The sequence below is a fragment of the Drosophila sulfurigaster genome, chromosome 2R (assembly GCF_023558435.1).
Source record: "Drosophila sulfurigaster albostrigata strain 15112-1811.04 chromosome 2R, ASM2355843v2, whole genome shotgun sequence".
NCBI classification, from domain to species: domain Eukaryota; kingdom Metazoa; phylum Arthropoda; class Insecta; order Diptera; family Drosophilidae; genus Drosophila; species Drosophila sulfurigaster.
This window is the reverse complement of record NC_084882.1, coordinates 703,907-775,995: the sequence shown is the minus strand read 5'-3', so window position 1 is coordinate 775,995 and position 72,089 is coordinate 703,907. Positions and strand designations below refer to the sequence as shown.

The 72,089-nt window shown below is 39.2% G+C and overlaps 2 protein-coding genes and 3 long non-coding RNA genes across 6 annotated transcripts in view; 2 read left to right on the top strand and 3 right to left on the bottom strand.

Annotated features, from left to right (window-relative positions):
• LOC133837417 (uncharacterized) overlaps positions 1-484 on the bottom strand; it is a 1,405-nt gene extending 921 nt beyond the window's left edge. The window contains exon 1 of the mRNA XM_062268167.1: positions 1-484. This exon is cut by the window's left edge and continues 548 nt beyond it. Coding sequence (XP_062124151.1) covers positions 1-467 — 467 coding nt within the window. The 5' untranslated portion in view covers positions 468-484.
• Positions 485-16,550: 16,066 nt separating this feature from the next.
• Positions 16,551-17,799, top strand: LOC133838830 (uncharacterized). Its single transcript, XR_009894005.1, has 3 exons — positions 16,551-16,870; positions 17,067-17,556; positions 17,657-17,799. It is a non-coding gene; the product is annotated as an uncharacterized LOC133838830 (long non-coding RNA).
• Positions 17,800-39,895: 22,096 nt separating this feature from the next.
• LOC133835716 (uncharacterized) lies at positions 39,896-40,586 on the bottom strand. The gene is made up of 3 exons (XR_009893637.1): positions 40,555-40,586; positions 40,400-40,502; positions 39,896-40,332 (listed from the first exon to the last, which is right to left on the bottom strand). It is a non-coding gene; the product is annotated as an uncharacterized LOC133835716 (long non-coding RNA).
• Positions 40,587-48,909: 8,323 nt separating this feature from the next.
• LOC133839281 (putative nuclease HARBI1) lies at positions 48,910-49,806 on the bottom strand. Of its 2 annotated transcripts, XR_009894088.1 has the most exons (3): positions 49,718-49,806; positions 49,563-49,665; positions 48,916-49,495 (listed from the first exon to the last, which is right to left on the bottom strand). XR_009894088.1 is itself a non-coding variant. In XM_062270707.1 (2 exons), the coding sequence occupies exons 1-2, from the start codon at positions 49,574-49,576 to the stop codon at positions 48,943-48,945; spliced, it is 567 nt and encodes a 188-aa protein (XP_062126691.1). In that variant the 5' UTR covers positions 49,577-49,721; the 3' UTR covers positions 48,910-48,942. The 2 variants fall into 2 exon arrangements, 1 of the variants encoding a protein (XP_062126691.1); XM_062270707.1 differs by having other exon boundaries at positions 48,910-49,495; positions 49,563-49,721.
• A 12,425-nt stretch (positions 49,807-62,231) lies between these two features.
• Positions 62,232-62,644, top strand: LOC133839086 (uncharacterized). Its single transcript, XR_009894049.1, has 2 exons — positions 62,232-62,364; positions 62,427-62,644. It is a non-coding gene; the product is annotated as an uncharacterized LOC133839086 (long non-coding RNA).
• The last annotated feature ends 9,445 nt before the right edge of the window (positions 62,645-72,089 follow it).

Below are 72,089 nucleotides of genomic sequence, written 5' to 3'. Positions count from 1 at the left end.
TCGCCCTGAACAACTATTGGGAAAAGGACTTTCGCCTTCGGCATGGACGGAATATTATTCCTGTCCACCACGTCCAGCTTGGCCCCCTCCCACAGTCCGTCCAGTTTGGGTACGGTCGCTTGCAGCCACTGCAATGTTGGGTCGTCCTTGCATGTCAGGATCTTGACACCATTCATCCAGCCAGTGCCTTCGAATGTAGGCATTGGACTGTCTGGGACATTCTCCATCCTGACAAACAGTGCGTCGACCAGCTTACTATGGGTCAACCGCCACCGCTCTGCAGACATTTTACCGTTAGGGTCCCCTCTGTCGATGAGAGCAACGGCGAGATGCCGCCTGGCAGTTTCAGCAACCGTTGCTCTCTGTCTCGTCTTGTTCGTGTTGGTGGAGCCAGGTGCTCGCAGCCTCTTGCTCACTGGGGCCCCTTGCTTGGGACTCTCAGCGGACCGTTGGCGCTTGCTTGCCATGGACTCCACCTTGTTGTTGGCAGAACCGGTAGAACCGGTCTGCACTTTAGTGTCTTTTGGAAGGGGCTAAGTTGGTTTTCCCGCATCCATGTGTTGGCCCAGGCAAGCCTCTCCTGGTCCTTGACGGACAGGTTTGCCACGCCACTAAGCCTTGCGTGAATACGGGTCGCCGCCTTATTTTTGGCCTTCTCCTTCAGCCCCCCGTGCCCCGCTGCGCAACCTTGGAGGTGCTGACGATAGGCAGGGGTGACTGAAGAGGAAGACGTTCCCCCTCCACTGTAGAAATTGGCGCAGCGCTCTTTTGGTCCGTGTCGGTTAAGACCACAGCACCCGCGCGCACCAACCTCGAATTTTTGGTGGCAGTGTTGTTACAACTGATTCGGCCTGCTCCCGCCGCATCAGAGGTGTGACCGCTGGCGACACGCAGAGAGGATCTCTTCCCCCCGTGCCCGCCGGTGGTAGCAGTCACGCCTTCCACCGACGTTTGGGCTGACATCCCAGCCCGGGTTGAATGTTTAAATGAGTCCATTCTGAGACCATTTTGGCTAATTTTATTCTTGGGAGCCCCCCATAGCGTTTTCAGTCTGACCGCCAGACACCTCGTACCATGGATTCTGCTACTTATCTCCAGACACAAGCCCGAAAGATAAGGAACAGAGTCCTCAGCTAGGATCTGCAGTACCTGAAATATCGACGTATAGTAGAGATCTGCTACCCGTTGACAATAAGGTAATACAGATCCTACCCAGCCAGCACCCTCGGGGAGGGTTCAGCAGAGGATTTTTGCCGGCCAATCATCGGATCCATAGCTTAAGGTTAAATTTGCCATCAAAAATTAAACACCTTGGTCCTGCATTATAGTTAAAATCACTTCGTTTTGCAAAGATACAATTCGGCTTGCGGTATGGCAAAGGAGACTTTGAAGCGGAACTTTTGCTTGTCTCTGAAACTGGAATGCTATCGGATCGACTATACTTCTTCTCTTCCACAATTTTATTATATGCAGGAAAAATATCGCAATGGTTTCTTTTCGTCAGGTCCCTTATAGCGCAGTACTGTTCTTTACAGAGATTTTCGTTCCGAAGAAAAGCTCACGCTTCGTTGGGGGAATCAGTTTGTGAGGGTGCAATTTAAATTTTAAATTTGCATTTGCAAATTCTGGCCATTTCACGATATGTAAACATATTCAGCTGACTAATATCGATTAATCGCATATTACATGTCACTTAGTCGAGTTAGCAGCCCTTGACAGTAATTTGACATTCACACAAATAAATTACAGAGATTGATCGAATAGTTGAGATCAACTCTGTGTAAGCTCAATATGCGAATATCAAAGAGACATTGGAAGAAGAAGAAATTTTCATTTTCCGTTTCCCATACCAAGGCGCGTGGAAAGTTTTGCAAATTTATTTATGCAAATTTATGTATGTATAAAATTCAGCAATCCAGCGCTGAATTTTATCGAAGGAAAATTTTTTCTCCATCTGCGTGGACATAGCCACCAGAGTATTGTTTGGATAATAATAAGGTACGTAGGTTACATAGGCACATACATATTTCTAATAAGAAATATTTTTAGGCATTTGAAAGTTAGCACGGCGCAGGTCTATAAACGTTTAGAAAGCGTTTAAACAGTTTGGCCACCGCCACATAGTATTTTCACATGCGTATTATTGGCGCGCAAAGCTGCTGCTGGAGTTACAGTGGGCATCAGACATCGTCACGGGTGGCAAATTTCGACACTCGACTCACACCCGTACTTTTAAGAGTGCGAGTGCTACTCGTGCACTCGCAAAACGAGTGAGAGATACACACTTATTCAAAATCATGCGAGTGCTGCGAGTATGAGTCATTGTCATACTCGAGCCTTTCTTGCACTCGGCTCGTACACACTCGTGTCTCGCGGGTGGTTGTTCTTCGTGCAACCGATCATTTTAAACACTCTTGACGAAATGCTCTGACACTCGCGAGTGTTTTGCTCAGACACTCGCGAGTGTTTGATCAGACACTCGCGAGTGTCTGAGCAAATACTCGGGTGTTTTTCCCCCACCCCTATTGATGCTTGTGTGTCGCGGCTCGCGGGTAGATTTTATGACTTTTGACTTCTTTGAATGTTTTTGGGTGTTTTTACTTTGACAAATGGTCAAATAAAATATCAGGTGGTTTTTCCTGAAATTTATGGAAATTGCACAAATTTGCAAAATACCCTTTTGTAATTATATAGGCATTTACAATAGTGTTATAAACAGGTAATAACATTTCTGATTTTCCGGTTATTGATGAATGTAAAAAACCCAAAAACTCATAAAACAGGTAAAATTTAAATATAACTGATTAGTTGTATTTTTACTTGTTTTGTTCCCTATCAATATATAAAAATTCTTTAAAATTAAAATTTAATTTTTATTTATTATATAAGACATCAAATAAATACACTACACAAAGCCAAAAATAGTTTTCGAATTTAAATTTTCAAGAAATAAAATGAGTGCAAGAACAGCGCACCAGCAATAACAAGAACAATACAAAAAGCCGACGGCATTTCTTGCATCTCAATATATGTACATACACACAAACGTACATATGTATGTACATACATACAATCGTGCCGGTCCACTCATAATTTTTTACCCATAACCACCGGCACCGGCTTTACCCGAGTGCATAGAATCACGGATCGCAAATTGCCGAGTATGCCTCGGCACTCGCACTTTCGAGTGTAAGGCTCGCGAGTGGCGAGTATGCCTCGGCACTCGCACTCGCGAGTGTAAGGCTCGCGATACACTTATTGCTCATGAGTATAAGGCTCGCGAGTGTGTGTATTTTTGGCCACTCGCACTCGCGAGTGTAAGGCTACCGAAAAGGCACATGAGTAACGGGTGCACCCGTTGAGTGTGTATACCCGTGCCGTTCTCTGGTGGGCATATAATAAGTATCGATATTTGCAAGAATGTTAACTTAAAATGAATGAATTAACGTAGCTTTCTTATTCTTGTAATATACATAATTTTATAAGTACATGGTATGGTATGTAGTCGATATTCAATACTGTTAACATTATTCTAATTCTCTTTTTGGAAGTTCACACAGCAAACATACATCATCTCATCAACAACATAAAACACACACACACATCATTCATCATCAGGCCTGATCATCAGTGAATTGTGTACATCTATACAAAAGTAAAAGTATGTAAGTACGGCTTGGCCGATAATTGAAGTATAATAATGTCAACAGTATAGGGTTTAACACATGCCATATTTACCATTATAGTATTATATATATAGATTTGTATTACCGTAAACATTAAGAAGAATTGCAGGGTATTGACCGCCCTTGAAAATGAGTCCAATTATACAGTCTTAACGTTATGAAGTTATTGAAAATGAATTAAAGTAAGCCCTTCGGGTCCCTGAGTATAGTTGTGTGTGTCATAAATTAAATAATAAAAAGGGTAAAGACCATAATGGGCTTTACAGGACGGGAGGGTATAGAAGAGGATCCACAACATCTGTGATCTTCGACTTTTAGGCTTGCTCGTATGCCAATTCGGATTTTTGCCGTTTAAGATATCGATAAACTCTGCTTACCTCTTTTAATAATGTAACCTCAGCTCCTATAGATAACAAAAACCCACCCCATTTGCCCTGAGCAACAGTCGGCCCCCGTAAGCAGAGTACGCTGTGTATAATCGGTTTGTTACATAATTAAATGGCGCCCGAACGTGAGGCCAAGCAAGCTCGACATGCTAGATATGAAAATAAAATAAAGTACAAGGATTTCCATCCGAGGCATGTTAGCAGTTTGATCTGCACTGCAATAGTACCCTAAAACTTTAACGTTCAATTGTTTGATTGCCTGGAATATGCAGGAGTGCTGAATATTGGATCCTGACCACAATCAATCATGCGAATTAGACCCTGAAGTAATTAAGATGTAAGTTCACCTCGGATTGATAGTCTGACTAATTAGCGGAACTATACCAGGGAACTATTATCTGATTACAACAGTATTGTTTCACTTAAGATCGAGATTGTTCTGAATGGAGTGTTTCGTCAGTTCCTCTCTTAAGAAAACATCGAATCCTGGCAGTTTTCCCAAAAAGGAAAAACTAAATTGATATCTTTTATTGGCGGAATACGACATCCTATTTATAAGTTGACACACCAATTGTACAAAGGATAAGACCCAAAATTTTATGATTTATATTGATTACCGAGTTTATCGTATTGAGTATCGTATCGTATTATCTTTCTTTTGGTTTATTTTTCCCGAAATTACCGGTTGGTAATAATTATTTTTGTATTCCGCGAATCTGCGTTTGCATCGGTTCGATTTTTCTTTTTCCTTTTGAGTTTTTTTTAGGTTATTTTAGCTATTAAGTAGCTTGAACATTTTGCAGACTCAACTCTGTTGTTTAGTTAAGTTAATTTCTTTTGGAGTGAAGTTTTGTTGCGTCAAATATGGCAGTTCGACGTAGTCTCGATAACTTGATGGGAAATCCACCACGCGATCCGCAGTCGAGCTGTAGTATTTGTAATGACACTAGTAGTCTAACTGAATTTGCTGAAACCTTATGTAAGCACAAATTTCATCGACAATGTTTGACAACATGGCTGAGGGAAAATGAAACATGTCCAGTCTGTCGACGTGCATGCTCGCGCAGTCAGTTAGATCATATAGCAAGTGTTCCAATAGAACCAAATGAGCCATCCTCCAGAAATGCTAGAACTAACAATCCAAGTATCAACACGGGTGCAGTGCCCAGAAATCGGCCAAATACAAGGTCAAACCCAAGAATAAATACTGGAGTGAATCAAAGAGCGAACACATCAGCAGCGGCTCGAGTAGATCCAGCTATACCAGTTCCGGCCGAATCAAACGGCATATCGGAAGAACGTGTTCAACAATTAATATCTAGTTCATTAAAGACATATCGAGCTAACATGGCAACAGTTTTAACGGACGAGATCCGTGCAGCCATACGAAACTTAACCATTTCCGGAGTTCAACAAGAACGTCCGGAAGAACCTCAGCTAGAGTGGGACGTACCAATGCCTCCCATATTCTCTGGCAGCAATAGAAGAAATCGACAATTTACAATCCGAAATGATAACTCACCAATTCGTCGTAATTCTACTGACGAACGCTCAGATAAAACTTCGAATGTGATATCCAACTGGCATATCAAGTTCAGCGGCTCTGGCACAGACATTTCTATTGAAGCTTTCATTTATAGAGTAAGTTGCTTAACCGAGCAGTGCTTGAATGGTGATTTTGATCTTCTCTATAAATACGGTCATATTTTGTTCACGGGGACAGCCTTAAACTTCTTTTGGCGTTGTCACCGAATGGAACACGAGATGAACTGGTTCATTTTGTGTACTCGTCTACGAGAGAGATATCGAGATCAACGCACCGATCGAGATATCAAAGATGCGATGCGTAGGCGTAAACAAGGCCGTAATGAATGCTTTGATGATTTCCTCGATGCGATGGTATCCATCGCAGATGGTTTACGTAATCCTTTATCGGATGAGGATATAGTGGCAGAAGTGAGAAACAATTTAAAGCCTGAGCTGTATCACGAGCTGTTGCACGTTGACACAGCTACATTGGCAAGTTTGCGCCGAGAATGTCATAAGCGTGAAAACTTTTTTACTAGTAACCGGCTTGATAATATTATTAAACTGGCTAATTGGAAATTGTGATCAGTTGAAGATTAAATGGACCTTGAGAACGCAATTCGAATTAAATAATTTTAGTGGGGGTCTATGTTAAAATTATTAAGGATGTAAGTAGTTAATTTTATTTGAACATTTTCAAAAGCGAAAAGAAACTTCAAGCTCAGTAACTGGGCCAATAATTTCAACGCCAAATTGGCTCTCGTAGGAATAAAGGTTAGAATCTAAAGTAAGATCGGCAACTCATTGTATCTTCTTGAAGATTTGGATGGGAAGGAGTTAGGCACTTTTCACGCAAAAGATATTTGGTAAACATCACCCTTTTTCAGCTTTGAGCGACAGTTTGCCACTGCCTTCAAACCTGTGGTGTGAGGGTGCAATTTAAATTTTAAATTTGCATTTGCAAATTCTGGCCATTTCACGATATGTAAACAGCTGACTAATATCGATTAATCGCATATTACATGTCACTTAGTCGAGTTAGCAGCCCTTGACAGTAATTTGACATTCACACAAATAAATTACAGAGATTGATCGAATAGTTGAGATCATCTCTGTGTAAGCTCAATATGCGAATATCAAAGAGACATTGGAAGAAGAAGAAATTTTCATTTTCCGTTTCCCATACCAAGGCGCGTGGAAAGTTTTGCAAATTTATTTATGCAAATTTATGTATGTATAAAATTCAGCAATCCAGCGCTGAATTTTATCGAAGGAAAATTTTTTCTCCATCTGCGTGGACATAGCCACCAGAGTATTGTTTGGATAATAATAAGGTACGTAGGTTACATAGGCACATACATATTTCTAATAAGAAATATTTTTAGGCATTTGAAAGTTAGCACGGCGCAGGTCTATAAACGTTTAGAAAGCGTTTAAACAGTTTGGCCACCGCCACATAGTATTTTCACCTGCGCATTATTGGCGCGCAAAGCTGCTGCTGGAGTTACAGTGGGCATATACATAAGCTGAAAAGCAAAGAGAATTGCCACTGTTCATACCGGTGCTGCCCCATTGGGCCGCACTAAAATTGTTAGCATCGGCTAACTGGAATACAACTCAGCAAGCGAATTAGTGTCATAGCAGAGGATCGCCTCGATTCCTACCGGTGCTGTCCCATTGGGCCGCACTAAAATTGTTAGCACCGGTTAACTTGGACTAGTTGGAAAGGCAAAAGCAGTCGAGCAGAGGATCGACGCGTCTCCTACCGGTGCTGCCCCATAGGGCCGCGCCAAAATTGTTAGCATCGGCTAACAGAGACCCCATGTGCTGTTCAGAGGGGGATAGAGCATAGTTGCTTCTATGTTCTAAACAGTGATGCCCCCATAGGAGCATCCCAAGTATTGTCGCCGTCCATGATGACCTTCCGCGGCTAATAGCCATAACCTGTTTGCCGCTGATTAGTTTGTACAATTTAAAAGTATCGATCAGGCCTGATCATCAGTGAATTGTGTACATCTATACAAAAGTAAAAGTATGTAAGTACGGCTTGGCCGATAATTGAAGTATAATAATGTCAACAGTATAGGGTTTAACACATGCCATATTTACCATTATAGTATTATATATAGATTTGTATTACCGTAAACATTAAGAAGAATTGCAGGGTAATGACCGCCCTTGAAAATGAGTCAATTATACAGTCTTAACGTTATGAAGTTATTGAAAATGAATTAAAGTAAGCCTTTCGGGCCCCTGAGTATAGTTGTGTGTGTCATAAATTAAATAATAAAAAGGGTAAAGACCATAATGGGCTTTACAGGACGGGAGGGTATAGAAGAGGATCCACAACATCTGTGATCTTCGACTTTTAGGCTTGCTCGTATGCCAATTCGGATTTTTGCCGTTTAAGATATCGATAAACTCTGCTTACCTCTTTTAATAATGTAACCTCAGCTCCTATAGATAACAAAAACCCACCCCATTTGCCCTGAGCAACAGTCGGCCCCCGTAAGCAGAGTACGTTATCATAGGCTGTGTATAATCGGTTTGTTACAAGTTTTGGCTTTATGATGGGATCTTTAACGCTCTTGCGAATTTGTTTTGCCTTATCTGGACAGAGGGATAATTATTTTAAAACAGCTGCAAGATCATGCAGGCCTTGTTTTCGAGGGGCCATACTGGCAGCTTGAATTAATAAATTTGTATTCCCTCCTTCGGAAACTACCAGATCTGCAACATACTGTCTTCGAGTGTTATTTTTGCTCTGGGAGTATGCAAGTGTTGGTCGTCCTGCTGAAGTTCTTCCTTTTCCAATTGGAATTATTGTTTTCTCTGTCAGCCAACTCGCATATCTTTGTTTAAACAAGTCTTTATTGCTTTTACATGATCTCAATTTTGCCGCAAAACGATAGTCAATTCTCTTACTATAAACTTTAAAAGCTTCAGTAATAGTATCCGAAATATCGCCAGTTATTGCCTGAACAACCTTGAACCCAACTTCGAAAGTCTATAAAAATGAGATTTATTTACAAATTGGCCCATGTTGGACGACACACTTTGACATAAAATTTTCGAAGACATTACAACTGTTTTATACGCCGCACATAACAAAACACGTAGAACAAACCACACTCTTTATAATTCATCTCAAAAATTTCAACAAATTATCGTTTTATTTAGATTTATACAAAATTTTAAATTGCACTAAATTCTGCACTTTTCTACAACACATCTGTTTACATCAGATCATCTGTGTTTACAAGCTGATTACGCGAAAGTGGCGCCCTCTATTAAAATTGTTGGTACGCAACTTTAATGGTCATTCTTTTTCTGATGCAACGCCGTCAAAATCGCGGACTTCCGTTAACTTTCAAAAATTGGTTTTCCATCAAGAAAAGTGGTCGGCTGGACCATAGTGCGCTCCTTCCGATTGCACTGGAACTCGTTAAAACAAGTCGCAACATTAAAAAAAAAAATAACAACAAGTGAGTTTGAGCTGTGTCCAAGCCTTGCTTACTTACGGACGGCCGGGCACCTGCTACTGGACGTTGAAGGGAGCCGCGTTACCAAGAGGCGCATTGGCAGTGTTGACGGCTGCGAGGGAAATTGTTGTGGCGGATTTATTATAATAAACCGCAACAAGTGCAAAGCAAAACGCAAGTGCACGTCCACGACCAGCTGACGACGAGGGCTGCACTCATATCAGCTGCTCTGCCAGATTGGGTGCTCTGGCGTTGCCAGACGGGCGACCCCGGGCACCGTGCAGAAGTTATTTGCATACTCTTTTAGGAGGGTCAGTAGCTCGACGTGGACGCTGCTGAGTGATTTGCAGTTGCATACTTACTTACACTCTCACTCGGCCAGTTAGGCCGAAGTTCCCGTGTGGCAGCGTAGAACTAGCATGCCATAACCAAACGGGCGACAGTAGCGAGTCAGCGAACTCGGTTGCTGTGCCTGATCCTGATATGGTCACACGCACCGTGCCTGTTGCTGGCCCAACCAGCGAGAAGAGGTCAGTTAAAGACCTGCTTGAGCGTATGGGCGCCGAGCTGGATGGTCTCTCAGAGCAGTTTGCCTCTCAGAGGCACATTAACGAAAAGATGAGAAGCAAACTTATGAGACTGATGAAGCTGCAACGAGAGGCAGTTGAGCAGTTGTGTGATGAGACAGAGACAGCTGGAAAAAAAGGCAGGATGCTCGCACTGTAACTGGATATTTCAGTTATGTATTTCGCAAAGCCTTGTGTTAATAATGTTATTGCTAGGTGTTTTAGTATTTGGCCGAATTTAGCGGCAGTTTGATATTTTGTATTAGGTAAAGAAAGTATTTATATAGTATAATATAATAAATAGTTGTATAGCTAGTGTCAAGGTTATTGTGTCATTGGAGTGTAGTTTGTGATTAGGATATTGGTTTCGGTATGAATTTGAGAGCTTTGTATTATATGTACAAGTTCAGTTGTATTTAAGAGGTTGAAGGAGCTTATTTAGCGCTCAACAGTTTGGAGTTTGTTTTTAAGGTTTCTGATGTCCCTTGTAAGAAAAGTTATGCTGGCTGCACTCATAGGGAATTTAAGTGTAAAGGTGCGCTCAGTGGTTTCTACCTCAAAAGGCAGTCTAGATTGGAGGTTAGCTATTTTTTCAGTAAGTTCTCCTTTTTTGGCAAGGAGGGTACTAATGATGTTATTGCGGGTTTCTTAGTTAAGGCTTGGTGGCTGCGGAGGAGCAACTTGGTTTCGGCGAGGTCTAATATGTTTGTTGATTTGGGAAACATATCTTTGTCGACTGTTAGCCAGTCTTATGGGAATGTATGGGGAGAAGATAATTCTTCTGGCTTCGGAATCGTAGTGGTTGGTGAGTCTTTCAGCATATTTGTCTGAATATTTATTATATACTTGGTCTATTGTTTCAATTTTAAGGGTTTTGTGGATTTCACTTGGGCGATTTCTCTGAGGGTAGTGTTTTGGAATACTATTATTTTTTGGACTTGGGTTTGACTGGCAAGTGAATCCCAGATAGGAATGGCATATTGCCATATGGGAGAGATTAGTTGTTTATAGAGGAGTGTTTTGGATTCAGTTGGGAGTTTGCTATCTTTGCTAATGAGCCAGATTAATTAGGATTTACGGGTTTTAAGTTTAGTGACAAGAGATGCCATGTGTTTACAAAAGGTAAGTTTTTGGTCAAGTTGGACTCCTAGGTAAGGATGGGAGGTTTTTGTTTCAATAGGTTGTCTCATTAGTTTGGGACTGATTCTTTGTGCAGTAAATTCAAAGTCATTTCTCAGAGTGAAGAGGACATGTGCAGTTTTGTTTGTATTTATTATAATGCATCATTTAGTTGAAAATTCATTTTATAGTGCTTCTACTTGTTGCTTGAGAGCGTGACCGACGGTTGCTGGGCTGAAGTCGTCAAACTACGATCTGTACGTCCCGACATTGGTAAGTAGATCGAGAACTGCCATCCTTTAAATAAAGGGGCTAAGAGCTTATCTACTACCTAATTACAGCAATGACAATCTTACCGTGGTGGTGCTGGAGAGCCGTGATGGATGTTTGCTGCTGGCATCCTGCTACATGGCCCACGACATGCCGGCTCCACCTGACGAGCTGCGGAGGCTGGTGGACATGGTCTGGCCCTCCAAAAAACATCGGAACGGACGCCAACGCCCACCATAACGTCTGGGGAAGTCCCGACATTAACGACAGGGGTGAGTCAGTTCTTGATTTTATCCTTAACTATAAGCTTAGACTAGCCAACAGAGGTGAGGTATCTACCTATGTAGGTCCCACCTCTTGTAATGTGCTGGACTTAACGATTGCGACTGAGTGTACCAATGTAGAAGAGTGGAGGGTCCTGGGTAGACCCTCCTTCTCGGATCATAAGTACATTCAATTTCCCATTCCTTTTAACAGGGTACCTGCGGCTCAGCCGTTCAGAAATCCCCGCAATACTAACTGGGCGAAATTCTCTAGCCTTGTTTCCAAGTCTCTTGGTCCGCCGGGTAACATCAACTCGGTACAGGACCTAGAAACAAATGTCAATGTCCTCTCAGCCGGACTACTTTCCGCGTTTCGCCAATCCTGTAGGCTCTCAAGACCGACGAGAAGATCGAAACCACCCTGGTGGTGGTTCTTCATGGAGAACCTTTTGCTCAGACCTGGACAACATCAAAGACACCTCCAGACTGAGGAAGCTGCTGTCCAAGCAGGCTTCCAGTCCTAGTCTGCTCAAGTCGGGCGATGGAGTGTGGACGGAGAGTAGTGCTGAAACTCTTGAAGCACTTCTCTCAACCAATTTCCAGGGATGTATTGGAATTGAGAACAGTGACTGGCAGCTCCTTCCTAGTCTCCCAGTTATGAGACCCCCTGCCGGTCTAATTACAGTTAATAAAATAATTTGGGCTATCGACTCCTTTGCGAAGGTCAGGTCGCCCGGTCTCGATGGACTTTCGCCAGCAATGCTGTAAGCCAGCAAGCTCACGATTGTTCCGTGGCTATCGGGTATCTATTCGGCGTGCCTCGCATGGCGGGTAAATGCAGTTATGTGGTTCCAAATGACTTCCGGCCTATTAGCCTAACCTCTTTCCTGCTAAAAACATTGGAAAAGCTACTTGATTTGCACATCAGAAGCAACTCAATGCATCTGTTGTCCCCAAATCAGCATGCTTATACAAAGGGCAAGTCCATTGAGACAGCTCTCCATGCTCTAGTAGCATCCATCGAAAAAGCAGACCATTATAAAGAATATGCCTTGGGTGCATGTCTTGACATTTCAGGCGCCTTCAATAACGTCACTACTGACGCTATTATGAAGGGCCTTACCTCAGTTAACACAGCACCAGCGATCCACAGGTGGGTCAACTGCCTTCTTTGTGACAGGCGGGTGGTGGCTACGTGGGGCGATGCGGCCATTACAAAGGTAGTGCGAGGTGGCACTCCCCAGGGTGGGGTTCTCTCGCCTCTCCTTTGGAATTTGGTCGTAAATAGCCTACTTCAAAAATTCACTAGACGGGCCCCCAAGTTAATTGCCTATGCCGACGACATAATCATTTTGATAACTGGGGAATGCCCAACCACCCTTAGTTTCGTAATGGACCTTACTTTACGGGAAGTTAAAGCATGGGCCGAATCAGCCGGGCTCAGCATTAACGCGGACAAAACTGACCTTATCCTCTTCACGAAGAGGTATAAGGTACCTGCGTGGTCCCCCCCAAAAATAGGCTGCACTATGCTAAAGCCGAGCATAGCAGTAAAATACCTAGGTGTTGTCCTGGACAGCAAACTGTCATGGAAGCTTAACGTGTTAGAAAGGGTGAAGAAGGCCGCCGGAGCCTTGTACATAGCGAAAAAGATGCTTAGTTGCACTTGGGGCCTCTCTCCTAATCTAATGCGGTGGATATACATCTCAGTTGTTCGCCCTATCCTCACCTATGGTGTTCTAGTGTGGTGGCAGGCCACGGAAAAAAGGACGTAACTATCCATCATGGAAAGGACACAGCGTCAAGCGCTACTGTGTATTACAGGCGCTATCAGGTCGACGCCAACTAAAGCCCTCGAAGTAATAGCTGGCGTCGAACTGTTGAACCTATACGCGCAATCCATAGCCGCAAAATCGTCCCTAAGGATTGCCGCTACAGGCAATCTGGGTCTGCTAGGCTATGGTCACAGCGCCATTGGTAGGGAGACTAGTAGAGACTTGGACTATACTATCCCCCTTACCAGTACTGACCATATAAAAACAATATTCTTGGAACCGGACTGCTGGCGGGAAGGGTTATGCATGTTATGTTATATGTTATAAACTCCCAGACCATTGCAGCATCTTCCAGGTGGAAGACTTTGCCATTGGCAAGGCTGCCGAATTGGCTCGGGGTTTACAGCGCAATCATAACTCAATTAACATCTTTGTTGACAGCCAGGCTGCAATAAGATCAATATACTCTGATGTGGTCAAGTCCAAAGTTGTCCTGGACAGCAGAAGATAGAGTCGCAATAGAGTCGCTGAACGCATCTGCGGTCGTGCGTATCTATTGGATCCCAAGCCACCAGGGCATCGATGGCAACGATATCGCAGACTCTCTCGCCAAAGAGGGAGTGGGGCTCGATGTCGGTAACATGTGCAATGTTCCGATATCCCTGCGAACTTTGGCTGGGAAATTGAGGTGCGCTCTAGACTTCAGTGGGACGCTAGCTGGCGCAATGCCAACTCGTGCAAAACTGCAAGGCTGATGTGTGCCTCTACCAACAAAAACTTAACCAATTTCGTCATGCAGCTTTCAAGGAAAGACTGCAGGCTACTGCTAGGCATTTTAACTGGTCACTGTCTGTCTATGTTTTGCCCCGTACAGGGGCAGCCGGTCCCACCTAACCTAACCTTTGTCTAGACCTGAGGCTTTGTTATTGGGTAGATTTTTAATTATTGTTTTAACTTCGTTAAGAGTTACTGGGCGAAAGGTGGGATTTTGGTAATATTGATAGATTCTTCGATTTGCTGCCTTTGTTGTGGAGTATTTAGGAGAAGAGGTTTGAATCTTGATCTTAGTTGCATCGAGAAAGCCTCTGCTCTTTCTTGGGCTCTCTGGCACCATGCGCTATTATCATTTTCAGTTTCTGTGTAGTGTTTTACTGTCAAGTTTGAGGCTGGTTGTCGTTTAATTTGTTTTGTGAATTTCCATTATTTTTGGACTCTTAGCAGTCAATGTGTGTTGTTTAAGCTCCTTTTTTACTGTTGATAAGAGCCTTCTTTAACTGATTTGACGCAATTTTATTGAGGTTTCTGGCAGAGTTATTTCTACGTATGAGGTGATTATATTTGTTGCATTTTTTAATGGTAAGTAGATTTTGTATGCGACGGATTGGGGTGTATGATACACCGTGTATCTTATTCGGAATCTATTGTGTAGAGGAAGGTGTGAGAAAGGGTTCGATGCAAATGCAGCAGCTTGGTGAATATTGCGGGTAAGTATGTCTACTGCATCATCTATGTCGTCTGTAGACGTTATTTCTGTGTTCAGGTGAGTATTTTGGTTAAGACAAAGAAGAAATTTTTCGACAGAAGCGTTTTTATGTAAAAGAAGTGTTTTAATTGGTATTATTTAAGGTGTTTTTTTGTAGGTTAATGAGTAGAGGAAGGTGGTCGGAGCCTAGATCAAGAGTGGATTGGATTTGAAGGGATTCCACTGTAAATACCAAAATCAATGGCTGAGGGTCTTTTTCGTTGATCATAAAGGAAATGTGTGGGAGAGCCAGTAGAGAGGATATTGTAGTTCTTATACAGTTTAGGAGTTGGATGCCTCTCGGGCAGGCAGAGAATTACCCCACCATTGGTGTTTGGCATTCCAGTCACCTGCCACTCTGCATTGTATTGAATGCTTCGCAGGTGAGTCCTCTGAGTGGAGGGCAGTAAATGGCTGCGATGTATATGTTGGGTGCATACTTCAGGGTAATATTTATGGTTGTGCACTGTATTCCTTGAGTGATGAATGGGCATTGTGCTGTGTGGTTTATTATAATCATGGTTCCGCCTCGCTTTTGATTTGATGGATGGTTGGCATGGTAGGTTAGATATCCATTAATTTGGATGAGGTTATCTGAGGTTGTGAGATTGCTTTCAGAGATGAATGCTATGTCTATTTTATGAGATAGTATGTGGTCTTCGAGTTCTGAGATTTTGTTCATGATACCAGCTGCATTCCAGGTAAGAATCCTAATGTTGTCAGGTTGAAGTGAGCGATTGGTAGACATTGTAAAGCCTGTATATATTTGGTTATTTTGTAGAGTAAAGGTAGTCAGTCCGGATTAGTAAGTTTCCCAATTTGAATAATTATATTTATAGGGTCAAATCTACTCTCATAATTTTAATTGTTTCAAAGGTAATAGCTTATTATCCAGAAGTAAAATGTTAAATCAAATCCAATCAAATTCATATAAAACCTAATCACGTTTAATCAAATCAATCAATCACGTAAAATCAAATCTAACTAAATTAAATCAAATCAAAACAAAGCCAATCGAATCAAATCAAAACAAATCAAGTTGGATCGGAAGAAATAAAATAGAATCAAGTCAAAATCCAATGTAATACGAAATTTTTCGGGGTTTGGGCATGCGTGTGAGGGGTGCTTTCCAACGTATTTGAAGCATGTGAACTCTCTTGCCTTGCAGTCCTTCAGCACATGATCAAAACCTTGGCACTTGTGACATTGATAAGCCTTTCTTTTGGTGTTTGGAAGTTCTATTGTGACTTTGTATGTGCCAAGGGTTTTTATATTTAGTGCGATTTTATTGTTTTCTTGGTTAACGAGATCTGCTTTAAAGGCATTGGTAGGTTGACCTGAAAAACCTCCCTTTATGTTTGTGATGTGGCAAGGAGTATGTCCGATCTTTTTTAGTTGCTCCGAAATCTAGTTTATATCTGTTGAAGCGTGGAGTCCCTTTATTATGATTCTATATCTTTGTAGATCATTGCTGTTTGGTATTTTATAATTGATTCTCTCGTCGAAACAAAGTTTTTGGATCCCAACATGGGTGGCCGAGTCTGTAGCTTGGATCTCAAGACCAAGTCCCTTGTTTGCTCTAGCTCGGAACTTGTTTCCAAATAGCTGTGCAGCCATACTTATGAGAACTGTCGCGTCGGCGATGTATGGGATGATTATGTTTAGGGGTCTATTTTCAACATTGTCATTGCTTATATCAGATTGGAGTCCCAGAACGACAGGAGTACCGCCGTCCTCCTCCCTACTGACGCTCTCGATGTCAACAATACACTCTTCATTACTATTATCCATGGCTGGCCCCAGCTGCTTTTTAGGGTTTTTTGGGGTGGGCTGGGAGAAATAAATCTCTTTTTGGGAGTAGAGTTCAGTTTCAGTTTTAATTACTTTAAAATCCGGTTTTTATCCAGAAACTTTCTGGCTTGTTCCTTGATTTCTTGGAGGACTTCATCAGGGTTAGGGTTATTACTTTTGGGGGTAACTACGATGTTACTGGTAATGATTGCTTTGTTCTCGGGTCGATTTGGCATTTTTTGTTATTCTGTTTAAACTAGAGGTGCAGAAATATCGATATTATCGATGTTTGCCAATCATCGGAGCCACCATCGATGTTTTTTCACACAATTCTGGGCTTGGTAGCAGCAAACAAATAAATTGTAAGTAAGAGAAGTTTTTAATTGTTTTTCTATAATTAACTAAATATTTAATTCAATGAAGGGTTTCTAGTCGTGGTGTTGATTAATGTGGATGGATGCAGGATGGACAACAACCTGAAAAGTAAGTTTTCAATCATTGCAGTCCAAGCTACAAATTTACTTACACACATACATACATGAATTTTTAAATTTGGCGCAAAATTAAGTCATGTCGCAACCAATTGGCGCCAAGACCTTGATTTATGTTAATGATAAAATATTCAGAATAACATATAATATACATACTAACATACTTTATTTATTTATTTGTTTAATAGGAGCTGGATCGTCAGATTCTTTAGAGTTGGAGACAGAAGCAAAACGGAAAAGAGAGCGTTCGATAGCTTGGGACCATTTCAAAAAGGGGACTGATAATAAACATGGCATTTACAACTAATGCGGTAAATGGCTGAAGACCGGTGGCAATACCACAAACCTGCTTGACCATCTCAAGCGCATGCATCAAAGTCGCTTAAGCACTGAAAGGGGAGAAATGCCTATGACGATGGCAAATTTTTTAAACAAGGAGTCGTTCTATGGCAGTGACTCAGCGATCAAAAAGAGACTTGATCAGAAAGTCCTTAAGATGATTGTCAAAGACGTGCGACCATTCAGTTTCGTACATGATGAAGGTTTTGTGGAACTCATGCAAAAGCAGTCCCCCGCTATAAAGTGCCAAGCCGAACTTATTTTAGTGATGTGATGTTTCCCAGGGAATATGATTAGCTACAGCAGAAAGTGCGTTCCGTATTGGATAAAGTAAATTATGTAAGTATAACAAAAGATCTTTGGACATCTGCAAGTAACGATGGTTATATTACCATAACATGCCATTTCGTGAACCAGAATTTTAAATTGAACTCTGCAGTGATATCTACAGCTCCTTTGATATCGCCATCAAATCACAACGCACAAAATATTGCGGACTCAATAAAATTGGTGTTGGCTCAGTGGCGTTTGTTATCAAAGGTTGTTACAGTCACAACAGACAATGACAGTACGATGAAGAAAGCGTGCTTGGCATATTGCACATTGGGATGAAAGGCCTTTATTTTGGCAAAAACCTAAAAAGTTCATGTTAATATATCAATAATGTTGCAATTATTTCAAGCTTAGAAATGTCCCTAGACATCGAAAATATTTAATTTGAATTTTATTGCGCAGCCTTCGTCTTGCACCAGCTGTTTAAAGTCAGCTGTTCTTGCCACGTTGTGCGTGCAAGCTTGCTGACTAGTAAAATTTCTTAATTTTGGCGTTGTCGTATTTTTAAACAGTTTGACTTATTAAAATACCTTAAATTGGAAAATGTTCTTCATGGTATGTAGAAAATATTTGTATAAGTTTTTAATTATATTTGTTTTTGTATTGTCATGTTTTTAATGAAATACGTAAGCATTAGTTTTGTTGGTTCTAACCTTAAAATATTTGTGTTTCGTGGAGCATATCTAGCAAGAAACAACAGATAACAAATAACAACTTATGTGGTAGTATGAGTTATTATGTGTATATTCAGGTAGCATTTAATTAATTTGCGGGAATTTGCGGGGGGGTTAAATATTTCAATAGATACAAGCAAGGTTTCTTTTCGTCGGGGTGACTAACTAAAAATTTGGCTGGATTCAAATCGCAATGTCAAGGCCTCTTTTGACTGGGTAATTCCAAATGATTTTCCGGAAAACGATTTAGAGGTGATTAAAAACAAAAAAAATAAAAAATTAAAACTAAAAAATAAAAAAATAAAAAAATCCGAAATTTACAAATAATATAAGCAGCAAATTCTCCAAGTTTCAACTTTCTAGCTTTAAAATTACGGTTATGGCCAAAATAAAGGCATTTCATCCCAATGTGCATTGTATAAACCTACTGGTGCAAGATGTTTTGAAAATCGATGTTGTTAGTAAAATTCTTTGTAAGTGTAAGGGAATAGTAACCAATAGTAACAAAGCACTATAGCCGCTGCAAAGCTAAAAGAAGCACATACAACTGAAAAGCCGCTAACATTAATACAGGAAGTAGCAACAAGATGGAACAGCGCTTATGAGATGATTAAAAGGTTGTTAAAACTGAACGAATATGTTACTTTAACTTTGATTAAACTGCGAAATGCACCGGCGCCGATTACAGAAGATGAACGCGAAGTTTTAAATGTTTCCGTATAGCTGATCATTCCCGTTATCACAGAGATTCATCATAAAATTAATCACTTCAATACAAGCACGATTGAAGGGAAATTAATACTTGACTATATTGAGAAACGTTTAGTTGATAGGTTAAACAACTTTTAAGTCCGAACAGCAACTCTAATTGACCCCCGCTTTAAAAAGGACGCCTTTCTTAAGTCATCAAACGCAGATTTCGCAGCCAAAGCGTTGGAGCAGGAATTGATGTTCGCAATGTCCATCCATCCACGACGTCAACCAACACCACCACCAACCTCAGAAGAAGGATCACGCAAGTTCACATTTTTAAAAAAACAAAAATAATGAAAAAGTGCACCCAAGCCGTGCCGATGCAATAATGGCACTAAGACAACACATCGAAAAAGAAATCCTTTAGAGAAAATGAAGACCCTCTAAAATATTGGGAGGTAAGACTTTAAAATTATTATGCGAAATATGCTAAATAACAATTTTTTTATAGATGAGTACTGATGACTGCTCTTTAAAATTTGTTGCAGCCAAATACTTGAGTATACAAGCCTCGTCATGCGAATCCGAAAGAGTGTTCAGCAAAGCTGGGCAAATAATTAGTGGCCGCAGGACAAGGCTCTTTCCAGAAGCTGTGGACAAGCTTTTATTTATAAATAAAAATTCACATTTCATTAATATTTCCACAGATCTCGAATAAAATTTTGTCATTTTGTTAAATTTCAGTTTTTTTTTTAAACATCGATGTTTCACTCGATGTTTTTTTTTTTTTAAACATCGAAAACATCGATTGACGCACACATCGATGTTTCTGCACCTCTAGTTTAAACAATAGAGTAAAAAACGGTATGATAGTTTGGTTTTAAAATTGTGCTGCAACACAGTCTTTATAGACATGCAACAAGCCTTCGACAGAGTATGGCACTATGGCCAATTCTATGGAATCTTAAAATCGTATATGGATAGACGCGAATTCAAAGTCAGAGTTAGAGACTCATTTTTTACAACATGCCACATGAGAGCCGGAGTCCCGCAGGGTAGTATTCTAGGACCACTGCTGTACTCCCCTATACATCTATGACCTACCCATCCCAAAGAGTGCATATATGGAAGATCCCTCCAAGGCTCTCATTGCAACTTATGCGGACGAGATTGCTGTATTATACAACTCCCCAAGCAGAGTAGAAGCTGCAAAACAGACTCCAAGGATACCTGGATAGATTGATAGCTTGGTGCAGAAGGTGGAATCTGAAAGTCAATTCCACAAAAACAGAAACCGTGTTTTACTCTGAAAAGATTAATCTCCACCACTCCAGCTATTCACTTCGAAGGCGTGACACTGCACAATGGTCCCAGTGCGGCATAAAATCGAAAAATTATGAAACTATTTTTTGAATATGAACAAAATTTTGATTAATAGACATCCTTAATAAATATAAATATACATTTTTTTTGAGCTTTATTGCAACCCTGTTAATTTAGCGCGGTCATTTAACCAGCTGATTCATTGCAACCCTGCAGGGTTGCAAATTGGGGGCAACTTTAAGGCAACTTTAAATTGTTTTACAATTGGGATTAAATTCAGTGAAAATACCAGATTGAATATGGAAAACAAAGATCAAAGTATGAAAAATCAATAAGAAAACTATTTTGTGTTATCATTATATTTGTGTCAGTGTTGTCAAATGTTTTGTAAGTGTCTATTTAGCAGGAATGTGTAACAAAAGTAGTTGTGTTTTGTGGAGTGTTACTTTTTCAGCGCATATCGGCGCAAGCAACTAATCAGGTGAAGTTACTTATAAATATATAGGAATTCAAATTTAATTGGTCTTCTTTGCTGGTTTTTGCTCGTTTTCGAAAAAACGGTACTTTTCAGTGTTATATGAATTTATGCGTTCTGAGCTGCTGGAAATATGGTCCAAAAACAATCGATGTAATGCTGCAGTAAACGATTACATTTTAGAAAAATTGGGCAATAATGCTACACGTTTAAAGGAAAAAGTTATTAATGCGGTTAAACATTTTATTGGACATATTAAAAAATACCTGCCGAAGTACAATCGATTGCTAAGCCGCATTAAAGAAGTCCACGCACACTGGCTCTCACAGAATATAATAATTGTAGTGGACAATGCGGTAACTGTGACTCCATCACAGCCTAAAAAAGGTCGTCCTACTCTTAGCTATAATGAGGCTGGAGCTCGGTTAAAAAGAAAGTTGGCGTCATCAGTAGCAGAAAGTGTTGGACATGAGAAAGAGACCTTCTACTTCATGCTGCAGCTGTTTCCGCTAAAAAATTTCGTCAGAGTATCCAATCCAAAGAGACGTCATCTAAGATATGTCCAGATGAAGCTCTGGCATATCTCCTAGAAAATTCTCTGACAAAAAGGCAATATATTAATACTGCTTTGCTAGCCAATAGTCGTAGCTTCAACGTATTTCCAAGCTACAAGAAATTACTAGAGGCAAAGGATCAATATCGGCCAAATGGAATAAATATAACTGAAACGGTTGCGCAAGTACCACTGCAATGTTTGTTGGATCACACAACAAGTCGTCTAATTTTATTGCAGAAAGATGTTTTAGAAGAGTATCCGGACATTAAGGAGCTGAAATTAATTGCTAGCTATGGCTTTGATGAGTCTACTGGACAGACAATTCATATGCAAAGCTTCAAAGAACATCAAGATCCCATTATTGATTAATCATTGTTTGTCACGTCGCTAATACCTATTAAACTTATAGATAAGTTTGAAAGAAATGTATGGGTTAATGATATACCACAGTCTGTTCGATTTTGCAGGCCCGTGAAAATAGAATTCACCAAAGAAACGCCAACTCATATAGTTGCCGAAAAGTCGGATCTTGACAGACAAATAAAGGCTTTAGTACCTTTCGAATACGAAATTGATAGCAATAAAAAAAGTCACAATTACTTATGAACTATGTATGACTTTAATAGATGGCAAAGTTCTAAACGTTTTAACGGGAACAAAATCCACACAATGCTGTCCTTTATGTGGAGCAACACCAACACCATTTTTAACGGAAAAAAAATTTGCAATCAAATAAAACCAGGTTCTCTTCAATACGGTATAAGTCCATTACACGCATGGATCAGACTCTTCGAACATGTTTTAAATGTGTCATACAGAATTGGAATAAATAAATGGCACATTAAAGATATGAAGGCCAAAGAATTTATGGCAGCCCGCAAACTGAAAATTAAGAAGAAATTATTTGATGAAATTGGAATTGTTGTTGGTATACCAAAACAAAATGGAAGCCGGAATTCCAACGATGGCAACACGGCCCGCAGAGCGTTCTCAAATGCTGTAGTTTTTGGTTCTATTTCAAATTTCAATCATGAAGTTCTTCACAATTTCCATATCATACTAATAGTTTTGTCAAGTGAATATAAAATTTCTGTGGAAAAATTTCAAAATTTCTGCAATAAGGCAGCAGCTCTCTACATGGAGAAATATCCATGGTATCCCATGACAGCAACGCTTCATGAAATACTGGCTCATGGATCACAAATTATTGAAGCTTCTGTGGTTCCAGTTGGTTCTTTGGGTGAAAATGCTTCAGAATCGCGCAACAAATCATACAAGAAAGATCGCCTATCCCATTCCAGGAAAGACAGTAGAATTCATCGCATAACAGACGTATTTAATAAAGCTTTGGACACATCGGATCCTTTGTTATCCAACCTTCGCATTGTTGAACGAAATCTAATAAAGTTAAGATCTTACCTAAAGAATTATTAAGCCTACTAGAAGAGCCGAAAATAATGGACGCATCAAATACGTACAGCGACACAGATACTGACGAAGATAGCGAATAAAATTAGTATAGTATATCTATATACCTATATAATAATAATATATAACAAATACACATATATATATATATATATATAGATATTTAAGTCATTCCTGAAGTAAATGTAAATCTATTGTTTGCATTCAGCGTCACACTTAATTTCTACTAATAATACTACGAATAGAAGGCGTGGTCGCACAGACTCCAAATTTTTTATACATACTTATCTTTCTAAAAAAACACAATGTGCAAAGTTTGACGTCTGTAACTCTATTTTTAGAATTAATGCCAAAAAATCGATCTCTGGAACCATTGTGCACTGGAACAACCTACTTCTGCGAAATATCTTGGTATCGTTCTAGACAAGAGATTCACTTTTGCGCCACACTTAAAAGCTGTCACCAAAAACTGTGGCCAAAGGCTACAGAAATTGCGCTGGCTGCTCAACAAAAGAAGCAAAATGTCTCTTCGAGCAAAGAGAGCAGTATACGTATTACGTATATTGCATAGTGCCAATTTCGATATATGGAATGCAGATTTGGGGGATTGGGATTATTTGCCAAATAAAACTACAAACGCATCCAAGTACTGCAGAATTGGGTGTTATGACAAATTACAAACTGCCCGTGGTAGGTGAGACGATCCACCCTACACCGCGATCTGAAAATTCATTCTGTAAAATATGTATGTATGATTGCAATCAAATCAAATTTAACACGACTGTGAAGGGTGTTAGTGTGTGAGACGAAGAGAAGAGAAGCGCAGCAACCAAGTCCTCGTGTATACGCATGTCTAACGAATATATGTATTTGCAACATATACATTGTAATTGGCCGGAATTGTGGCAGTGAAAAATTTTTGCCCGACAATTGCGGCAGTTAATACTATTTAATTTTGATTTAAAATTTTTATTTTTGATTTCTAGGTGAAGAGTTTTTATTTTGTTAGTCGACGGCACGACTTTCGTTGTCGATAATTACATCGCCAGCTCGCTATATTGCCTCCGTTACCGCTGCTGCTGCTTATATATATAAAACGCGAGGGGTGAGGGGAAATATTTTGCTACTGCTCAAATATTTTATTATTATATACATATATATTATATTTTTTCTACTAGCACAGGCAGCCCCAAGAGGAGTAGAGTTGGCGGCAGCTGGGAGCAAGTCAGTGGTCACGCCCAAACGGCTGAGAGAAAATGAGAGCGAGGAAAACTCCTCCAAAGCGCAACAAGAACTCAAGCCATGCGCCAGCCGAGTGGATCACCGTAGAGCCAAGGAGCACCGCTAAGAAAAAGTCCACCAAATCACGCCCGGACGCGCTGGTAGTAAGTGCGAAAGGTGAGATGAGCTACAGCAACGTGCTCTTTGTAGTTACGAGACGGCAGGGCGGTAAACTCAAAAATGTCTCGTACAGAGTGACCACTGCGCGTAGAACTGCCAAGGGCGATCTGCTGCTTGAACTTCGAGGATCTGGTCCAGCTCACGCAACTAGTTGTCAGAGACCTGGATGAACTGGCAAGCAAAGAGGAGGTGGTTAAAGCGATGGTAGAGCAAGTTGGCATGTCGGCTAATTTGTGCCAGGTAAAGAGCATAAGACCAGCTTACGCCAACACTCAGGCGGCGACAGGAACCCAGAACTCGGTGCTTTAAATGCTTGGATTTCGGGCACATCGCGAGCAAGTCCCGAGGCTCAGTGGACAGATCGAATAGCTGTTTTAAATGCGGCGAGCAAAACCACAAAGCGGCCACGTACAACAGAACAGCGAGATGCTTTCGTTCATCCAGAGGCAGCAGTGAGATCAACCACATGGCGGGTAGCAGACTCTGCCCTTCGGCAGGCGGGCGAAGTAACGAACGCTCAGTATGCAGGTTATGCAGTTGAACCTTAACCACTGTGCAGCGGCTCACGACCTCTTACTGGAGTCGGTCAGGAGAACGGGTGGACGTATGCGTTCTCAGCGAACCCTATAGAGCTGGATTTGGACCTGATTGGACGTGCGACCACACTGGCAAGGCGGCTATATGGGTTTGTGGCAGAAATCCACCCCAGTTTGGCTACCAACAGGCTGTCAGGGCGCTAGTGGGCAGCGTTTGGGTGGACAGCGTATACCTAGCCCCCAGTCTGCCAATTTCGGACTTTGATAACATCTTGCATAAATTAGCTGCGAACGCGAGAGGCCACTCACCGGTATTTGTCGCAGGGCGATTAGTAGTCGAAGGCTTTGATTCACTGGATCTGGTTCTTCTCAATGGTTCAAACTGTCATGGAGAGGGTGGAGTCGGCATACGTAGGCTCTATACCGAGCCGAGCAAACCCCTCGCTAGAGACCCTATTTCCTAGAATGACAAACAGCTTTTAGAGAGAGTCACAAAGCTCTTAAAAGCGCGATCAGGGGGAACAAAAAACAGTGTTTTCTGGCCCTGTGTAACACACTGGAGGACGACCCATGGGGTAAGGCATACCACCACCGGATGATCTATTGCATGGGATTGTCCCGGATCTGTTTCCCAGCGTGGAGGAAGATAACACAAGGCTACCAGATGAACGACTCACAGTGTTATGTTTTAACACACTGGAGACCCATGGGGTAACATACCACCACCGGATGATCTATTGCATGGGATTGTCACGGATCTGTTTCCCAGCGTGGAGGAAGATAACACAAGGCTAGATCGACTCAAGATTATGCGAGAACATCTGCAGGAGCTTAAGGCTTCAGTTACCAACATGGTGTTATTTCGTCTGATATCCAACACCAGGGGCCCCAAACAGAGTCGTCGAGCATTACTATCAAGCGTGACAAGGTCCATATTCTCTATGCTGGTCCTATCAGGGCAGTTGCCTTATTCAAAAGCTCCTACATCGGCGGCTTGTCGTCAACCTTTCGGCTGAGCGCCATTAGAATCATAAGCGGATTCAGGACTGTTTCAGATGAGGCTGCCTTTGCCGGCATATCCCCCTTCGAGGAAACGGTCAGGAAGAGAGTAAGCTTTTTCCGGCAGCTTCAGACTGGTTTTTCCGGCAGCTTCAGACTGGTTCCTCAACCAGCGCTGAGAAAAAAATGGCCAAACAGAGAGTACAACGGGAAAGTCTCGACAGGTGGCAAGCCCGGTGGAACGAGTCGTCCAAAGGACGGTGGACTCACCGGCTTATCCCGTGCATAAAAGAATGGACGAAGGACGAGGATGCCGAGCACGTCATTTTCCAGTGCATCAGATACGCTTCTCTCAGGCAAAAGCTGGAAGACGTAATTGGCGAAAGGATGGCGGTGTCAACGTTGGTACCACTGATGTGAATTTGTGGCAACGGTCATGATCAATCAAAGGAGGGCCGAGAAGGCTAGACAAATAACGAGGGAGTAAGCAAGCACCGATGCCCTTGTGAAGCATTGCTTCGCGGCCGACCCACAAGAGCCCGACTCCGCTAATTCTGTTTTCTACAGTTTCATTTTCTTCTCTTTGTATAATTCTAACCTTCACTTTTGTACACCTTGCTTCTCTATTACCTATACTACGAATAAAAAATCACACACACACATCCCTGCAAGTAACGTGTGGTTGTCGGTGTGATTTGCTTGTACTCTGTTTCCAGTGCAAGCAAATTTCGGCAGTGACACACGTACATATGTACATACGTGCATAGTCAATTTGTTTTTCCTCCAAGTCACTGCCACCAAGCTCACGCATATATTATAGTGAGTAGTGTAAAACCGCGACCGCCTCCGTGCCTCCGTGCGCAAAACAACTTTCATTGTTAATATTCTCTATATTACTTTCTTATACAACAGCAATAAAACAATTGAAAACATTGTCGTTTTTTCGGTAAATATACTTATATACATTGCTGTTTTTCCAGCTTCCTGTCTTTCTGTTATTATTGTACTCTTGTTTTTTTTTTTTTTCGTTTCTTTTCTATTTTTTCGTTAAGTGAAATTTCCCGTCCTTTTGCGTTCTTCGTCTGTGTCCGCTACTTCCGTACCCATTTGGGTGTAAAATACCACAGCACTGTCTTCGGTATTTTTCCAGTATTTTTGTTTTGTATTTTTATCAACACAGTTTTTGCTTTTTTTTGTCAATTTTGGAGATTGTGTAATAGCCTATTTCCACTACACCCAAAACCTCGGTTTTCTTTGGATTTTTTCCGTTCAGGCCGAATGTTTCGTTCGCCCCATGTAAAAACCCATAAGAAAAAAAGTCGGTTTTTCTACGTTCGCGAGCTACGTAGAAATAGCGAATGAACTTTTTGGGTAATTACGCGATATTTTGATCGATATGGCAGCGAAAAAGAGCTTACCACTAAACAAACAGCTGACATTAAAGTGCGCCAAGGTATGAAAATAGAAGGTATGTTTTTGCTTTTTAAAGCAATTTTTTTATATTTTAGATGAGCCAAAAAAACTCGCAAGCCGTCAATATCGTGGAGTGGCATCCACGAGGCTATGTTGTTCGAGTTGTGGGAGGAGAATTTGACGGCATTGCACAGTGGTTGGGCTTGTATGAAGCCGCGGCCAAAAATATTTCCCGTTGAGATATCGTTACGAAATTTTCCCCAAAAATTTAAAAAAATATTTTGTATATATAGTAAAAAAAATTGGATACATCGGAGGACTATATCCTATAGCTCCCATACAACCTTATTATGGCTTACATGCCGATTGTGCGCCAAAATTCTTCCGGTGGAGTTACAGTGCTAAAATTTCATATTAGAATATTATAAGATTTAAATTATATTGCTGCTTTCTTCTATCAAACTAGTTACTCTTCGAGTTTTTTCTTCATTCGTGCCCACTTCTGTACACCAAAGATCAAAGATGTACATGCGTGAAAAACCCAAAAATCTATAAAAATATTCTAAACACACTGTAAAAAAATCGTATCATATAGCTTCCATACAAACGGATAAAATAATTTTTTTCCAAGACTAAATTCAATATTTGACCTCTTGATACAAACGTTGGTTTAATCGTAATCCCAAAAAGTAAAACAACTATAAATTCACATATAACATATAATTAACCCAAAACGTTATAATCCTCTTACAAACGTATTAAATTCGCTTTGACACTTAATTCTTATCAACAATATAGCTGTTTTTAATAATATTTGCTTCTACAACTTCAATCAACTTTGTTCGCCTTTCAACAGCGCTACCTTCATCGCTGCACCATACATTAAAAACATATAAACGTGAGAATACACACTTATAAGAAAAACCTATTAAAGTTTAAACCAAGGGAATAAACAAAAAATAAATCAAAACTATTAATAAATGAAAAACTATTAATAAACACAAACTCAAAAGACAAAGACAGGGCAACAGCACAACAAGCACACGGGCGAAAACAAATTTTTTTAATGCAAAACTGACCCTGAAAATGTTAAGACGGTGTTAGAATTTTTACGATTATAAGCACATCTGCAATTTTCTGAAAAAAAAAATTTGCACATTTATTACCTTTAGAGCCAGGCAAATACATTGGTATACAACTTAACTGTGGCGTTCTGTGGCGTCACTACTAAAACTTAAGCTAAACATAAAAAAGACGTTCAAAATATAGACAAAAAACATGTATTATTTCAAAAAATATAAAAAAAAAAATGTGAAAAATTCGCGATGCGCGCAAGCTGTGCTGTGCAAATGACTACCTGCTTTCTATTTTTAGAAAGAACCGTTTGATATCCAGAAAAATCTAGTTTGCCATGAAAAAGGCTGGACAATTTAGAAACCATTTGTTTACTTCTGGCACATTTTTGTTGTTATTCCTTTTTTATTTTTGGCCTATGGGCTCAACCACTGTGCATTGAGGTCTGCCCAAAAAAAACACGCACATATTCAAACGTATGTGTGAGAAGTTTTTGACGGCAGGCTTCAATGTGAAGTGGAAGGATGTAAGGACCAAGATAGACAATTTGACCAAAAAATATAACTAAGTTGTATAAATCATATTTATTGAGTTCAGTAATAACGGGTGTATATTTATAAAAAAGAAATGAAATTAAGAAGCGAGGTCCAACTGGCGGTGCGCCATCGAAGTGGCAACATTTTGCCAAGGTCTACAGAATCTTGTCAGCGGTGAAGTCAATAAATTGTGATGAATGCATCCTCGATAGCATGGGTAAGCTATGATTTCAACCATCAATAGTAAGTCTTAAATTGTTATTTTTAGATCCCGATGAAGGGAAGTGGGATAGATTCATGTCGTCTATGATTTATATTCGGGTGATTCTAACGTCATCCTTTTTGGAGTTGATGATGAAGGTAGTACTGTGCTAAGTCAGCCACTACCGCGAAATATTGTGCTTGAAGCGTCGACTGACGAAAATAGCGTAATATTTGAAGAAAGCTCATCTGGTACATTACTACCTTCATCATCAACTCAAAAAAAAGAATGATATTAGAATCACCGAGGACGCAAACAGGCGGACCGATATTCTTGAGCGCCTTGGCAACGCTCGACTTAAATTAATGGAGCGATTTGTCGTAGCAGTGGAGGGGAAAAGGCTCTATTTAACGGAGTGAATAGAAAAATATTGCAAATTACATTTTTTGACTTTGAAAATATAAAAAAAATTACTAGCAATGAAGTGCGGCAATTTTTGTTTGTGTTAAGCAATATTATTATTTTGTAAATATTTTGTTAAATACTTTTATATTTTGATATTATTTTGTAAATATTTTGTTAAATACTTTTATGTTGTTATTATGATTATGTTAATATTATTTTGTTAAATATGCTTTTGTAAATACTATTCTGAAAATACTAAAAATTTGAAATAAATGCGTTACACACAAATTCTTTATATCATCGGGGCTTGGTTCCAAAATTCCCGGAATATCAATGTTTTCACGTTTGGTGAAATTATGTAAGATGCAACATGCTGTAATAACAACAGCCGTTTTACTGTAATGGTTATCAAGGCCTTTCCCGATTCGCCGAAATCGAGCTTTTAAATGGCCGAAAGCATTTTCGACCATCCTGCGTGATTTGGCTAAAGTATAATTAAAAGCCTTCATAGTTTCATTTTCAGTATTTGAAAAAGCATATGGCTTCATCACTTGAGCCGAAAATTTGAAAGCCGAATCACCAATCACCACAACAGGCACATCGAGTCCCGAAATAATGCGCAGGTTATTCTTTAATAGTGTCGACTCATCTAATAATTGACGTAGCCTACTTCGCTCAAAAATTTGGGAGTCATGACAGCGTCCTGGGCCTCCCAACGTTTATATAAAGAAATATGTATCTAAAATTACATTTAACATGAATATACAAATGCCAAAATTAGTATCACACAATAATGGCATATTTACCGAGCATCAACCATTGCAAACAATATAGTTGAGTAGCAGCCTTTATAATTAAAATAGTCAGCTGCATCAGCTGCAGATGGATGAATTTCAATATGACAGCCATCTAAAAAAACTCTTTCCTTAATAAAATTCCATGAAAACTATAATTATACTCACCAATCGCGCCTAAGCATTGTGGGAAGCCAAATTCTTCGAAGCCTTTAACGCATTCCTCCAATTTGGATTGCGTGAGGAAGTTATGCGGGAGGTAGTCGGATGACAGAACTCTACATGTCTCATGGCAAAATTCTAGCAATATTTTGCAGACCATTGCTTTTGACACACCAAACAACGTGCCCACTGTCCGATACTCCGCAGACGATCCCAAAGTGTATAATGCTATTGCAATCCGCTTATCAAAAGGAATGACCGTTCGAAATACGGTGTCAATGTACGCATATGATAAGTATCAATAACTAAAAGTAGCAGTGCATTAACATTAACATCTGCACTGCACATAACTATGTAAACTAACATTTAATATATACAGTTGCGAATAAATACTCAAAGCAGTACGACGTGTTTTATTTTACGCTTCAGCCAAGACTTTCCTGCCGAACCAAGTCGGTTCAACAAGTTGTCTAGAATTAAGCAGCGAGATAACGTTAATAGTTGAACAACTTAAGAGTACACTTTTAAAGGCTAACTAACTGTATTTTAAATGTAATTGTAAGGCAATGATTGCAATGGACCCATACAGTAAACAAAAACAACAATACAAATTTAAAAACTTAAAATAACCCAACAAAAAAAATAAATAAACTGTTAGAATTTGAATTTAAATATTTAGGCGCGCATAGGCGTACGTCAGATATGTATGTGGGTGACAGTGGAGAGTTACAACGTTGTAAGTGACAGATGCAAATTCACCATAAGGTGAATATCGCTCTCACTTGAGCTGGTTAAGATCTGCACTATCAAGGTTTGTTCTTTTTCTATCAAGATCGCAAGGGGAGAAGACGTCTTGGAATACTCTGTTGAAGAAGAAAGAAAAATCCACCCAGAAGTCCCAAAAGTCTAAAGGCCTCGTGGCAAAGAAAATAAAAATTTTCTTAATCTAATCTTGTCCATCCCCGCTGCTTTTGCCACAAAAAGCTGGTATCGACATATTACTCCACAGTGCCGTCCAGGCAAGGTAATTATTATAAAACTACAGGAAAAAATAATTAGTTGAAAAAATTTATAAAAATTGTTTAAAATCCGGTGTCCATATTAAAAACAGAAAAGAATAATCTTCTATTATTTATTATTTGGATGTTGACGTACAAACGGCAGTACCATCAAGTGGCCCAGCGATACCAAGCACCGGCTTGTTGACGCGCGGACAAAACAAAATAAATTTGTGAACAGCATGCATTAAACTAAAACCGCGAATAAATATTAAAAGACGCTGGACAGCTAATTAAATTAGATTAAAAATATGTTAGAATAAATGTATAATAAAATAAATAACAATTAAATACTCGATAAATAAGCTAATAATAAGGTTTTAAGCAAAGGAATAGATTTACTAGAGCAAACTACGTTATTGAGATTATTATAGTTCACACACAGAATACGGAAGGGATTATGGCAAGCAAAGTTAGTAGATCTACGTGAAATGAGAAGTGGAAGAAAATTCCTAGTGATCCTGAAAAGAACTGCAAAACTAATTTGACTTAACAGCTCCATAGAGTCTATTTCACCATTAATTAGTCTTTGTATAAAAACAGCACCTTGCATAGTTCTGCGGTCAGAAAGAGAAGGAAGGTTTAGCAATAAAAGTCTACTGCGATATGGTGGTAATCTAATATTAGGATTCCAATTTAAACTACGAAGAGCAAATAATAAGAATTGTTTCTGCACCGATTCAATCCTATCTTGATAAACCCTATACTGGGGATTCCAGACAAGGGATCCGTACTCAAGGATAGGACGAACCAGTGAGACGTACAAAGTCTTAGTGATGTAGGGATCATTGAACTCTTTCGACCAGCGTTTTATAAATCCCAGAACACTCATGGCCCTATTTACAGCAGATAGATTTTTCCCCAGCAGGTGGTACAGATAAACTTGGAACATCAACTGGGACAGAAAGCTCGATTGGGGTAATCGACAGACGCGTATTAGCCTTTTTACGCTTCGGAGACTCGGTCAAGAGCTTCATACTCTTAAACCCAGAATCCAAGGCAGAAAAGCTATCGGAGAGTTTTTTAAAGCCCGCCAATATATCTTTAAAACCAGTTCGCGTCTGCCGAATAAACCCAGCAATATCGCGGTCAGAGTCCCTACAGTGTTCACAAGTCCATCTCAATCCAGACTTGGCCGAAATCAAATCCACTATACGGCCGTTAAAGCCAGCACATTTTTCATGTGCAACGTTGTCGCATAACCAGCAACAAACAAAACCCATTTTGGCACCAACTGGCACCCGGCATTTCTTGTTATAGCAGACTAACATATTGCTAAAACAAAGATTATTAAACCAATTAAAAAATTAAAAAACAAAAAAAGAAATAAATCAAAATTGCTGCTGCTGCTGCACATATATAAAACGCGAGGAAAACTTTTTTCCCGCTCAAATACTTCACAATTTGAATAAAATATGTACAATAAAATATGTATAATTCAAAGAAAACAAATATACTACGACAAAAGGGTGAAAATTGGGTGTATATGTATATATAAGTAAGTAATGTTGGTATGTAAATACCTTTTTTGGCGGCAAATAATTTTTTTAATTAAAGCACACACGACAAAGTCAGAGATTTGATTTTGTTTCTGCTTTTCCGAGCACTTGCGCTATGATCGGCGAATTTAACACGACTGTGAAGGGTGTGAGTGTGTGAGACGTAGAGAAGAGAAGCGAAGCGACCAAGTCCTCGTGCATACGCATGTACATACACATGTACATACGCATATATGCAACGAAGACACTCAATAGAGACACATACATACACATATACATGTGTATATATGGGAGAGAGGGCAGCAGCGGTAGTAGGAATGAGATGGCAAGCGTATGATCGGCACGCGACCGTTAAGAGAAGGATAAGGATAGCAGTAGTAGCAAGCAGCAATGTATATTAGAATGTAAGCAAGCCAGCAACGGCTCGACCAGTATTTTATTATTGGTGACAATTAACAGCAATAGCGATTATGTATCGCAGTCTAACGAATATATTTGCAACATATACATTGTAATTGGCCGGAATTGTGGCAGTGAAAAATTTTTGCCCGACAATTGCGGCAGTTAATACTATTTAATTTTGATTTAAAATTTTTATTTTTGATTTCTAGGTGAAGAGTTTTTATTTTGTTAGTCGACGGCACGACTTTCGTTGTCGATAATTACATCGCCAGCTCGCTATATTGCCTCCGTTACCGCTGCTGCTGCTTATATATATAAAACGCGAGGGGTGAGGGGAAATATTTTGCTACTGCTCAAATATTTTATTATTATATACATATATATTATATTTTTTTTCTACTAGCACAGGCAGCCCCAAGAGGAGTAGAGTTGGCGGCAGCTGGGAGCAAGTCAGTGGTCACGCCCAAACGGCTGAGAGAAAATGAGAGCGAGGAAAACTCCTCCAAAGCGCAACAAGAACTCAAGCCATGCGCCAGCCGAGTGGATCACCGTAGAGCCAAGGAGCACCGCTAAGAAAAAGTCCACCAAATCACGCCCGGACGCGCTGGTAGTAAGTGCGAAAGGTGAGATGAGCTACAGCAACGTGCTCTTTGTAGTTACGAGACGGCAGGGCGGTAAACTCAAAAATGTCTCGTACAGAGTGACCACTGCGCGTAGAACTGCCAAGGGCGATCTGCTGCTTGAACTTCGAGGATCTGGTCCAGCTCACGCAACTAGTTGTCAGAGACCTGGATGAACTGGCAAGCAAAGAGGAGGTGGTTAAAGCGATGGTAGAGCAAGTTGGCATGTCGGCTAATTTGTGCCAGGTAAAGAGCATAAGACCAGCTTACGCCAACACTCAGGCGGCGACAGGAACCCAGAACTCGGTGCTTTAAATGCTTGGATTTCGGGCACATCGCGAGCAAGTCCCGAGGCTCAGTGGACAGATCGAATAGCTGTTTTAAATGCGGCGAGCAAAACCACAAAGCGGCCACGTACAACAGAACAGCGAGATGCTTTCTTTGTTCATCCAGAGGCAGCAGTGAGATCAACCACATGGCGGGTAGCAGACTCTGCCCTTCGGCAGGCGGGCGAAGTAACGAACGCTCAGTATGCAGGTTATGCAGTTGAACCTTAACCACTGTGCAGCGGCTCACGACCTCTTACTGGAGTCGGTCAGGGAGAACGGGGTGGACGTATGCGTTCTCAGCGAACCCTATAGAGCTGGATTTGGACCTGATTGGACGTGCGACCACACTGGCAAGGCGGCTATATGGGTTTGTGGCAGAAATCCACCCCAGTTTGGCTACCAACAGGCTGTCAGGGCGCTAGTGGGCAGCGTTTGGGTGGACAGCGTATACCTAGCCCCCAGTCTGCCAATTTCGGACTTTGATAACATCTTGCATAAATTAGCTGCGAACGCGAGAGGCCACTCACCGGTATTTGTCGCAGGGCGATTAGTAGTCGAAGGCTTTGATTCACTGGATCTGGTTCTTCTCAATGGTTCAAACTGTCATGGAGAGGGTGGAGTCGGCATACGTAGGCTCTATACCGAGCCGAGCAAACCCCTCGCTAGAGACCCTATTTCCTAGAATGACAAACAGCTTTTAGAGAGAGAGTCACAAAGCTCTTAAAAGCGCGATCAGGGGGAACAAAAAACAGTGTTTTCTGGCCCTGTGTAACACACTGGAGGACGACCCATGGGGTAAGGCATACCACCACCGGATGATCTATTGCATGGGATTGTCCCGGATCTGTTTCCCAGCGTGGAGGAAGATAACACAAGGCTACCTGATGATCGACTCAAGATTATGTTTTCGAGAACATCTGCAGGAGCTTAGCCGCAAGGCTTCAGTTACCAACATGGTGTTATTTCGTCTGATATCCAACACCAGGGGCCCCAAACAGAGTCGTCGAGCATTAATATCAAGCGTGACAAGGTCCATACCCTCTATGCTGCTCCTATCAGGGCAGTTGCCTTATTCAAAAGCTCCTACATCGGCGGCTTGTCGTCAACCTTTCGGCTGAGCGCCATTAGAATCATAAGCGGATTCAGGACTGTTTCCGATGAGGCTGTCTTTGCCGGCATATCCCCCTTCGAGGAAACGGTCCGGCAGCTTCAGACTGGTTTTTCCGGCAGCTTCAGACTGGTTCCTCAACCAGCGCTGAGAAAAAAATGGCCAAACAGAGAGTACAACGGGAAAGTCTCGACAGGTGGCAAGCCCGGTGGAACGAGTCGTCCAAAGGACGGTGGACTCACCGGCTTATCCCGTGCATAAAAGAATGGACGAAGGACGAGGATGCCGAGCACGTCATTTTCCAGTGCATCAGATACGCTTCTCTCAGGCAAAAGCTGGAAGACGTAATTGGCGAAAGGATGGCGGTGTCAACGTTGGTACCACTGATGTGAATTTGTGGCAACGGTCATGATCAATCAAAGGAGGGCCGAGAACGCTAGACAAATAACGAGGGAGTAAGCAAGCACCGATGCCCTTGTGAAGCATTGCTTCGCGGCCGACCCACAAGAGCCCGACTCCGCTAATTCTGTTTTCTACAGTTTCATTTTCTTCTCTTTGTATAATTCTAACCTTCACTTTTGTACACCTTGCTTCTCTATTACCTATACTACGAATAAAAAAAAATCACACACACACATCCCTGCAAGTAACGTGTGGTGGTCGGTGTGATTTGCTTGTTCTCTGTTTCCAGTGCAAGCAAATTTCGGCAGTGACACACGTACATATGTACATACGTGCATAGTCAATTTGTTTTTCCTCCAAGTCACTGCCACCAAGCTCACGCATATATTATAGTGAGTAGTGTAAAACCGCGACCGCCTCCGTGCCTCCGTGCGCAAAACAACTTGCATCGTTAATATTCTTTATATTATTTTCTTATCCAACAGCAATAAAAACAATTGAAAACATTGTCGTTTTTTTTTCGGTAAATATACTTATATACATTGCTGTTTTTTCCAGCTTCCTGTCTTTCTGTTATTATTGTACTCTTGTTTTTTTTTTTTTTTTTTTCGTTTCTTTTCTATTTTTTTCGTTAAGTGAAATTTCCCGTCCTTTTGCGTTCTTCGTCTGTGTCCGCTACTTCCGTACCCATTTGGGTGTAAAATACCACAGCACTGTCTTCGGTATTTTTCCAGTATTTTTGTTTTGTATTTTTATCAACACAGTTTTTGCTTTTTGTCAATTTTGGAGATTGTGTAATAGCCTATTTCCACTACACCCAAAACCTCGGTTTTCTTTGGATTTTTTCCGTTCAGGCCGAATGTTTCGTTCGCCCCATGTAAAAACCCATAAGAAAAAAAGTCGGTTTTTCTACGTTCGCAAGCTACGTAGAAATAGCGAATGAACTTTTTGGGTAATTACGCGATATTTTGATCGATATGGCAACGAAAAAGAGCTTACCACTAAACAAACAGCTGAAATTAAAGTGCGCCAAGGTATGAAAATAGAAAAATAAAAATTTGTTTTTGCTTTTTAAAGCAATTTTTTTATATTTTAGATGAGCCAAAAAAACTCGCAAGCCGTCAATATCGTGGAGTGGCATCCACGAGGCTATGTTGTTCGAGTTGTTGGAGGAGAATTTGACGGCATTGCACAGTGGTTGGGCTTGTATGAAGCCGCGGCCAAAAATATTTCCCGTTGAGATATCGTTACGAAATTTTCCCCAAAAATTTAAAAATATTTTGTATATATAGTAAAAAAAATTGGATACATCGGAGGACTATATCCTATAGCTCCCATACAACCTTATTATGGCTTACATGCCGATTGTGCGCCAAAATTCTTCCGGTGGAGTTACAGTGCTAAAACTTCATATTAGAATCCAAGACATATATAAGATATATATAAGATTTAAATTATATTGCTGCTTTCTTCTATCAAACTAGTTACTCTTCGAGTTTTTTCTTCATTCGTGCCCACTTCTGTACACCAAAGATCAAAGATGTACATGCGTGAAAAATCCAAAAATCTATAAAAATATTCTAAACACACTGTAAAAAAATCGTATCATATAGCTTCCATACAAACGGATAAAATCATTTTTTTCCAAGACTAAATTCAATATTTGACCTCTTAATACAAACGTTGGTTTAATCGTAATCCCAAAAAGTAAAACAACCATAAATTCACATATAACATATAATTAACCCAAAACGTTATAATCCTCTTACAAACGTATTCAATTCGCTTTGACACTTAACTTATCAACAATATAGCCGTTTTTAATAATATTTGCTTCTACAACTTCAATCAACTTCGTTCGCCTTTCAACAGCGCTACCTTTATCGCTGCACCATACATTAAAAACATATAAACGTGAGAATACACACTTATAAGAAAAACCTATTAAAGTTTAAACCAAGGGAATAAACAAAAAATAAATCAAAACTATTAATAAATGAAAAACTATTAATAAACACAAACTCAAAAGACGAAGACAGGGCAACAGCACAACAAGCACACGGGCGAAAACAAATTTTTATACCCGCTACCCATAGGGTAGAAGGGTATTATAACTTTGTGCCGGCAGGAAATGTATGTAACAGGTAGAAGGAGGCATCTCCGACCCTATAAAGTATATATATTCTTGATCAGCGTCAACAGCCGAGACGATCTAGCCATGTCCGTCTGTCCGTCTGTGTGTCTGTCCGTCTGTCCGTCTGTCCGTCCGTCCGTATGAACACCTAGATCTCAGAGACTATAAGAGATAGAGCTATAATTTTTTTTCGACAGCATTTGTTATGTTTGCACGCAGATCAAGTTTGTTTCAAATTTTTGCCACGCCACTTCCGCCCCGTAAATCAAATAAATCGAATAACAAGCGTAATTGTAAAAGCTAAATTGCGAATTTTGGTATATACAATAATAACTATAGTATTTATGATTCCTGAAAATTTTTGCGATCAGATAAAAATTGTGGAAGTTATTAAAGAAATACTTTGTATGGGCAAAACGCCTACTTACTAGGGTCTGAGTTGCTTTGGCTGACAATCTGGTATTTTGAGCCGTATATGGTATATTTTGAATGCGGTACTATATCGATATACCAAAAATACCATTTGGTATATTTTTAGTATTTTTTAAGTATTTTCGGTATATTTTGAAAATGATACCGCAATTTTTTGCCTTTATTAAAAATGGGTAGCGGGTATCTCACAGTCGAGCACACTCGACTGTAACTTTCTTACTTGTTTTAGTGCAAAACTGACCCTGAAAATGTTAAGACGGTGTTAGAATTTTTACGATTATAAGCACATCTGCAATTTTCTGAAAAAAATTTGCACATTTATTACCTTTAGAGCCAGGCAAACACATTGGTATACAACTTAACTGTGGCGTTCTGTGGCGTCACTACTAAAACTTTAGCTAAACATAAAAAAGACGTTCAAAATATAGACAAAAAACATGTATTATTTCAAATTAATACAACAAGAAGAGTTTAATAAGTACGTTTTTTTATAATATCTCAAATTTTAGAAAATACCTTCAACTTCAAAATCCATTACAAATATTATAAATTTGAACACGTAATAAATGAACTGACCATTTCAAAGTTCGGTTTGGTTGTGAAAAATTCGCGATGCGCGCAAGCTGTGCTGTGCAAATGACTACCTGCTTTCTATTTTTAGAAAGAACCGTTAGATATCCAGAAAATCTAGTTTGCCATGAAAAAGGCTGGACAATTTAGAAACCATTTGTTTACTTCTGGCACATTTTTGTTGTTATTCCTTTTTTTATTTTTGGCCAATGGGCTCAACCACTGTGCATTGAGGTCTGCCCAAAAAAAACACGCACATATTCAAACGTATGTGTGAGAAGTTTTTGACGGCAGGCTTCAATGTGAAGTGGAAGGATGTAAGGACCAAGATAGACAATTTGACTAAAAAATATAACTAAGTTGTATAAATCATATTTATTGAGTTCAGTAATAACGGGTGTATATTTATAAAAAAGAAATGAAATTAAGAAGCGAGGTCCAACTGGCGGTGCGCCATCGAAGTGTCAACATTTTGCCAAGGTCTACAGAATCTTGTCAGCGGTGAAGTCAATAAATTTTGATGAATGCATCCTGGATAGCATGGGTAAGCTATGATTTCAAAGCTCTCAACCATCAATAGTAAGTCTTAAATTGTTATTTTTAGATCCCGATGAAGGGAAGTGGGATAGATTCATGTCGTCTATTTCAAATCGTCGGCGCAGGCAGTCCTGTCCTGCGCTAGCTGAACCGTGTGACTCGAATGATTTATATTCGGGTGATTCTAACTTCATCCTTTTTGGAGTTGATGATAAAGGTAGTAATTAATTAAATTAATGGAGCGATTTGTCGTAGCAGTAGAGGGGAAAAGGCTCTATTTAACGGAGTGAATAGAAAAATATTGCAAATTACATTTTTTGACTTTGAAAATATAAAAAAATTACTAGCAATGAAGTGCGGCAATTTTTGTTTGTGTTAAGCAATATTATTATTTTGTAAATATTTTGTTAAATACTTTTATATTTGGATATTATTATTTTGTAAATATTTTGTTAAATACTTTTATGTTGTTATTATGATTATGTTAATATTATTTTGTTAAATATGCTTTTTTGTAAATACTATTCTGAAAATACTAAAAAGTTGAAATAAATGCGTTACACACAAATTCTTTATATCATCGGGGCTTGGTTCCAAAATTCCCGGAATATCAATGTTTTCACGTTTGGTGAAATTATGTAAGATGCAACATGCTGTAATAACAACAGCCGTTTTAATTTGTAATGGTTATCAAGGCCTTTCCCGATTCGCCGAAATCGAGCTTTTAAATGGCCGAAAGCATTTTCGACCACCCTGCGTGATTTGGCTAAAGTATAATTAAAAGCCTTCATAGTTTCATTTTCAGTATTTGAAAAAGCATATGGCTTCATCACTTGAGCCGAAAATTTGAAAGCCGAATCACCAATCACCACAACAGGCACATCGACTCCCGAAATAATGCGCAGGTTATTCTTTAATAGTGTCGACTCATCTAATAATTGACGTAGCCTACTTCGCTCAAAAATTTGGGAGTCATGACAGCGTCCTGGGCCTCCAACGTTTATATAAAGAAATATGTATCTAAAATTACATTTAACATGAATATACAAATGCCAAAATTAGTATCACACAATAATGGCATATTTACCGAGCATCAACCATTGCAAACAATATAGTTGAGTACCAGCCTTTATAATTAAAATAGTCAGCTGCATCAGCTGCAGATGGATGAATTTCAATATGACAGCCATCTAAAAAACTCGTTCTTTAATAAAATTCCATGAAAACTATAATTATACTCACCAATCGCGCCTAAGCATTGTGGGAAGCCAAATTGCGTGAAGAAGTTATGCGGGAGGTAGTCGGATGACAGAACTCTACATGTCTCATGGCAAAATTCTAGCAATATTTTGCAGACCATAGCTTTTGACACACCAAACAACGTGCCCACTGTCCGATACTCCGCAGACGATTGCGATTGCAATCCGCTTATCAAGCGGAATGGCCGTTCGAAATACGGTGTCAATGTACGCATATGATAAGTATCGATAACTAAAAGTAGCAGTGCATTAACATTATCATCTGCACTGCACATAACTATGTAAACTAACATTTAATATATACAGTTGCGAATAAATACTCAAAGCAGTACGACGTGTTTTATTTTACGCTTCAGCCAAGACTTTCCTGCCGAACCAACTCGGTTCAACAAGTTGTCTATAATTAAGCAGCGAGATAACGTTAATAGTTGAACAACTTAAGAGTACACTTTTAAGGCTAACTAACTGTATTTTAAATGTAATTGTAAGGCAATGATTGCAATGGACCCATACAGTAAACAAAAACAATAGAAATTTAAAAACTTAAAATAACCCAAAAAAAAAAATAAAACGTTAGAATTTGAATTTAAATATTTAGGCGCGCATAGGCGTACGTCAGATATGTATGTGGGTGACAGTGGAGAGTTACAACGTTGTAAGTGACAGATGCAAATTCACCATAAGGTGAATACCGCTCTCACTTGAGCTGGTTAAGATCTACACTATCAAGGTTTGTTCTTTTTCTATCAAGATCGCAAGGGGAGAAGACGTCTTGGAATACTCTGTTGAAGAAGAAAGAAAAATCCACCCAGAAGTCCCAAAAGTCTAAAGGCCTCGTGGCCAAGAAAATAAAAATTTTCTTAATCTAATCTTGTCCATCCCCGCTGCTTTTGCCACAAAAAGCTGGTATCGACATATTACTCCACAGTGCCGTCCAGGCAAGGTAATTATTATAAAACTACAGGAAAAAATAATTAGTTGAAAAAAATTTATAAAAATTGTTTAAAATCCGGTGTCCATATTTAAAACAGAAAAGAATAATCTTTTATTATTTATTATTTGGACGTTGACGTACTAACGGCAGTACCATCAAGTGGCCCAGCGATACCAAGCACCGGCTTGTTGACGCGCGGACAAAACAAAATAAATTTGTGAACAGCATGCATTAAACGAAAACCGCGAATAAATATTAAAAGACGCTGGACAGCTAATTAAATTAGATTAAAAATATGTTAGAATAAATGTATAATAAAATAAATAACAATTAAATACTCGATAAATAAGCTAATAATAAGGTTTTAAGGAATAGATTTACTAGAGCAAACCTTGCATTGTTCTGCGGTCAGAAAGAGAAGGAAGGTTTAGTAATAAAAGTCTACTGCGATATGGTGGTAATCTAATATTAGGATTCCAATTTAAACTACGAAGAGCAAATAATAAGAATTGTTTCTGCACCGATTCAATCCTATCTTGATAAACCCTATACTGGGGATTCCAGACAAGAGATCCGTACTCAAGGATAGGACGAACCAGTGAGACGTACAAAGTCTTAGTGATGTAGGGATCATTGAACTCTTTCGACCAGCGTTTTATAAATCCCAGAACACTCATGGCCCTATTTACAGCAGATAGATTTTTCCCCAGCAGGTGGTACAGATAAACTTGGAACATCAACTGGGACAGAAAGCTCGATTGGGGTAATCGACAGACGCGTATTAGCCTTTTTACGCTTCGGAGACTCGGTCAATAGCTTCATACTCTTAAACCCAGAATCCAAGGCAGAAAAGCTATCGGAGAGTTTTTTAAAGCCCGCCAATATATCTTTAAAACCAGTTCGCGTCTGCCGAATAAACCCAGCAATATCGCGGTCAGAGTCCCTACAGTGTTCACAAGTCCATCTCAATCCAGACTTGGCCGAAATCAAATCCACTATACGGCCGTTAAAGCCAGCACATTTTTCATGTGCAACGTTGTCGCATAACCAGCAACAAACAAAACCCATTTTGGCACCAACTGGCACCCGGCATTTCTTGTTATAGCAGACTAACATATTGCTAAAACAAAGATTATTAAACCAATTAAAAATTAAAAAAAAAGAAATAAATCAAAATTGCTGCTGCTGCTGCACATATATAAAACGCGAGGAAAACTTTTTTCCCGCTCAAATACTTCACAATTTGAATAAAATATGTACAATAAAAAATGTATAATTCAAAGAAAACAAATATACTACGACAAAAGGGTGAAAATTGGGTGTATATGTATATATAAGTAAGTAATGTTGGTATGTAAATACCTTTTTTGGCGGCAAATAATTTTTTAATTAAAGCACACACGACAAAGTCAGAGATTTGATTTTGTTTCTGCTTTTCCGAGCACTTGCGCTATGATCGGCGAATTTAACACGACTGTGAAGGGTGTGAGTGTGTGAGACGTAGAGAAGAGAAGCGAAGCGACCAAGTCCTCGATGCATACGCATGTACATACACATGTACATACGCATATATGCAACGAAGACACTCAATAGAACACATACATACACATATACATGTGTATATATGGGAGAGAGGGCAGCAGCGGTAGTAGGAATGAGATGGCAAGCGTATGATCGGCACGCGACCGTTAAGAGAAGGATAAGGATAGCAGTAGTAGCAAGCAGCAATGTATATTAGAATGTAAGCAAGCCAGCAACGGCTCGACCAGTATTTTATTATTGGTGACAATTAACAGCAATAGCGATTATGTATCGCAGTCTAACGAATATATTTGCAACATATACATTGTAATTGGCCGGAATTGTGGCAGTGAAAAATTTTTGCCCGACAATTGCGGCAGTTAATACTATTTAATTTTGATTTAAAATTTTTATTTTTGATTTCTAGGTGAAGAGTTTTTATTTTGTTAGTCGACGGCACGACTTTCGTTGTCGATAATTACATCGCCAGCTCGCTATATTGCCTCCGTTACCGCTGCTGCTGCTTATATATATAAAACGCGAGGGGTGAGGGGAAATATTTTGCTACTGCTCAAATATTTTATTATTATATACATATATATTATATTTTTTTTCTACTAGCACAGGCAGCCCCAAGAGGAGTAGAGTTGGCGGCAGCTGGGAGCAAGTCAGTGGTCACGCCCAAACGGCCGAGAGAAAATGAGAGCGAGGAAAACTCCTCCAAAGCGCAACAAGAACTCAAGCCATGCGCCAGCCGAGTGGATCACCGTAGAGCCAAGGAGCACCGCTAAGAAAAAGTCCACCAAATCACGCCCGGACGCGCTGGTAGTAAGTGCGAAAGGTGAGATGAGCTACAGCAACGTGCTCTTTGTATTTACGAGACGGCAGGGCGGTAAACTCAAAAATGTCTCGGACAGAGTGACCACTGCGCGTAGAACTGCTAAGGGCGATCTGCTGCTTGAACTTCGAGGATCTGGTCCAGCTCACGCAACTAGTTGTCAGAGACCTGGATGAACTGGCAAGCAAAGAGGAGGTGGTTAAAGCGATGGTAGAGCAAGTTGGCATGTCGGCTAATTTGTGCCAGGTAAAGAGCATAAGACCAGCTTACGCCAAAACTCAGGCGGCGACAGGAACCCAGAACTCGGTGCTTTAAATGCTTGGATTTCGGGCACATCGCGAACAAGTCCCGAGGCTCAGTGGACAGATCGAATAGCTGTTTTAAATGCGGCGAGCAAAACCACAAAGCGGCCACGTACAACAGAACAGCGAGATGCTTTCTTTGTTCATCCAGAGGCAGCAGTGAGATCAACCACATGGCGGGTAGCAGACTCTGCCCTTCGGCAGGCGGGCGAAGTAACGAACGCTCAGTATGCAGGTTATGCAGTTGAACCTTAACCACTGTGCAGCGGCTCACGACCTCTTACTGGAGTCGGTCAGGGAGAACGGGGTGGACGTATGCGTTCTCAGTGGCAGAAATCCACCCCAGTTTGGCTACCAACAGGCTGTCAGGGCGCTAGTGGGCAGCGTTTGGGTGGACAGCGTATACCTAGCCCCCAGTCTGCCAATTTCGGACTTTGATAACATCTTGCATAAATTAGCTGCGAACGCGAGAGGCCACTCACCGGTATTTGTCGCAGGGCGATTAGTAGTCGAAGCCTTTGATTCACTGGATCTGGTTCTTCTCAATGGTTCAAACTGTCATGGAGAGGGTGGAGTCGGCATACGTAGGCTCTATACCGAGCCGAGCAAACCCTCGCTACGCTACATGCCAGTCTATTGGTGGAACGAGGCTAGTGTCTGTAATCACGCGAGGAGGAGCTGTCAGAGAGCGCGGGGAAGACCCTATTTCCTAGAATGACAAACAGCTTTTAGAGAGAGTCACAAAGCTCTTAAAAGCGCGATCAGGGGGAGCAAAAAACAGTGTTTTCTGGCCCTGTGTAACACACTGGAGGACGACCCATGGGGTAAGGCATACCACCACCGGATGATCTATTGCATGGGATTGTCACGGATCTGTTTCCCAGCGTGAAGGAAGATAACACAAGGCTACCTGATGATCGACTCAAGATTATGTTTTCGAGAACATCTGCAGGAGATTAGCCGCAAGGCTTCAGTTACCAACATGGTGTTATTTCGTCTGATATCCAACACCAGGGGCCCCAAACTGAGTCGTCGAGCATTACTATCAAGCGTGACAAGGTCCATACCCTCTATGCTGCTCCTATCAGGGCAGTTGCCTTATTCAAAAGCTCCTACATCGGCGGCTTGTCGTCAACCTTTCGGCTGAGCGCCATTAGAATCATAAGCGGATTCAGGACTGTTTCCGATGAGGCTGTCTTTGCCGGCATATCCCCCTTCGAGGAAACGGTCCGGCAGCTTCAGACTGGTTTTTCCGGCAGCTTCAGACTGGTTCCTCAACCAGCGCTGAGAAAAAAATGGCCAAACAGAGAGTACAACGGGAAAGTCTCGACAGGTGGCAAACTCGGTGGAACGGGTCGTCCAAAGGACGGTGGACTCACCGGCTTATCCCGTGCATAAAAGAATGGACGAAGGAGCAATCAAAGGAGGGCCAAGAAGGCTAGACAAATAACGAGGGAGTAAGCAAGCACCGATGCCCTTGTGAAGCATTGCTTCGCGGCCGACCCACAAGAGCCCGGCTCCGCTAATTCTGTTTTCTACAGTTTCATTTTCTTCTCTTTGTATAATTCTAACCTTCACTTTTGTACACCTTGCTTCTCTATTACCTATACTACGAATAAAAAAAAATCACACACACACATCCCTGCAAGTAACGCGTGGTGGTCGGTGTGATTTGCTTGTACTCTGTTTCCAGTGCAAGCAAATTTCGGCAGTGACACACGTACATACATACTTACATAGTCAATTTGTTTTTCCTCCAAGTCACTGCCACCAAGCTCACGCATATTTTATAGTGAGTAGTGAAAACCGCGACCTCCTCCGTTTAGTTGCGCGCAAAACAACTTGCATCGTTAATATTCTTTATATTATTTTCTTATCCAACAGCAATAAAAACAATTGAAAACATTGTCGTTTTTTTTTTCGGTAAATATACCTATATACATTGCTGTTTTTCCAGCTTCCTGTCTTTCTGTTATTATTGTACTCTTGTTTTTTTTTTTTTTTTTCGTTTCTTTTCTATTTTTTTTCGTTAAGGGAAATTTTCCGTCCTTTTGCGTTCTTCGTCTGTGTCCGCTACTTCCGTACCCATTTGGGTGTAAAATACCACAGCACTGTCTTCGGTATTTTTCCAGTATTTTTGTTTGATATTTTTATCAACACAGTTTTTGCTTTTTTTTGTCAATTTTGGAGATTGTGTAATATCCTATTTCCACTACACCCAAAACCTCGGTTTTCTTTGGTTTTTTTCCGTTCAGGCCGAATGTTTCGTTCGCCCCATGTAAAAACCCGTAAGAAAAAAAAGTCGGGTTTTCTACGTTCGCGAGCTACGTAGAAATAGCGAACGAACTTTTTGGGTAATTACGCGATATTTTGATCGATATGGCAACGAAAAAGAGCTTACCACTAAACAAACAGCTGACATTAAAGTGCGCCAAGGTATGAAAATAGAAAAATAAAAATTTGTTTTTGCTTTTTAAAGCAATTTTTTTATATTTTAGATGAGCCAAAAAAACTCGCAAGCCGTCAATATCGTGGAGTGGCATCCACGAGGCTATGTTGTTCGAGTTGTGGGAGGAGAATTTGACGGCATTGCACAGTGGTTGGGCTTGTATGAAGCCGCGGCCAAAAATATTTCCCGTTGAGATATCGTTACGAAATTTTCCCCAAAAATTTAAAAAAATATTTTGTATATATAGTAAAAAAAATTGGATACATCGGAGGACTATATCCTATAGCTCCCATACAACCTTATTATGGCTTACATGCCGATTGTGCGCCAAAATTCTTCCGGTGGAGTTACAGTGCTAAAATTTCATATTAGAATCCAAGACATATATAAGATATATATAAGTATTTAAATTATATTGCTGCTTTCTTCTATCAAACTAGTTACTCTTCGAGTTTTTTCTTCATTCGTGCCCACTTAGGTACACCAAAGATCAAAGATGTACATGCGTGAAAAATCCAAAAATCTATAAAAATATTCTAAACACACTGTAAAAAAATCGTATCATATAGCTTCCATACAAACGGATAAAATAATTTTTTTCCAAGACTAAATTCAATATTTGACCTCTTAATACAAACGTTGGTTTAATCGTAATCCCAAAAAGTAAAACAACCATAAATTCACATATAACATATAATTAACCCAAAACGTTATAATCCTCTTACAAACGTATTCAATTCGCTTTGACACTTAACTTAGCCGTTTTTAATAATATTTGCTTCTACAACTTCAATCAACTTCGTTCGCCTTTCAACAGCGCTACCTTCATCGCTGCACCATAAATTAAAAACATATAAACGTGAGAATACACACTTATAAGAAACACCTATTAAAATTTAAACCAAGGGAATAAACAAAAAATAAATCAAAACTATTAATAAATGAAAAACTATTAATAAACACAAACTCAAAAGACGAAGACAGGGCAACAGCACAACAAGCACACGGGCGAAAACAAATTTTTTAGTGCAGAACTGACCCTGAAAATGTTAAGACGGTGTTAGAATTTTTACGATTATAAGCACATCTGCAATTTTCTGAAAAAAAAATTTGCACATTTATTACCTTTAGAGCCAGGCAAACACATTGGTATACAACTTAACTGTGGCGTTCTGTGGCGTCACTACTAAAACTTTAGCTAAACATAAAAAAGACGTTCAAAATATAGACAAAAAACATGTATTATTTCAAATTAATATAACAAGAAGAGTTTAATAAGTACGTTTTTTTATAATATCTCAAATTTTAGAAAATACCTTCAACTTCAAAATCCATTACAAATATTATAAATTTGAACACGTAATAAATGAACTGACCATTTCAAAGTTCGGTTTGGTTGTGAAAAATTCGCGATGCGCTGTGCTGTGCAAATGACTACCTGCTTTCTATTTTTAGAAAGAACCGTTTGATATCCAGAAAAATCTAGTTTGCCATGAAAAAGGTTGGACAATTTAGAAACCATTTGTTTACTTTTGGCACATTTTTGTTGTTATGACTTTTTTTATTTTTGGCCTATGGGCTCAACCACTGTGCATTGAGGTCTGCCCAAAAAAAACACGCACTTATTCAAACGTATGTGTGAGAAGTTTTTGGCGGCAGGCTTCAATGTGAAGTGGAAGGATGTAAGGACCAAGATAGACAATTTGACCAAAAAATATAACTAAGTTGTATAAATCATATTTATTGAGTTCAGTAATAACGGGTGTATATTTATAAAAAAAGAAATGAAATTAAGAAGCGAGGTCCAACTGGCGGTGCGCCGTCGAAGTGTCAACATTTTGCCAAGGTCTACAGAATCTTGTCAGCGGTGAAGTCAATAAATTTTGATGAATGCATCCTCGAAAGCATGGGTAAGCTATGATTTCAAAGCTCTCAACCATCAATAGTAAGTCTTAAATTGTTATTTTTAGATCTCGATGAAGGGAAGTGGGATAGATTCATGATCTATGATCTATGATTTATATTCGGGTGATTCTAACGTCATCCTTTTTGGAGTTGATGATGAAGGTAGTACTGTGCTAAGTCAGCCACTACCGCGAAATATTGTGCTTGAAGCGTCGACTGACGAAAATAGCGTAATATTTGAAGAAAGCTCATCTGGTACATTACTACCTTCATCATCAACTCAAAAAAGGATGATATTAGAATCACCCGAATATAAATCATTCGAGTCACAAGGTTCAGCTACATATGCTTTTGTAAATACTATTCTGAAAATACTAAAAATTTGAAATAAATGCGTTACACACAAATTCTTTATATTTCAGTTATTTATTGTTTACAATGTATGATGAAATTTCTGAACGAATTGGCTCAGCGTCGCTATCGAAATCAATTGTTTCATAGTCGTCTTCATCAGATTTCTCGGGCTGGTGTGGATCATCGGGGCTTGGTTCCAAAATTCCCGGAATATCAATGTTTTCACGTTTGGTGAAATTATGTAAGATGCAACATGCTGTAATAACAACAGCCGTTTTACTGTAATGGTTATCAAGGCCTTTCCCGATTCGCCGAAATCGAGCTTTTAAATGGCCGAAAGCATTTTCGACCACCCTGCGTGATTTGGCTAAAGTATAATTAAAAGCCTTCATAGTTTCATTTTCAGTATTTGAAAAAGCATATGGCTTCATCACTTGAGCCGAAAATTTGAAAGCTGAATCACCAATCACCACAACAGGCACATCGACTCCCGAAATAATGCGCAGGTTATTCTTTAATAGTGTCGACTCATCTAATAATTGACGTAGCCTACTTCGCTCAAAAATTTGGGAGTCATGACAACGCCCTGGGCCTCCAACGTTTATATAAAGAAATATGTATCTAAAATTACATTTAACATGAATATACAAATGCCAAAATTAGTATCATACAATAATTGCATATTTACCGAGCATCAACCATTGCAAACAATATAGTTGAGTACCAGCCTTTATAATTAAAATAGTCAGCTGCATCAGCTGCAGATGGATGAATTTCAATATGACAGCCATCTAAAAAATTCTTTCTTTAATAAAATTCCATGAAAACTATAATTATACTCACCAATCGCGCCTAAGCATTGTGGGAAGCCAAATTTTTCGAAGCCTTTAACGCATTCCTCCAATTTGGATAGCGTGAGGAAGTTATGCGGGAGGTAGCCGGATGACAGAACTCTACATGTCTCATGGCAAAATTCTAGCAATATTTTGCAGACCATAGCTTTTGACACACCAAACAACGTGCCCACTGTCCGATACTCCGCAGACGATTGCGATTGCAATCCGCTTATCAAGAGGAATGGCCGTTCGAAATACGGTGTCAATGTACGCATATGATAAGTATCGATAACTAAAAGTAGCAGTGCATTAACATTATCATCTGCACTGCACATAACTATGTAAACTAACATTTAATATATACAGTTGCGAATAAATACTCAAAGCAGTACGACGTGTTTTATTTTACGCTTCAGCCAAGACTTTCCTGCCGAACCAACTCGGTTCAACAAGTTGTCTATAATTAAGCAGCGAGATAACGTTAATAGTTGAACAACTTAAGAGTACACTTTTAAGGCTAACTAACTGTATTTTAAATGTAATTGTAAGGCAATGATTGCAATGGACCCATACAGTAAACAAAAACAATAGAAATTTAAAAACTTAAAATAACCCAAAAAAAAAAAAAAATAAAACGTTAGAATTTGAATTTAAATATTTAGGCGCGCATAGGCGTACGTCAGATATGTATGTGGGTGACAGTGGAGAGTTACAACGTTGTAAGTGACAGATGCAAATTCACCATAAGGTGAATACCGCTCTCACTTGAGCTGGTTAAGATCTGCACTATCAAGGTTTGTTCTTTTTCTATCAAGATCGCAAGGGGAGAAGACGTCTTGGAATACTCTGTTGAAGAAGAAAGAAAAATCCACCCAGAAGTCCCAAAAGTCTAAAGGCCTCGTGGCCAAGAAAATAAAAATTTTTGTAATTTAATCTTGTCCATCCCCGCTGCTTTTGCCACAAAAAGCTGGTATCGACATATTACTCCACAGTGCCGTCCAGGCAAGGTAATTATTATAAAACTACAGGAAAAAATAATTAGTTGAAAAAATTTATAAAAATTGTTTAAAATCCGGTGTCCATATTTAAAACAGAAAAGAATAATCTTTTATTATTTATTATTTGGACGTTGACGTACTAACGGCAGTACCATCAAGTGGCCCAGCGATACCAAGCACCGGCTTGTTGACGCGCGGACAAAACAAAATAAATTTGTGAACAGCATGCATTAAACGAAAACCGCGAATAAATATTAAAAGACGCTGGACAGCTAATTAAATTAGATTAAAAATATGTTAGAATAAATGTATAAAATAAATAACAATTAAATACTCGATAAATAAGCTAATAATAAGGTTTTAAGCAAAGGAATAGATTTACTAGAGCAAACTACGTTATTGAGATTATTATAGTTCACACACAGAATACGGAAGGGATTATGGCAAGAAAAGTTAGTAGATCTACGTGAAATGAGAAGTGGAAGAAAATTCCTAGTGATCCTGAAAAGAACTGCAAAACTAATTTGACTTAACAGCTCCAAAGAGTCTATTTCACCATTAATTAGTCTCTGTATAAAAACGCACCTTGCATAGTTCTGCGGTCAGAAAGAGAAGGAAGGTTTAGTAATAAAAGTCTACTGCGATATGGTGGTAATCTAATATTAGGATTCCAATTTAAACTACGAAGAGCAAATAATAAGAATTGTTTCTGCACCGATTCAATCCTATCTTGATAAACCCTATACTGGGGATTCCAGACAAGAGATCCGTACTCAAGGATAGGACGAACCAGTGATACGTACAAAGTCTTAGTGATTGAACTCTTTCGACCAGCGTTTTATAAATCCCAGAACCTCATGGCCCCATTTACAGCAGATAGATTTTTCCCCAGCAGGTGGTACAGATAAGCTTGGAACATCAACTGGGACAGAAAGCTCGATTGGGGTAATCGACAGACGCGTATTGGCCTTTTTACGCTTCGGAGACTCGGTCAAGAGCTTCATACTCTTAAACCCAGAATCCAAAGCAGAAAAGCTATCGGAGAGTTTTTTAAAGCCCGCCAATATATCTTTAAAACCAGTTCGCGTCTGCCGTATAAACCCAGCAATATCGCGTTCAGAGTCCCTACAATGTTCACAAGTCCATCTCAATCCAGACTTGGCCGAAATCAAATCCACTATACGGCCGTTAAAGCCAGCACATTTTTCATGTGCAACGTTGTCGCATAACCAGCAACAAACAAAACCCATTTTGGCACCAACTGGCACCCGGCATTTCTTGTTATAGCAGACTAACATATTGCTAAAACAAAGATTATTAAACTAATTAAAAAATTAAAAAACAAAAAAAGAAATAAATCAAAATAGGTAAATTATTTGCAAACTAATATGATCTGTACTTACGAAGAGCACAAAACACAGAGAGTATGCACAGGTCGAGCGAGACGCAAGATAGACGATAGCCAACAACAACACCAAGAGAGGTAGAGCTAACTATTGTAACAGCGTTGAGCGCAAAGAATAGCAAGTGAAAAAAGAAGAGCGCGAAAGTAAACAAAAATACAAAAACAAAGTGCAGCGGCAACGAAAACAGAATTGTTTTGCTAACAAAGCAAAGCAAAGTTTGTCCACACAATTTGTTGTTATATTTTCAGAAAAAAAGATAATAATTTACTAAATACACGAAAGCACACAGCGATTTAACGATCTGTAGTTAAACACAAGTGAGAGAGTAAAATTAATGTTATATTAATTGTAAATAAATATGAAATTTAATGAAAAATCACAAAGTTTAAGAGGGAAGAAAAAAAACACGTCCGACTGCGAATGCGAGAGCGAATGCTACCAGCCAACGGCTAAGGAGGGCGTCAGACAGAAGCAGCAGGGAGCAGACCACGACACGAGGGAGGGAAACGAAATATATAAATAAATTTAAAAAAAAATTAAAAATAACAGTTATAAAAAAAAAAGTGCAAGTGCATAGATAGCGAGTGCCAATCGCTAAGAATATCAACCAATCATTGCAGCTGAATATCAGTTTAAAATAAGAAAAACAACTGAAAGCCCAAATATTAACAAAGTGAAAAGAATAGTAATTAAAAGCATAAATAAGTATTAGTGAACAGTGAGCAAAAGAGCAGAGAAAAAAAAAACACTGAAGCAGCGATATATATATATGTACATTGTGTGTGGGTGTGAAAATAATAAGTGAAAAAATTAAAAGACAATACACTCGACAGAACATTTTTTGTTCTTTTTTTTCATTGCCTAATAACTTAAAAACAAATTGTCTTAAGGCTATCAAGTGCAGGACAATCATAAATTGGTGAAAGAATTAAAAATAATCAATATTAACCAAAAACAACAACACCTCATCGTCGAGAAGGCCTTCATCGAGGAAATTTGGATGAGTGAAAAAAGAAAGTCGCAAGGCGTTAGCAACCACATCGGTAACACTTTTGTGTTGGCCAGTGTAGCCGCGCTGTGATTGCCGGCGGCTTGCGCACTTTTCTTTTCGTTTATTAACCTATTTCTTTTTATGTATTTGCCTTGATTTGCAATGACAAGTGCATCAGTTAACTCATCTGCCTAGTCCAGGGATTAATAAAGACAAAAACAAAGAAAAGCAGAAATGAGGTATGTAACTGATTGCCCGTTCAATGATATTCGTATATTTTGTTGCCATGGATCGCTATTACGATTTCTTTTTCAGGAGCGGAGAAAGAGAATAAGAATGAATGTTATGTTGAGTGTATTTTGTAATATTATTCAAATGAAAACAAAACGAATACAATATCGACGCATTTCCGCGAAAGTATCGTATGTCGCATTTTTCGAAATTGAGATTTTAATGCAAAATTGTTAGGCACCTAATGTCTCACTACCCTGTGAAATATTATAACTGAAAACCCTATAGTTCCGATAAAAATTAAGTTTCAATTGCGAACGCAATTCACTCCTTGGAAAGTCGCGAAGGTATTAAGTCGTTGCAGCAGAAAAAGTCGTAGTTGATAAAATAGAATGCGTAGTATTGTTCACTCCAAGTTATCACGATTAATAATAAACAGTTAAATTACATTTACTAAAATACTTTAAATAAATATATTACAAATATTTTGTATATAATGTATATATTATATAATGTTGTTAATTAATAAAATTTCTAAAAAAAAATTTTCTTAATAAAATTCTAATTTTGCATAATAAATCAATTTTTATTATCGTATGTCGCACGTTGTACGCAAGGGTATGAAAACAAAGCGTGCAAAATTATCGTATGTAATTTTATTTTTATTTTTTCATGAAATGTTGTCTTTAATGACAAAAATTAAGTTTTCATTCGTTATTGTAGCTAAAACCACGTAACCTTGAAAAATATTTCCAGGATTTTCTCATTCCTAAGAGATTAAATTAAAAAAAAAAGCTTATTCTGTAAAATTGGATTTTTCAACATACGATACATTTGCGGAAATGCGTCGATATATAAAACATTCAGTGAACATTAAAAATAAAACCACACAATGATATTAAACTGCTGAATGAAATAAACTAATACTAAACTGTACCAATGAAGTTGTTCTCAAACCTAATTGCTCACAAACCTAGTTGTTCTCAAACCTAGTTGCTCGCAAACCTCGTTGCTGAGAGCAAAAACATGAAACATGAAATATGAAACAGGAATGAATAAATAATTGCAAATAAAATAAAATATTGTAAAATGTATGATTTAAAATTGTAGACACTATTGAGAGTGCAGTAGCCCAACACATTAAAAATTCTAAATACTTAAAAGATTTACTTATACATATTTACGGCCACTCATACTTATACTATATACTTGTACACATATTCTAATAATACTAAGTTATAATCTAGTTTATTTTGCAAATATGGATAAATTTTATTAGAATAACCATTATTATGAATATACTGAATTTCCGTTTATTTCTGCTTGATTAATTAAACTTTATAATGATGATGGAAATCTAAAATTTCTTTTCTGATGACATGGGAGCAAAAGAATGGGTAAATAATAAGCTGCGTTTGGGGTCTTCCCTTAAAAATACATTAGAAGACTATGGCTGGATGGGTAGCGAACAAGGAGAATGACATCAACCCCTCAGTCCTCTCCATTTAGGTACACTGCTATTCTTGTGAGTTTTCTTTTCAGTTTCAAATTAGCTTGTTTATTTGGCCAAAGTTTGCTGTTTTTTTTTAGGCTTGGGTGCCTTTTGTTGTATTCGCATGAGGATCGTATCATGCATATTTTATGAGGGACTCTATAATAATTCACCGCGAGCATAGCGATCATCAGTGACAGCAACAACCCACCCATGCATGCTGCAAGTAATTCTGACACCCAACAAGGGGCTGATATTATAAGAATTTGAAATTTGGCCCAACAACGTGGACAGATATTACATGATGTCGTTTAAAATCAGGATTGCATTCAATAGAAAGAAAATATTAATATTCAAAATTACATCTTATGTGCTGAACCGTGTGCACAATTGTTCCTCCTCCCTTTGCAGTATGCTTATCTTTAGTTTCGCGCATATATTCAAACTCCTCCTTCCGAGGCCAGCTGTTGCTCCCAGCAACGGAACTCCGCCTCCTTCATCCTGCAGTAATTTATGCGCTCCTCATAGTTATTACCGCCTCCGCCGCCGCCCGTCGTCACACCTCCTTCCCAACCACCAACACCTGTCTCCGTGACCGTTCTCGCGCTGGTGTTGACGCCGCTGTTGCCCGTTGCTGTTGTGGCTGTTTCCAGCGCCACAGGCACGACCACAGGGACGGAGACGGGCACCGTGGCGGCTGCCGTCACTGTGGGCAGGGAGCTGTATGCTCGGTTGCCAGAATTGGCTCTTTTGAGCCAAAACTGGCTCTTTTTTCTCGTTGGCTCTTTGGCACATTTTTATTAAATTTGGCTCTTTTTTATTCAAATTGGCTCATTTTTAATCTTTTTTTGGCTCATTAAAAATTTTTTAAGTGGCAACCGTGGCAGTATGTAAACATGGGCGTGCCCCCGTTGCTGGGGGCATCACCCCCAGCTACTGTTCCATCGTTCATGTCATTGACAACCACTAGAGAGGCTCTAAGCAAACCGAAACTAGAACCACTTGAGAATTGTAAAATTTACTGCTTACGTTTTTATTTACATGTATGTAAACAAACCTGCAATTATGCCATACAAATTTGTAATTGGAGAACGAAATATTGCATACTTTTATGCTGATCATTCAAAGAACATAAAAATCAAGAAAGCTTCAAGTACATACATATGCTCGACTCTGAGAGCCCCCGCTACCCATTTTGAATAAAGGCAAAATATAGCGGTAATATTTTGTATACCCGCTACCCATAGGGTAGAAGGGTATTATAAATTTCTGCCGGCAGGAAATGTATGTAACAGGTAGAAGAAGGCATCTCCGACCTGATAAAGTATATACATTCTTGATCAGCATCAATAGCAGAGACGATCTACCCATGTCCGTCTGCCCGCATGAATACCTATGTATATCTCAGAGACTATAAGAGATAGAGCTATAATTTTGTTTGCACGCAAATCAAGTTTGTTTAAAATGTTTGGCACGCCCACTTCCGCCCCCGCCAATACACCAAAAACGTAAACTAGAGTAGTTGTCATTAGAGGTGGGCACGGGCCCACGGACTTACACAGGCCTGGAGCGGGCCCGGGCCTAACAATTAAAATTCGTGCGGGCCCGGAGCTTAGGAAAAGGCCCGGCCTGTAAAAATCCGAAATAGGCCTGTAAAAGCCCGAAATAGGCCTGAAAACAATTTTGTTTTGATCGAATTAGAACCGCCATTTATCCCATTTTAATTGCTTATTGATGCTACCTACTTGGCGGCCTATTGTGAAATTAACCAATTTGTGAAAAATAAAAATGTCGCGACAAACCATTCAGGACGTTGCCCACTGGGACGGATGGCCGATTTGGTGGCATAAAGTCCAAAATTGTATGTAAGAAAATCTTAATTTTTATTTTATATATTGAAACCAGATACCCTAGATAGAAAGTATCAATAAATATTTTTGTTAAAAATGCAACCTTAAAATTTTTATAGATATTTAATGTCAGGTGATTGAACAGCTGATTTTTGTGACAAAATTGGTGGGAAACTTTTGGTGACTTTATGCGCTTGGCAAATCCAAACGAAAGAAAAATTTTATAATTTGTAAAATGGATGTTGGAGGTGTGTGTTGATGCGAGCGCATTGTAGGTGAGGGGCACACATCCGTTCCGCCGACCGAAAAGCACTCAAAGCTTTTTCGCTCACCAGCAATGCGCTCAATGCGTAAGAATGCACTCAAGCTCCAGTGCTCTCAGCTTCTCTCTCCCACAACTCACCACCGCTGAGCGCGGCTCAGCGCAATAGATCGACGAAATGCCGTCGGCATTTTCTCTATTGGAAGTTCTAATTTTCGCCTCTTTCGCATCGGTATAATTACCCCCCAATTGTGCGTTTTCAACAACCCGCTAAGTTTCGCAATAAATACATATATATAATAAGAAAAAACCGCGAGTGTTTTTATTTCGGAAAAGGAAGAACTTGGAAGTTTTCAGCGCCCCTACGACAACATTTGGTCCTTCGAGCCGGATAATCATTTTCATCGGCATTTCAGCATACTACGCAGATAAGTATCACAAGTTTTTTCCATTTGTCCTATCACTTCTCCCACGGTCGTCCGCCCCTCAATTTCCGCCATATTGTGCAAAAGATTCCAACATCTTTTGCCAAGTTGCTTTCCTTTTTGCTTCGGACGACCTTTTCTGCGTTTTTATCCTATATACATTCATTTATAACAAATTATTATTTCTATTTTTTTCCGCCAATCGCGTACGTATGTATGCATGTGTGTTTTTCTTTTTTTTTTCTGAGTGCAAGTGCAAGTGCAAACAGTGATAAAAGGAAAGTATTCAAAGAGAGAAATATACTAAAGTGCGAATGTTATATATTGTATACTCCATACATATACATATAAACATTTAAATTAAATAACTTAAATTCCAGCTGTGCGCACCAGCATTTCGTTTTTTCTTTATTTCTTGTCCGTTGTACGTTTGTATGTCGCGATAATCGCCGACATACATTCATACACACATATTTGTGCTCTCTCTTTTGCCCGCAAGCGCATCGGCTTGCAGTGCTGCCAATTTGGATTTTTTCCCGCCAAAACAGGCTTTTTTTGAAGGCTAAATGCGGGAAAAATTTGTGAATTGCGGGAATTGTGAAAAGCGGGAATTCTAGCTTTTTTTTAGAAATTCTGTTGGCTTTTTCCCAACTTTTTTTGTGTTGCTAACACAAAAGTACAAAATATGGAAAAGTGGCAGATTTACGATAGTCACTTATAAACAATCCAGAAAATGTGTTGGCGTATCGATTGTTTTCTCGAAATACGCTGATTTCATCACTCGCTTAGTGTTTCCATTTCAATTTGATCAAGTGGGCCAACATCAGCAACACAAACAAATTTTGGTCTTTAAAGATTCTGGTGAAAACCGGAGATTTTTTGAGTTGGCAACTGTGGCCATTCAAATGTTGTGTTTGCCCTGGTCATACGCGATTTCTGGCTATTTGCCAGGTTAACCTAATTAAATCAAATTTAATTTTCGTCTTCTGTAGAGAAAAAAAGATGTTCTGTACACGCAGCGAAATTTTATATCGCTTACTGCTCACTATGTGGATGATAGCTTCCGACTGAACGTCGCTCTTTTAGCTATTAATATTAATCAATTTTTATAATATATTTGTGTGTACGATTACATATAATGTACGTGTTCATACTTACATATTTATTTATTAATGTTTATGAAGCATTTAACTTACTTTTACAGGCATCATGGACTTCCTGGACGAGAAGAATATGAATCTTTTATAGGCATCATGGACTTCTTGGACGAGAAGGAATCTGGAGAAAATATTCTCAAAAATGTTCACGACATTTACAGGAAACTATGAATCCAGCTGTGTTCGTTACGGACAATGGTGCAAATGTTGTTGCGGCATTTCAAAGCTTCAAGCGCTTATCTTGTGCTTGTCACAATCTGAACCTTGTCATGGATGACGTCATTGAGAAAAATCCTATTGCGGAAGTGAAGGCTTTAATAGATTGCTGCAAATCATTAGTCAAATATTTTAAACATTCTCAGCTTAACAGTAAGCTCTCAAAAATGCTGAAACAGCAAGTTAAAATACGCTGGAACTCTTCATTTTTATGCTCTTGAGTATATTTAATGTAAAAGAGGAAATAACTCTTTTACTTAAAGAAGATAAGCTACAGCGAATTAGTAATTTCGATTTTTCATTACTTGAAAACATTTTATGCTTCTTAAAACCTGTTAGGGACTGCTCTGAAGCACTTAGCTCTGATTAGGAACCAACAATGCAAATATTTGAAAAATTATGTAAACTTTGCAGAACTAGCACACTTGATTCCCAAATAATAAGTGAGTTTAAAGCAATGACCCTAAGCGCATTAGAAGTCAGGTTTCTTCCGGCAATCGATCATTTGTTTGGGCTTTTCTTGAGAGATGAATTTCCTCTGAGAAAAAAAAAGAAAATGTGTTAGCTACGGTAAAAGCAATGCTCTCCGAATTTATAGATCATGAAAATAGTAGCTTTGATGACATGATGACTAATAACTTAAGCCCAAATAATTCTTAAAATTGAATGTTTGCTGAATTTTTAGACTTAAATTATGTAAAAAAATGAAAAGTTGAGAAAATCGATATTGACAAATATTAACAAATATTTGGCCTATCCAGTAGCTCCTGGCACACATATTCTAGAATTTTGGAATAATGCAAGCGACTTAAAATACCTTCCCAAATTAGCTCTGACCATTCTGGCTATTCCAGCCAGTTCGTCTACGAGCGAAGGGCTTTTTTCAACGTCGGGTGTTTTGAATGTTTTGAATGACAAACGCACTAGGCTAAAAAGCACAAATTTAGAAAAAATTTAATTTTTAAATATATTTATTAAATATTACTTAGTTTTTAGTTCGTTTTTCATTAAATACATAAAAATATACAATATACCTTAATAAATATGCACTTATATATATATATATAAATTATACGTCTATTAAATTTCCTTATATGTATGTGTAAATAAGTTTCGTGCCGGGCAAAAATTGTGGAAGTTATTAAAGAAATACTTTTGTATGGGCAAAAACGCCTGCTATATGCTCGCCTATATTGGTATGTGTATGCATCTGTAGTTTTCCAACGAAGATAAACACGACAAAAATTCATCGTGTCGTAGATGCTTGGAGTTAAATAGCGGTGAAGTGCAAGCCCAACATGTTGTAGTGTCCGGGTCGAGTCCCGGTCGCGGTACAAACATTTTTTTTTAATGCTATATACAATAATTACTATAGGAATTGTAATCGGGTTCGAGTCCCGATCGACACATTTTTAATTTTTTAATTTTGAGATTATTACCGCAATATGTTGCTTGTATTCAAAATGGGTAGCGGGTATCTCACAGTCGAGCACACTTGAATGTGCCTTCCTTACTTGTTCGTTTTAATTTTGCTTCATTTCTATTTTTTATAGTTTTAACTATAGCTTGCAACTAACTGTTAACCGATTCGTGCGGTCTCAAAATAAGTGTTCGTCATTGAGACTTTGAGCAAAAAGTCTGATAGCAACCGATTGAATTGCTTGTATACAAATTTTGCTCGCGCTCAGCCGAAGAACAGTTTTTTCTGTTTTCGTTTGCTCTGCTCATTCTCGGACCGTTTGCTCGCGATCGACGATTCAAAAAGTCTTTTGTGCATGTACATATGTGTGTATGTGAAGTTTCGTGGGTTCAACGCGTCAATTGGCTTTGTGAATCTCGCGTGTAAGCATTGACTTGCCAAAATTGATTGAAAATGGGAAGAAATTAATAAATGCAACGAAATTGCAAAATGCAACGAAACGAAGACAAATTATTGAAAAGACGTTTTTCGCTGACTTTTTCAGTCAATCGGTCATTTAATGAGTCTCTCTGCGCGAGCGTCACTCGAATCTCTCATTGAGCGATGTTCGGTAAACGAGAGTTTCATGATCGGCTCATCGTAATGCGTTCAACAGAAACCCGAAACAAAAAGAAGCAAAGTCTGCTGCTCAGAGAGAAACCGAAACGGCATGTCTTTTTTCGGTTGTTCTCGCGAACAGAGCGTAAGGAAAACAAGTAAGAAAGCTACAGTCGAGTGTACTCGACTGTGAAATACCCGCTACCCATTTTGAATAAAAGAAATATATTTTTCGGTATTTTTCTCAAAATATACCGAATATACTGTAAAAATACTAAAAATATACCAAATGGTATATTTGGTATATCGATATAGTACCGCATTCAAAATATACCATAGACGGCTCAATATACCAGATTGTCAGCCAAAGCAACTCAGACCCCTAGTAAGTACAAAAGTATTTCTTTAATAACTTCGACAATTTTTTTCTGATTGCAACCAAATTCTCAGGAATCAGGAATCATAACTACTATAGTTATTACTGTATATACCAAAATTCGTAACTCTATCTTTAAAATTACGCTTGTTATTCGATTTTTTTGATTTGCAATGGCGGAAGGGGGCGTGGCAAAAATTTGAAACAAACTTGATCTGCGTGCAAACATAACAAATGCTGTCGAAAAATATAGCTCTATCTTCCGTAGTCCTTGAGATCTAGGAGTTCATATGGACAGACGAACATGGCTAGATCGTCTCGGCTATTGACGCTGATCAAGAATATATAAACTTTGTAGGGTCAGAGATGCCTCCTTCTACCTATTACATAAATTTCCTGTCGGCACAAGGTTATAATACCCTTCTACCCTATGGGTAGCGGGTATAAAAACGGTTAGCAGTTATTTGCAAGCTATGGTTTTAACTTATTTTTTGTTTCAAATTAGAATATAAATATTTGTTTTTCACGTCAAATACAAATTTGCAATATTGTTTTAAGGCATTGTAATATTAGTTTTCGTGTTCGATTTAATTGTAAACTAGTGAGATGTTTTAAAAATGCATTACAGAAAAATGTTCTAGTTTTGTTGTAAGACATTTGATCTTTTCACTATTCGATTGCTGCTTAACATGATTGGCCCCTTAGAGGGGCTCCGCTAGGTACAAGGGTCACAAGAGCGACTCTTGGTGCGCACTTCAGGAGCTCCGCTGGCCGCTGTGCGCTGAAGAGCGGTGCTCCGTTTGTACGGGTGAGCAATGTCCGTTAATTTGCAATTTGAATTTAAATTGTATGGTGGTATCAATATTTGCGACGCGACTGTTGTGCAAGCTAACAGCTGCTCGCGAAGATGTTAGTATATTAGTCTATTAATCGAATATTTGCGGTGAGTTGGCAGGATCACTTTTGCCATACACATTAATATCGTATTAAATAATATCGATATCGAACTTAGATTAATCAAACAATATCGATATCCACGCTTAATCTAGTCTAGACCATCTCTTTTTAATTCGAAAGCTACAGAGATAAAGTGTGCCGAAGCAAAATAAAAAAATAAATCTGACGACATCCGTCATAATATTATATATATATTTTCTTGGCGTTGTTCGGGATTGCGCACTATTCAAAGTGCATTTTTTTTTAATTCTTTGGCCTTCTCGTTGGTTTTACAAGGTATGTACGTAGCGAGAAAACCAAATTTCTTAATTTTAATGAGTACCCTTTTCTTGGTGTAGGATATTGTGTGTGTAATCACGTGGCGACGACCACAGTACAGCACACGCCAACTGATCTGCAACTGCAGAGGCCCCGCGCCAAAAAGGAGTGGCAACAACTTTGCAAAGGAAGTTGCCACAAAGCGCCTAGATATTTGCAATTGAGTCACCAGTTTAGTGACGCCCAAGACAGCAGGAAGCTGTAGAAGCTACGCCATGCGTTGCTAAGGCGGTTCCAGCAGGAACGCTAGCTTAAACTCCTTCTTTTTGAGAGAGAACGGATCAGCGTTGCCGCTTCTCGTTATCATTGTGGAAGTTGCGCCATGCGCTGCTGAGGCCGCGCATTTCTGACGCAGACTCGTTGAAACGATTCGGTATTATATATATATTGCCGAGCCTGCGCTACTCGTCGGCATTGAGATCTTTGCCGCGAGGTTTTGGTTATAAAAAAACGTTGAGTTCAAAATTGTTAGAGCCAACGTTGAGGCCTGGAATCTATTACGCAACCATACAGCGATCCAGAATCTAGGTATCGCATCGCCGCGTTTCCGGTTACCTTTTTCATATTCCCATTTCCTTCCTCAACCGCCATCCAAATCTTTATTAGTTCAGTGTGTCAGCTGTTTGATTATTCGGAAGTGTAGGTATTCTACTAATTTTCGTAGAGCCTAACCAATAATCAAGTTGGCCAATATAATACTAACCATAGTAGTTAGTAGTCTCTAAGGCTTATTCGAACTTGTCATCTCATCACTCTGGAATGTTAGAATTAACCTCAGGTTGATCTAAACCAAGTGATAGATTTCAGTTATCAGTAAGTTTTGTTTTTCTGTTTGAATGAGTGAGAAAATTGAGATTGCTCTTGTTGGATTATTTCGACAACTTCCTCTTTTCCTTCATCAAATAATCAAAGAAGTTTATAGATTCAGTTAATTTGCTACGAAATTTTGCAGGATATATATATTTGTTATTTTGCAACAAGTAATAAAAGGATAAGTCCCAATTAAAAGATTTTTATGAGAAAATATATAATATAAATAATAAATAAATAAATCTTCTGAATTTAAATAATATTGTTGAATATTATCTTCCGAATTTAAATAATATTGTTGAATATTATAATATTATTGTTGTTATATAATATTGTTGAATATTATGTTCTGAATAAAAATTATATAGAGAAAACAAGTTTCATTATGACAGTTATGCGTAGTACAGAGGATTTAGTTTCGTTAAGCAACGTGGCCCAAGAATCCATTGTCTGCACTATTTGCAACGACGTCAATTCTGAAAAAGCTTATAACGAAACACGGTGTAAACATAAATTTCATAGATCTTGTTTGTCAGAGTGGTTAAATGGTAACACCACTTGTCCAAATTGTAGGCAGCCATGTACTCTTACACATAGTGCCGAGAATTTGTCACGTGTGGCAGGTGCCAATCCACGAACCACATTGGGTAGACCTCAAGGTGCGAGTAATAATCCCGCCGGAGCTATTACAATAAATCGTCCAGTAACTAGATCGATCAATAGAAACACCCAAAATACACGCCAATCAGTTGGTTCTGCAACTAGGCGAGACTCGGGTAGATTCGTTCAGTCCACTCATAATTTTTTACCAAGTGTATCGGATACACTTGCCCATAACCACCGGCACCGGCTTTACCCGAGTGCATAGAATTACCGATCGCAAATTGCCGAGTATGCCTCGGCACTTGCACAATAAGTGTCAGGCCTTTCTTGATACTCACACTCATGAGTATAAGCCTTTCGATACACTTATGCTCATAAGTATAAGCCTTTCGATACACTTATTGCTCATGAGTATAAGCCTCATGATTATGTGTATTTTTGGCTACTTACACTTATGAGTGCAAGTATATCGAAAAGGCACATGACTAACCGGTGCACCGGTTGAGTGTGTATACCCGTGCCGTTCTCTGGTCGTACTAAACAATTACCGTAATAACATGTCCACCATACCAACACCCCCCTCGCCAGCCACGCCAGCGTCACCGACAAATCAACCAATCGCATCGCCGGAAGTCATTTGCATTTCGGATGCGGACAGCGAGGAGGAGAACTTTGAATGTGCCGAATATTATGACCAAGAAACGGAGGAGGACAGCGACTTGGAGATCCATGAGTCAACAGCACCCGCCCCCGCCGAATTATCCTAAAATGTACTCTTTTTTTTTGCCCCTTTCAGTTATTTGTTATTTGTCTTGTGTTTCCATTAAGTACATTTTCTATAAAGAAAATCATATATAAATAAAATGTTTAAGTTTAACTATTTGTTTATTTCACTTTCAAAAGCAATCAGAACTTGTATTTAAGTCAGATAAGCAACTTTAGTATAGGTTAATTAGATTTGTTATATTATATTTGTCTTATTGTCTTATATTGTTATTCTTCCTAAGAATTCTAGACTCTAATAATGTTCGTGCTTGAAACTGATAAGCGGGCGGTGACGTTGTCGTCTGAGCAAGGCTAGAAAGTTGAGATGGTTGCCAGCGGTGGTCAATGCAATCTTGCGAGTGCTGCGAGTATGAGTCATTGTTATACTCAGACCTTTCTTGCACTTGCCTATTCGGCACCCGATCATTTTAGGCACTCGGCTTTCGATACACTTATGCTCATGAGTATAAGCCTTTCGATACACTTATTGCTCATGAGTATAAGCCTCATGTGTATGTGTATTTTTGGCTACTCATACTTATGAGTGCAAGTATATCGAAAAGGCACATGAGTAACCGGTGCACCGGTTGAGTGTGTATACCCGTGCCGTTCTCTGATATGCATTCAACCTTGACATACTTAGCTTATTGCTATTTGGGTGGCTGTTTGTGCGTTGTTCGCCTGCTGCAATTCACCCCAAAAATAAACTCAACTCACCTTAACTCACCACACAACGACAATCGGACATGACGTTTCGTTGGCTGTGTCTATGCATGACTTTGATGTCTGGTGTTGTAATCTTTGTGACTGAGTGTATGAATATGTGTGTTGTGCATGTGTATATAGGCAATTGATTTACTTGAACTTGGCACTGCAATTTACCCAGCAACAAATACATACATAGAATATGATAAACACGTTAGCTTTTATGCCTAATTGACAATTTGTTATTTACCTTTTGAGCATAAGTGGAAACATGACGCGAAGATAACAAAACAAACCGACATTCTCTCCACTAAACTTCCCTTTTCGCAATTGCATTTTCTGTTATCATGCGTTTGCCAGATCTTGCCCTTCCACAGCATGAGGTGAGAGAGCGCTCTCTCTCTCTCTGTATCGGCTCTGTGCGTTTGTGTGCGTGCGCCAGACATTAAGACAGCTGTTGGGCCCATTCTGTGGGGTGTACACTGTACAGCACTGCACTCCCAATTTGACGATCACATCTAATTTACGTTAAACATTTTGTATATGCTAACAGCTCATTAACATAGAGCACAAAGGAATGTTGCGTGTGTGCACTTAGCATAACTCGTAAACCAATGATGATAAAACAAGCCTAATGAATTTCACTTTGCAGCTGTTTATCATACTTTAGGATTATATCAAAATTAAAACACATTTTGTGGTTAAACACAATTTAGGAGGCAACTAAAAAATACAGTTGTCGCTCAAGGTCATAATTAGCTTGCCCGCTTGTTGTATGCTTTTGCAGTTTAAAAATAAAATGTTCTAACAATTATAAAATACACATACAGGAGATCACAGCTTATTTCTTATTCCTCTTAAGCAGATTTTCGTTTCAAGGCTTTCCCTGATACGACTCCTGACGATGTTCGGGCTTATATTAAGTCCAAATCTCAAGCCAGGGTTAAAGTGGATAAATTTAATTTCTCGTACGAACGGGAGATTTCATCTTTTAAAATAAGTGTTCCCGCTGAACAATTTAGCATGATGTGCGGTAAAGAGTTTTGGCCGGAACACCTATTAGTTAATGAATTTGTTGCTAAAAAGAAAAATCGGTCTCCGGTTTCTCTTCCTAGTAGTGGCAAGAATTCCATTTCAAAGCCTTCCTCTATGTCTGTCATTCCGCCGAGAATCTAAATGGACTTTCTCCCTCTCTTCGGGGTATCATTGTCTCAGATTAATGGTATTCCAAATTGCTTAAACAGGTCTCTAGACCTTATTTTTGTTTTAGACCCAGATTCATGTTCTCTATCGAGAATATCTCCTATATCTTCCCCTGAAGACCCTTACCATCCCACTTTGGAAATTATGTTGGAGCTTCCATTTATTGCATCAGAGTCGAGTGTACGTTGTAGTGAGCTTACTCGTTTTCGGAAAACCGATTTTGAGAAACTGGCTCTGCTTATATCTCAAACTGACTGGTCCCAACTTTCTTTGTCTACGAACTTGGATATAGCGGTTGAATTTTTTTATTCCTCTTTGATGCTTGTGTTCCATCAAGTATTCCATATTTGTCTGATAAACCCTTATGGTTTACTAAGAAATTATCGAATTTAAAAAATCGTAAGCGGGAAGCTGTAGAAGCTACGCCATGCGTTGCTAAGGCGGTTCCAGCAGGAACGCTAGCTTAAACTCCTTCTTTTTGAGAGAGAACGGATCAGCGTTGCCGCTTCTCGTTATCATTGTGGAAGTTGCGCCATGCGCTGCTGAGGCCGCGCATTTCTGACGCAGACTCGTTGAAACGATTCGGTATTATACATATATTGCCGAGCCTGCGCCACTCGTCGGCATTGAGATCTTTGCCGCGAGGTTTTGGTTATAGAAAAACGTTGAGTTCAAAATTGTTAGAGCCAACGTTGAGGCCTGGAATCTATTACGCAACCATACAGCGATCCAGAATCTAGGTATCGCATCCCCGCGCTTCCGGTTACCTTTTTCATATTCCCATTTCCGTCAGCTGTTTGATTATTCGGAAGTGTAGGTATTCTGCTAATTTTCGTGGAGCCTAACCAATAATCAAGTTGGCCAATATAATACTAACCATAGTAGTTAGTAGTCTCTAAGGCTTATTCGAACTTGTCATCTCATCACTCTGGAATGTTAGAATTAACCTCTGGTTGATCTAATCCAAGTGATTTCAGTTATCAGTAAGTTTTGTTTTTCTGTTTGAATGAGTGAGAAAATTGAGATTGCTCTTGTTGGATTATTTCGACAAGTTCCTCTTTTCCTTCATCAAATAATCAAAGAAGTTTATAGATTCAGTTAATTTGCTACGAAATTTTGCGGGATATATATATTTGTTATTTTGCAACAACTAATAAAAGGATAAGTCCCAATTAAAAGATTTTTATGAGAAAATAAATAATATAAATAATAAATAAATAAATCTTCTGAATTTAAATAATATTGTTGAATATTATCTTCCGAATTTAAATAATATTGTTGACTATTATAATATTATTGTTGTTATATAATATTGTTGAATATTATGTTCTGAATAAAAATTATATAGAGAAAACAAGTTTCATTATGACAGTTATGCGTAGTACAGAGGATTTAGTTTCGTTAAGCAACGTGGCCCAAGAATCCATTGTCTGCACTATTTGCAACTACGTCAATTCTGAAAAAGCTTATAGCGAAACACGGTGTAAACATAAATTTCATAAATCTTGTTTGTCAGAGTGGTTAAATGGTAACACCACTTGTCCAAATTGTAGGCAGCCATGTACTCTTACACATAGTGCCGAGAATTTGTCACGTGTGGCAGGTGCCAATCCACGAACCACATTGGGTAGACCTCGAGGTGCGAGTAATCATCCCGCCGGAGCTATTACAATAAATCGTCCAGTAACTAGATCGATCAATAGAAACACCCAAAATACATGCCAATCAGTTGGTTCTGCAACTAGGCGAGACTCGGGTAGATTCGTTCGGTCCACTCATAATTTTTTACCAAGTGTATCGGATACACTTACCCATAACCACCGGCACCGGCTTTACCCGAGTGCATAGAATCACCGATCACAAATTGCCGAGTATGCCTCGGCACTTGCACAATAAGTGTCAGGCCTTTCTTGATACTCACACTCATGAGTATAAGCCTTTCGATACACTTATGCTCATAAGTATAAGCCTTTCGATACACTTATTGCTCATGAGTATAAGCCTCATGATTATGTGTATTTTTGGCTACTTACACTTATGAGTGCAAGTATATCGAAAGGCACATGAGTAACCGGTGCACCGGTTGAGTGTGTATACCCGTGCCGTTCTCTGGTCGTACTAAACAATTACCGTAATAACATGTCCACCATACCAACACCCCCCTCGCCAGCCACGCCAGCGTCACCGACAAATCAACCAATCGCATCGCCGGAAGTCATTTGCATTTCGGATGCGGACAGCGAGGAGGAGAACTTTGAATGTGCCGAATATTATGACCAAGAAACGGAGGAGGACAGCGACTTGGAGATCCATGAGTCAACAGCACCCGCCCCGCCGAATTATCCTAAAATGTACTCTTTTTGGGCCCCTTTCAGTTATTTGTTATTTGTCTTGTGTTTCCATTAAGTACATTTTCTATAAAGAAAATCATATATGAATAAAATGTTTAAGTTTAACTATTTGTTTATTTCACTTTCAAAAGCAATCAGAACTTGTATTTAAGTCAGATAAGCAACTTTAGTATAGGTTAATTAGATTTGTTATATTATATTTGTCTTATTGTCTTATATTGTTATTCTTCCTAAGAATTCTAGACTCTAATAATGTTCGTGCTTGAAACTGATAAGCGGGCGGTGACGTTGTCGTCTGAGCAAGGCTAGAAAGTTGAGATGGTTGCCAGCGGTGGTCAATGCAATCATGCGAGTGCTGCGCAAAGTATGAGTCATTGTTATACTCAGACCTTTCTTGCACTTGCCTATTCGGCACCCGATCATTTTAGGCACTCGGCTTTCGATACACTTATGCTCATGAGTATAAGCCTTTCGATACACTTATTGCTCATGAGTATAAGCCTCATGTGTATGTGTATTTTTGGCTACTCATACTTATGAGTGCAAGTATATCGAAAAGGCACATGAGTAACCGGTGCACCGGTTGAGTGTGTATACCCGTGCCGTTCTCTGATATGCATTCAACCTTGACATACTTAGCTTATTGCTATTTGGGTGGCTGTTTGTGCGTTGTTCGCCTGCTGCAATTCACCCCAAAAATAAACTCAACTCACCTTAACTCACCACACAACGACAATCGGACATGACGTTTCGTTGGCTGTGTCTATGCATGACTTTGATGTCTGGTGTTGTAATCTTTGTGACTGAGTGTATGAATATGTGTGTTGTGCATGTGTATATAGGCAATTGATTTACTTGAACTTGGCACTGCAATTTACCCAGCAACAAATACATACATAGAATATGATAAACACGTTAGCTTTTATGCCTAATTGACAATTTGTTATTTACCTTTTGAGCATAAGTGGAAACATGACGCGAAGATAACAAAACAAACCGACATTCTCTCCACTAAACTTCCCTTTTCGCAATTGCATTTTCTGTTATCATGCGTTTGCCAGATCTTGCCCTTCCACAGCATGAGAGTGAGAGAGCGCTCTCACTCTCTCTCTGTATCGGCTCTGTGCGTTTGTGTGCGTGCGCCAGACATTAAGACAGCTGTTGGGCCCATTCTGTGGGGTGTACACTGTACAGCACTGCACTCCCAATTTGACGATCACATCTAATTTACGTTAAACATTTTGTATATGCTAACAGCTCATTAACATAGAGCACAAAGGAATGTTGCGTGTGTGCACTTAGCATAACTCGTAAACCAATGATGATAAAACAAGCCTAATGAATTTCACATTGCAGCTGTTTATCATACTTTAGGATTATATCAAAATTAAAACACATTTTGTGGTTAAACACAATTTAGGAGGCAACTAAAAAATACAGTTGTCGCTCAAGGTCATAATTAGCTTGCCCGCTTGTTGTATGCTTTTGCAGTTTAAAAATAAAATGTACTAACAATTATAAAATACACATACAGTAGATCACAGCTTATTTCTTATTCCTCTTAAGCAGATTTTCGTTTCAAGGCTTTCCCCTGATACGACTCCTGACGATGTTCGGGCTTATATTAAGTCCAAATCCAAGCCAGGGTTAAAGTGGATAAATTTAATTTCTCGTACGAACGGGAGATTTCATCTTTTAAAATAAGTGTTCCCGCTGAACAATTTAGCATGATGTGCGGTAAAGAGTTTTGGCCGGAACACCTATTAGTTGTTGGATTATTTCGACAAGTTCCTCTTTTCCTTCATCAAATAATCAAAGAAGTTTAAAGATTCAGTTAATTTGCTACGAAATTTTGCAGGATATATATATTTGTTATTTTGCAACAAGTTATAAAAGGATAAGTCCCAATTAAAAGATTTTTATGAGAAAATAAATAATATAAATAATAAATAAATAAATCTTCTGAATTTAAATAATATTGTTGAATATGATCTTCCGAATTTAAATAATATTGTTGAATATTATAATATTATTGTTGTTATATAATATTGTTGAATAATATGTTCTGAATACAAATTATATAGAGAAAACAAGTTTCATTATGACAGTTATGCGTAGTACAGAGGATTTAGTTTCGTTAAGCAAAGTGGCCCAAGAATCCATTGTCTGCACTATTTGCAACGACGTCAATTCTGAAAAAGCTTATAACGAAACACGGTGTAAACATAAATTTCATAGATCTTGTTTGTCAGAGTGGTTAAATGGTAACACCACCTGTCCAAATTGTAGGCAGCCATGAACTCTTACACATAGTGCCGAGAATTTGTCACGTGTGGCAGGTGCCAATCCACGAACCACATTGGGTAGACCTCGAGGTGCGAGTAATAATCCCGCCGGAGCTATTACAATAAATCGTCCAGTAACTAGATCGATCAATAGAAACACCCAAAATACATGCCAATCAGTTGGTTCTGCAACTAGGCGAGACTCGGGTAGATTCGTTCGGTCCACTCATAATTTTTTATCAAGTGTATCGGATACACTTACCCATAACCACCGGCACCGGCTTTACCCGAGTGCATAGAATCACCGATCACAAATTGCCGAGTATGCCTCGGCACTTGCACAATAAGTGTCAGGCCTTTCTTGATACTCACACTCATGAGTATAAGCCTTTCGATACACTTATGCTCATAAGTATAAGCCTTTCGATACACTTATTGCTCATGAGTATAAGCCTCATGATTATGTGTATTTTTGGCTACTTACACTTATGAGTGCAAGTATATCGAAAGGCACATGAGTAACCGGTGCACCGGTTGAGTGTGTATACCCGTGCCGTTCTCTGGTCGTACTAAACAATTACCGTAATAACATGTCCACCATACCAACACCCCCCTCGCCAGCCACGCCAGCGTCACCGACAAATCAACCAATCGCATCGCCGGAAGTCATTTGCATTTCGGATGCGGACAGCGAGGAGGAGAACTTTGAATGTGCCGAATATTATGACCAAGAAACGGAGGAGGACAGCGACTTGGAGATCCATGAGTCAACAGCACCCGCCCCGCCGAATTATCCTAAAATGTACTCTTTTTTTTGGCCCCTTTCAGTTATTTGTTATTTGTCTTGTGTTTCCATTAAGTACATTTTCTATAAAGAAAATCATATATGAATAAAATGTTTAAGTTTAACTATTTGTTTATTTCACTTTCAAAAGCAATCAGAACTTGTATTTAAGTCAGA